At 33.4% G+C, this 61,935-nt stretch overlaps 1 protein-coding gene across 1 annotated transcript; it reads left to right on the top strand.

Annotated features, from left to right (window-relative positions):
- Window positions 1-1,476: 1,476 nt before the first annotated feature.
- LOC143044687 (epithelial sodium channel subunit alpha-like) lies at window positions 1,477-44,603 on the top strand. Its single transcript, XM_076216752.1, has 14 exons — window positions 1,477-1,628; window positions 3,186-3,605; window positions 9,352-9,477; window positions 10,568-10,683; window positions 15,424-15,504; window positions 16,496-16,587; window positions 16,886-17,049; window positions 22,238-22,324; window positions 22,800-22,920; window positions 26,663-26,738; window positions 27,711-27,768; window positions 34,830-34,918; window positions 38,470-38,545; window positions 43,763-44,603. The coding sequence occupies exons 1-14, from the start codon at window positions 1,608-1,610 to the stop codon at window positions 43,898-43,900; spliced, it is 1,665 nt and encodes a 554-aa protein (XP_076072867.1). The 5' UTR covers window positions 1,477-1,607; the 3' UTR covers window positions 43,901-44,603.
- The last annotated feature ends 17,332 nt before the right edge of the window (window positions 44,604-61,935 follow it).

The raw sequence follows: 61,935 nt of genomic DNA, 5'->3' as shown, positions 1-61,935 counted from the left end.
TCCGTCCGTCCGTACGTACATACATACATACATACATACATACATACATACATACATACATACATACATACATACATACATACATACATACATACATACATACATACATACATACATACATACGTACGTACATACATACATACATACATACATACGTACATACATACATACGTACATACGTACATACGTACATACGTACATACGTACATACGTACATACATACGTACATACGTACATACGTACATACATACATACATACTATATAGTCTGCATGTGCTTGCGTGTTTAAGGTTTTCAGTTGTCCTTTCTTGATTAAAAGCCGAAGATTTTACAATTGATAATAATAGTCGGCGGGGGTCTGACTTTTAAAAGCCGAAGATTTTTTAATAGAAAATAATCGGCGGCCATTTGATTAAAAACCGAAAATGTTATATAATAATCGGCGGTGAATTTTTAAAAGCCGAAGATTTTAAAAGTTGAAAAGCCGAAGATTTTAAAAAGCCGAAGATTTTGAAAAGCCGAAGATTTTGAAAAGCCAAAGATTTTGAAAAGCCGAAGATTTTGAAAAGCCGAAGATTTTGAAATCCGAAGATCGTAGAATTTATAATAATCGTCGGGATTGTAAAAGCCGAATATTTATTTGTATCAATGAAATTTAAAGGAGAAATAATAGGGGGGGGGGGGGGTCACTGTGGCTTTCCATAGTATATAATTCAAGGGATTCTCCTTTATGTGGTAGGGGTAACAGCTGAGATATTTCAAATCAAGAGTACGCGACCCTTTTCATATATTAAAAGAAGATATGCACACCCTCTCATATATATGTTTTGACAAAAATATACCTATAATCATTCGCCTACATATGTCATGGAGAGACAAATAGGTATATGGCAAATGTCTGATGAATTTGCAACTGTTATCTTAATCGCATATGTGAAATAATTGACATTCGAATGATTCTGATTAGTTTCAGACGCGTATGATTCAATCAGCAACCTTTTATTTTTATATATATATTTCAACTTGATTTCTCGACCCTATCAAATATCACGAGGCTTAAAAAAAAAAGGCGACCAACTCAGCCCTACCACACATTGCATAGCAAGTCCCACCCTCCTAAAAGGAGTGGGGTCTTAAACAAATCTTGTTCAATTTCTTCGACAAAATTAAGTCGAGTGCTGAAGCCATTAAACGATAACTTTGTTTAAATCTTAGCATGCAAAATTTAATTGAGGATTATAATATACATATTAAATTCATTATATTAGCTGAATAAAAAATTATAAACATGAAATACTAAGACGCAAGAAATATCAAGTGCTGTAAACCAAATTTTACATGTTCGCTTGTGACTGTAACTCGTAGTAGCCCACAATACATTAAATGCGACTCAGTGTGTCTATTGGTCAATGTCGTGTTTTACATTTTGTATTTTGGTAATGGCAATACACTGTGGAGTGACGTCAGAGTGGTCAAGTTAGCTGAATGTGAGTATTGTTAACCTCGTTGATTGTATCGCCGAAAAGGGTTAGCAGTCGATTGTTTAGTAGCGACAACATTGAATAACTCTCAAGGAATTGTTGGACCAGAATATCTTCTGCTGGACTATGGATATAAATATGAACGATGTAAGTTTTAACAAATATTGAAGTTTTCCTGTGGAAATAATATTCCAGAATATTCTTTCCGTTTGAAACTTATGTTATGAAGGAACTTCTATTCTGTGACAATGGAAGGGGAGATTTATACATATCCATAGCTGTCATAATTACCTATTTTGGATATTATAGCCCGATTCTGGCAAAATGGAAAACTGCGCTTCCCCAAAAATGATTTACAATCCCCCAATTGAATAATCATATTTTATATGGCTATAAAAAGCTTTAAACTGAATCATGTCACAAATCTATTAATTATTTTTTAAAGAATTACGTTCTGGACTGGTGGTCATTTCTTTCTTCTTGCATATTACATTCTTTATTTTTTATCTATTTTTCCCATAATCATATTTTCTATTTTAAAATCCAATTATATTCTTTTATTTAGTGCCTTACTTCTCTATTTTTATTCCTCAGCACTTCATTCTGCTCCATTCTGTAAACCCCTTCCAGACCCTCAACAATTGTATTTTTTCAAAGTTTTCATAAACTTGTAACTTCTCAGGAAATCAGGTTAATGTTATTTATCTATTGGAATTTTTTTTTTGCTGTATTTTTCATGAATATTTGCTATTTCACTTTATAAAAGTGTGTTTACACTGAAAATATTCCTCATTTGGCTGTGTGATGTGTTGTCTCCAACCTGTAAAAGATGCACCCATTCACATTTTAGGGATTGAAAGTAAAAAAAAACCGCCTTCAACGAAAACACTATGTTATATTTCAAATGTCTTCACTTAATAATAGAGGTAAACATATATGTGCTCATTTTATTTGTGGTCTATATTATGATGGTATACTAAACCTCTAACAGGAGGGATTATTCTTGATTTTCATACTTAATTTAGATCTGGAGTTAGCATGTCAGTAACTGATAGTAGTCCTTTGTTAATGTATGAATCATTGTCACTTTGTTTATTTTCTTTTGTGTCCTATTCTGACATCGGACTCGGAGTTCTTTTAACCTGATTTTACTGTACGTATATATTGCTGTGTGTTTGTTTTACTACATTGACCAGAGGTATAGGGGAGTGGTTGAGATCTAAAACAAAAACAACGTTTAACCCCGCCGCATTTTCTTAGCCTGTCGCAAGTCAGGAGCCTCTGGTCTTTGTTATTCTTGTATGGTTTATGATTTTAGTTCATTTATACATTTCGGAGTTTAGTATGACGACTATTATCACTGAACTAGTACACACTTTGTTTAGGGGCCAGCTGAAGCAAATTATCCATTTCCATTCTCAATTTTATCCTCTTATTGTCTCGCCTTGACGGAATCGAAAAACAAGACTTAGGTGGTGAATTTTCTTCTTGGATCAAATTTATGACATGCTGGACTCAAGAACTGTAAAAACTTACAAGACGATCCAGTAAAATTGTAGAAGCAACTTTTACGGTCTTATTTTACAAACACATCTATTCAGTCTTTGTATTATTCACAAAATGATTTAACTGAATAATACAATATATAATAGAGTATTATGTTTTATTTAACAGAAAGTGTAAATAATCATCGTTTATTTTAAGAGTGGTACTGGTAAACATGGAAGAAGCAGAAGCAGAACATCTATAGGCTCAGCAGGGAACACAAAGTCTTTCAGACGTCTTTTTTCACGATTTTCAGAGAAGACATCTATGCAAGGTGTATTCTACATATACAGTGCTAAAAAAAGTGCACAAAAGATCTTCTGGGTCTGTCTTCTCATCGCTTGTACTATTGGGATGAGCTCACACTTGTACTATCTTATTAGTCAATTTCTGGAGTATCCAGTGAATACAAAAATTGAATTGGGATTTAGTAACCTCATTTTTCCTGCAGTGACTATCTGTAACGTGAATCCAATTCGTAGGAGTAAACTATATATGGCTACAGCAGAACTCCAACAAGTTGCCGCACAATTGCAAGCTATGGATTTTTGGGGGTACGAATCATCGACACAGTCACAGGTATATATAATGACGAAAAACTAAAGCATACGGTTGTTGTCATGTGATTCTTATATATAGAATGTAATAGTTCTAACCTCTCTTTTCCAAATCTAATACCATAGCATCCGGCCACCATACATCTAAGAACTGAGTCAATGCACTGTCAGACATCTTCCTATTATAATTATAATGGTAATCGAATGCAACTAAATTATCACCCCATACAGCGTATATCAAGCGTGTGTCCATTGTTAAAGGTTACGTGTACATGTGTGGGTGCTTGTTTCTCTCAGAGTGTTGCGTATATATAAGGCCTATGTCCATTGTTAAAGGTGACGTGTACACGTGTGGGTGATTGTTTCCCTCATTGGGTTGCGTATATACCAGGCGTGCGTCCATTGTTAAAGGTGACGTGTACACGTGTGGTTGCTTGTTTCCCTTAGTGTGTTGCATCTATATAAGGCCTGTGTCCATAGTTATAGGTGACGCGTACATGTGTGGGTGCTTGTTTCTCTCAGAGTGTTCCGTATATATAAGGTGTGTGTCCATTGTTAAAGGTGACGCGTACATGTGTCGGTGCTTGTTTCCCTCAGTGGGTTGCGTATATATCAGGCGTGTGTCCATTATTAAAGGTAATGCGTACACGTGTGGGGGCTTTGTTTCCCTTAGTGGGTTGCGTATATAAAAAGCATGTTCTATTGTTAAAGTCGCTTGTACACGTGTGGGTGCTTGTTTCCCTCAGTGTGTTCCGTCTATATAAGGCATGTTCCATTGTTACAGGTGACGCGTACATGTGCGGGTGCTTGTTTCCCTCAGTGTGTCCTGTCTATATAAGGTCTTTGTCCATTGTTAAAGGTGATGCGTACATGTGTGGGTGCTCGTTTCCCTCAGTGTGTTGCGTATATATAAGGCGTGTGCCCATTGTTAAAGGTGACGCGTACATATGTGGGTGCATGTTTCTCTCAGAGTGTTGCTTATTAGGTCATAGATTTATAATATGAAAATGTTTTGTCGTTTTAAGTAAAAATTCATTGATAATATCTATATATATATATAACTCGTCTAAACATCAACTTAACAATGTTAGATCTTTCGCAAATTTTTGGTTCTTCCCTCGCCGGGATTCGAACCCATGCTACTGTGATATCGTGACACCATATATATGCACAGTGACACGTACCAAAAAAATGTTTCAAAGCATGCGGAAGAATATCCCCAAAGAACGTTTTGTAAGACCTCCGTCAACGAACGTTAACCCTGCATGGAAGAATGTGTTTTGCGGGAAAATATGAATGCCTACTCATATCCAATCTTTTAGAAAAATCAAATTTTTACAGAAGAGTGTCTACCATGCACTTGCACTGCACTATTATTACAAAAGTAGGATAGAACGATATACAAATGGATGAAAATTACATATACATGTAACTAATGAATATAATATATAACAACAAACCAGTGTATACTGATTTGTATCACTACAATATACATGTAATAGTTATAACGGCGAGGTTGAATTTCCTGTCATTCATTCATCATCCACGCACGAACTTGTCTCAAATATAATAATAAACCTGAGTTTCAGGAATAAAGATGTGATTTTTTTCTGTGATAAGTGCTTTTGGCCATCCACAAGAACTTGCGGTCACCCGATGTTCAGTACTTTAGTATTTTGATTACCTATTAATTAGTTTGTTTTGTTCACGCATCGTTGTCAATATAATGGAATTTGATTCAACTGTCATACAAGTCACTGGGGTAAAGCTGATGACCGTAACTGCATTCACGGTCATCCCAAGATGTCGGATGAAAAATTAGGTCAGTATCTGTATTGTCTGTTAAAGTGTTTCTATATCATTTTTGTCGAGCCTGCAACTTTTGTTGCAGAAAGCTCGACATAGGAATAGTGATCCGGCGGCGGCGGCGGTGTTAGCTCACTTCTTAAAAGCTTTATATTTTAGAAGGTGGAAGACCTGGATGCTTCATACTTTGTATATAGATGCTTCATGTTACGAAGTTTCCGTCAGTCACATGTCCAATGTCCTTGACCTCATTTTCATGGTTCAGTGACCACTTGAAAAAAAGTTCATATTTTTTGTAATGTTGAATTCTCTCTTATTATAAGTAATAGGATAACTGTATTTGATATGTGCGTACCTTGCAAGGTCCTCATGTCTGTCAGACAGTTTTCACTTGACCTCGACCTCATTTCATGGATCAGTGAACAAGGTTAAGTTTTGGTGGTCAAGTCCATATCTCAGATACTATAAGCAATAGGGCTAGTATACTCGGTGTATGGAAGGACTGTAAGGTGTACATGTCCAACTGGCAGGTGTCATCTGATCTTGACCTCATTTTCATGGTTTAGTGGTTTTAGTTAAATTTTTGTGTTTTGGTCTGTTTTTCTCATACTTTATGCAATAGGTCTACTATATTTGTTGATTGGAATGATTGTAAGGTGTACATGTCTAGCGGGCAGATGTCATGTGACCTTGTCCTCATTTTCATGGTTCAGTGGTCAAAGTTAAGTTTTTGAGTTTTGGTCCTTTTATCTAATACTATATGCCATGATAGGTCAACTATATTTGGTGTATGGAAATATTTTATGATCTTTATGTCAGTCGCGCAGGTTTTATTTGACCGTGACCTCATTTTCACAGTTCATTGCACAGTGTTAAGTTTTTGTGTTTTGGTCTATTTTTCTTAAACTGTAAGTAATGGATCAACTATATATGTTTTATAGAAGCATTGTTAGCTGTACATGTCTGCCTGGCATGGTTTATCTGACCGTGACCTAATTTTCAAGGTTCATTGGTCTTTGTTTAGTTATCTTGGTTAATGTTAAGTTTATGTGACAGTTGTAATAAAGCTTAGCTTTATACTTAGGACTATCAACATAATATCATTGATTAGTATAGAAGGCGAGACATTTCAACGTGTGCACTCTTGTCTTTACTAAGCATACATTTGGACGATGTAAATTTATAAAATATTCACACGGAAATCACAAATTACTACACAGAAATGTGTATGAAAGAGAAAATTGGATAAAAAATCGCTAAGATGACCGTAAATCATAATCGAGATGACCGTATAGAATAAGCGATTCATAACAAGGGTCAAAGATGACCGTAAATTTTAAAGGATGACCGTCAATTCTAAGAAAAATCCGTATTGGTATTCATAGCTTTTTGTTGAGTTTGTCTCAATAGAGGCTTGGGGAGCGGATATAAATATGTTTAATCAATGCCGTATTTTGAGTTAATGACAATGATAGTAAATTGTGATATTTATTGATGAGGACATTAAAATTTTAATACTAAATTGACAGCGTTACGATGAAAAATTTAAGAAAGAAAAAAAAACATAAATTAAACATATGAATATCCGGTAATCGAGCCCATGTGTATGGTTCCAGAGGAAGCAGATTAAAACCTAAATTTGTCTTGATATGTTATAACATTTCTATTTATACAATTTGACAAGGTTCCCCCTTGTTATACGCTATTCATACCATCTGAAATAAAGAACATTTGCAATGGTAGTTGAAACGATATTATATCAATGGATGTACATACATTGGCATTTTAAAAAAGGTGGATCTATTATTTAAGAATTGAATGCTTCTTTTTGTAACTTCATTGGGGTGTAAAAGGGTTGACCGACGTACATTTTGTATGAAGCGCGGAAGCGTTTCATTCTAAAAATGTGCGCACGGTTAACGCATTTACAACGCTATGAAGTTACAAAAAGAAGCATTTCCGCGCTTCATACAAAATGTACTTCGGACAACGCTTTTACACCCCCAATGAAGTTACAAAAAGAAGCATTCAATACTTATAATTACATATTTTAGCTAGTATCATGAAAACACGAATTTTATCTATTTTTTTATTTCATTCACCTGTGCACTTTATTGTGGGACCTCGTGTTATCAAGAATAAGTTTTATTGTGTAATGCAATTGCTTAAGTAATAACACGTGATGTGCAGTTAGCCAATCAGAATAACGTATTATAATGAAACATACATCTTTCTGATGAGTTAAGCCTTTTTCAACTGATTTTTATAGTTCGTTCTTTGGTTGTACTGTTATACCACTCTCCCAGGTAAGGGGGAATGTTGGAATCCCGCTAACATGTTTAACCCCGCCACATTATAAATGTATACATGTGCCTGTTCCAAGTCAGGAGCCTGTAATTCAGTGGTTGTTGTTTGTTTATGTGTTACATATTTGTTTTTTATATGAATAAGGCCGTTAGTTTTCTCGTTTGATTGTTTTACATTGTCATATCAGGGCCTTTTATACCTGACTATGCGGTATAGGCTTTGCTCATTGTTGAAGTCAGTACGGTGACCTATAGTTGTTAATGTCTGTGTCATTTTGGTCTATTGTGGACAGTTGGCAATCATACCACATCTTCTTTTTTTTTTTATATCTAATGTAATTATATGACATTAAAAGGAATCCAAGAAATAAAAAAAATCTACTGACTTGTATTTGGAGGCTTTATATGGTGAACTAATGTAAGTATTTGAAGCACGTCTTATTTTCTTCTACCTATAGGATAATACTCTCTTATAAATTCGTTTTATACAAATTGCAACACGATTAATCATTTGATACAAAAAAGTTAATACAAATACGGATATTTTTTAGAATTGACAGTCATCCTTTATTAATTACGGTCATCCTTTACAAATTACGGTCATCCTTTTACCAATCACGGTCATCCTTGTTATATGTTACGGTCATCTTGAAAATATTTTGATGATGATTTACGGTAATCTTAGCGATTTTTTTAAATCCAATTTCCTCTTTCATACACATTTCTCGGTAGTAATTTGTGATTTTCATGTGAATCTTTTATACATTTACATCGTACCAATGTATGTTTTGTAAAAAAAATGATATAGAAACACTTTAACAGACAATACAGATACTGACCTAATTTTTCATCCGACATCTTGGGATGACCGTGAATGCAGTTACGGTCATCAGCTTTACCCCAGTGACAAGTAAAAGGTTTATCCAGATATATAAAAAACCAGGTTCAATCCACCATTTTCTACATAAGAAAATACCCGTACTAAGTCAGGAATATGCCGTTGTTATCCATTCGTTTGATGTGTTTGAGCTTTTGATTTTGCCATTTGATTTTTGAATATTCCTCGGAGTTCAGTATTTTTGTAATTTTCCGTGTTTTATGCCATTATCATCTTGCTTAGTTTTTTCTTTCTTTTTTTTTTACTAATTCTGACATCGGACTTAATTCAATCTGAGTTTTAACGTGCGCATTGCTGAGTATTTGTTTGATCTACATTGGCTGGAGGTATAGTTCCATCCCGCTGCATTTTTTTCGGTCCCAAATCCGGAGCCTCCGGCCTTTGTTAACTGAACTAGTACATTTTTGGTTTGCAGTCCGCCTCCGGGTGCTGGATTTTCTCGTTGTGTTGAAGACCCACTGGTGTCCTTCGGCTGTTTTTTACTCGTTGGACAGGTTGTTGTCTATTTGACACGTTCCCCATTTCCCCTTTCAATTTTATGAAAAACTAAAGTGTTATCTGTCAAGCGCTTTCTATCAGACAATCGTTTCTTAGCGGTTACCTCATCAAAACGGTAGAAGTGGTTTATATTATATTATCGTATTTCTTAATTCATTTCAAAACTACCTTCTGTAAAAATAAGAAGAATATACTATTGAAATAATTCGCACAGAAGTCAAAGTTAATGTCATGTTTTTAATTCAGAAGTATAATTTTAGAGAACAACACACAGCAGTACAACCTCAGGACAGAGCAGTACTACCTCAGGAGATATCAGTACTCCCTCAGGAAACAACAGTACTCCCTCAGGAAACAACAGTACTACCGAGCCTCCGGTCTGGCAGGTATGTTTTGAAATCGTTTCGTTATTATGCAGCCCAAAACTGGAATGAGCTACCTACATGTAACCATTGTCGTAATGGAAAAAATCAACAATTTGTACGAACATGGCATCCAAAAAAAAAACCCAGCTTATGTCAGTGTAGTGCATGTATAAATAAATAAATAAATAAATAAATAAATAAATAAATAATCTTTATTTCAAGAGGATGATCCCATTAGTTAAAAACTAATCTTCCTGAAAGTCCTCAAAATAATAATAACATATTTATAAGTACATAGAGTATTATAAAGTTATATTATACACAATATACAATTGTATTTAAATAATAATGAAAAAGCATATCAATTTGCACAATTGATGAAAAATTTGTAACATTTTGTTTTAAAAGATACAAGTGTATTACTCATTTCTATTTCATTTGGTAAACTGTTCCATATTTGAGAACCTGTTGACATTAATATAATAGTAACCCAACTGTAAAATAAAAATGTTGCTTACTTTACATGTATAAGTATGTGAAACCAATAGTGGTATTTCAATGACATTTCGTATGTAGTAACATTTGCATTGGTACATCCTATTTCCATGGAAATTACTTGTCTCCGCCCTAATAGTCATTGTCTATTGACAGTTAATATTTCGCATATTTAGTTAAGTTTGTAAACAGTTTGAATACAACCCGCTAATGTTAAGTCAATTATACTGGGTATGCAGTTGTATAAGCATTCGCAAGTCTTTTTATGGCGCAGCCAACTCAGCATGGATCATCAACTTTGAAACTTTTACATTGTGCACAAATTAAACAAAAAGTTAGGAACTACTTCTTTATCACCATTGGCATTTCTCATTTCTATTGGTTATTTGGTCAAACACCACCATGGTTCATTGCTTTGAATGGTTTATATATTCAATGTTTAAATATTGCCACATTAATTAAATATTTACGTTATACTATCGAATAACAAAAAGCCAAGACACATCTTTGTGTCCACAGTTTATCTTATTAACATTCACATTTTCTTCAAAATTAAATACAAGCCAGATAAACATTTGTGGCAACAGTTTATTGTTTACATTCTACTACATTTTAGGAAGACCTTGATTACGACTATTCTGATTACTATATTGATGATGATATTGGAAGCATAGTAGACCTGAGACTTGTGATGTTAGAAAAATTCAGAGGGTTATATAAAGAAGAAAACCGGTAAGATTGTTGATTTGATTATTATAATACTTTTTGGGACTCGAAATGATATAGCTAATTGAATGCATATAACATCTGGATGATAAATCCTTTTTTGATGCCAAATTTAAAAGTAACATTTCCTCAACTCCTCAACTTTTGTTCTCTAAACTTCGTACTCTTATTTGACCTTTTTAACATTTTTTTATTCGAGCGTCACTGATGAGTCTGTTGTCGACGAAACGCGCGTCTGGCGTTAATATTAAATTTCAATCCTGGGTTCTATGATGAGTTTATTTACTAAGCTTTAAATAATTTGGACTACAAATAACAAGGTCTTATTTGTTTTTTGGCTGAAAAACGACGAATCTAAGAATTCAAATTTATGTGGAGCCAATATAGGACAATGGTGTTGATTAACATCCCAGGCCCTTTTGTTTTCTACGTAATTAATATTACCAATTATTAACAAGTTCCGGGTTGATTCCCATACTAATATAAAAAGATGGTCGACAGAAACCAGAGGAACATTCACACTCATATGTCGAAAATAAACAGACAACCCCATGGCTCAAAAAGAAAAAGGCCGATAGACAAAAAATCAAACTTCAAAGAACACAACATAGAAAACTGAAGACTGAGCAAAATCGCTGAAGCCGTTGAATCAAAATTGGTATAGAAATAAAATCTTTTTAGTGTTGATTTCTAAATAAAACCATTGAAAGGCGGAGTTGAACAACTGGAAATTGTCAGAATCGTTTGATGGAGAAAGTAGACAACATATAGCAGTATATATAGTACGTGTGTCAGGAATACCAGAAAGTGCAGGTGAAAACACCAACCTCATTCTACGAAAGCTATTTAAAGCTAGGTTCACACTGCCGATCAGATCAACTCGATGATCACGATTGTCCAAATTTCCACGACCAAGCGAAACCAAATTCTTGATCGGGCATGTTTACGACTTCTACCCGACTTCTATTCGACTGTACACGAACTTAAATCGACCATTCGCGACCCCTTGAAGACTCCAACACGACTCCAACCCGACCACTAATTGTATACATATTCGATGATTCCGACCAATTTACGATCTCTACACGATCTTTACTCGACTAGCTGGACCAAATAAACTATACTCGATCTCCGCCTGATCTCGGCCAGAACAGATCGACTTGATCGTATAGGGGTCGTAGGGAAAGTCGGGTATGTACAATTTCAGTATAAACCGTCTGAATTTTTTATATCACCCGCTGTAGCGGAGTGGGCACTAAGTGTTACCCTTGTCCGTCCGTAAGTACGTAATATACGTACGTCCCAACATTTAGTTTCCGTTCTCTAATTTTATTTGGCCTAAATCAAATTCTATGAAACGTTGGAGTTATGCTCAATACCATAAAACACAGATCAAGTGCACATTTGGGTGGCGTCACTTTTATCGTTCTTGGGTAATGACTCTCTATAGCGTTATATGCAAGCTGGGGCATTATCTGTGTCCCATATGGACACATTCTTCGTTTATTTGGTTCGATTCAGTAGTTCACAAAATGTCTGAGAAAAATTATACATTTAAAGTATCTACATGGAAATAAAGTAGTTGGATTATTTGGCAAATTGGTTAAAGCTCAGATAGACAGGTTAATAGTTCTGACGGAGCTTGAAGAGAGCATAGAAGATGAACAAAAAGGGATAGAAAGCAAAGGGCTCAGAGAATCTAGATGATACAATGGCTGATACGGCGTGGGCAATATAAATTGTGATCACAAAAATACTGAACTCCGAGGAAACTGGAAAGTTCCTAATCAAATGGTAAAATCAAAAGTATGAGAGATTTGCAGCAGCTCAATAATTATAAAAGTTATAAAAACTTCCTGAAAGTAAAGTAGGACGCTGATTTGTTATGGGAGTTTTGCTGCTCTTTTCTTGAGATTTGTCACTCGATATGTTAGATAGCAATATACATTAATTTTACCTTCCCCTTTGTTTGCCTTCTAACAAATTAAGCCTTCTGTTTGTGTTAAATATGTGCATACATGTATGTATGTAATCAGTAATTTCCATAGATCTGATACCCAGTAGTTGAATGGTTCAAGATATTTCTTTTTTGTGTATCCATGGCAACAACCTGCTCTTTTTTTTACTAATAATATGGAAAAAGGGGGTAAAGATGTCACATGTTTTCACAAAATTTGGACTAAAAATAGAATTTCAATCTCCTGGAGGATACTTTTTCTGAAACTGTTTACATATATCTTTCACGAATTCAAATAAAAATTCATTTGTCTTTCGTCTCTTTTTTTATATGAAATTGCGTTAAAAAGTGTAGGAAAAAAGTGTTTGTAAAAATTCGACCGTACGGTGACATATAGCTGTTAATTTCTATGTCATTACTTTCATATTTTAAACATTCTCTGGGGCCGAAAGGCAGGATCTACTTTCCTTCCGTAACACCTGAGATCATCCCAGGTTTTATTGGGTTTCGTGTTGCTAAGTTTTTGTCGAGCCTACAACTTTTGTTGCAGAAAGCTCGACATAGGGATAGTGATCCGGCGGCGGCGGCGGTGTTAGCTCACTTCTTAAAAGCTCTATATTTTAGAAGGTGGATGACCTGGATGCTTCATACTTTGTATATAGATGCTTCATGTCACGAAGTTTCCGTCAGTCACATGTCCAATGTCCTTGACCTCATTTTCATGGTTCAGTGACCACTTGAAAAAAAAGTTCAAATTTTTTGTAATGTTGAATTCTCTCTTATTATAAGTAATAGGATAATTATATTTAATATGTGTATACCTTGCAAGGTCCTCATGTCTGTCAGACAGTTTTCACTTGACCTCGACCTCATTTCATGGATCAGTGAACAAGGTTAAGTTTTGGTGGTCAAGTCCATATCTCAGATGCTATAAGCAATAGGGCTAGTATATTCGGTGTATTGAAGCATTGTTAGCTGTACATGTCTGCCTGGCTTGGTTCATCTGACCTTGACCTCATTTTCAAGGTTCCTTGGTCTTTGTTTAGTTATCTTGGTTAATGTTAAGTTTATGTGACAGTGGTAATAAAGCTAAGCTTTATACTTCGGACTATCAACATAATATCAATGATTAGTATAGAAGGCGAGACATTTCAGTGTGTGCACTCTTGTTTGTTTTCTATGGTGTGCTATGTAGACTGATGTTTGTCTTCTCGTCGGCTTTCGTTTTTCGCTATGGCTGTGTCGGTTTGTTTTCGACCTTTGAGTTTGATTGTTATTTTAGTATCTTTTGTTGTCTCTCTTTTAAAATTTTAAACCTCCTTGCAAAAGTACAGACGCGTACTGTACATGGAGGAATTTGTGCATTGTTAAAAAATAAATAGAGACAACATAGTTTTGCGGAAGAAAAGTTACGGGAGTTAATCAAAGCGGCGCACATATTAATAGAATCGTGTATGGCCGTATAGAGATCGAAGAGTTGTCGAATGGGGTCGCGTAGAGATCGGGTATTGGTCCAGTTGGTCTGGGATGAAAAAAATATATAGGTCGCAGTGATTATGGAGCGATTGGGTATTGGTCGAGTAAATCTGAACCACATATCGTACAGGTTTGCGTTGATCGGGAAATGATCGGAAATAAGTCGAGCAAAGATCGAAATGATCGAATACTGATCGGTAAACCAATTGTATTCCGACCAAATTCGATCTCCATACGATCCTTTCCCGATCAATTCGACCACTACTCGACAAATTATCGATCTCTTCACGAATGACTGGCTTCTCGATCCTTACTCAAATGTTTTTGACATGTCAAAAACTCTCGGGTAGAAAGTCAGATCGATGACGACCAAGGTAGACCACCCGAACATTCTTGTCGATTGAGTCAGACCAGTCTCTCGATTGCTTAATTTGTCTTAATAGGGATTGATCGAATTGGTCTGATCAGCAGTGTGAACCTAGCTTAAAGAAAAATATCCTGACTTTAATGATTTAGATGTCGAAAAGACTCTTCAAAATGGCCCTCTGTCACCGCCTAATTCAAATACACTTACAGAAGATTCTGCAGATAGTTATGAATCATCAGCTGAATTCATCACATCAGACACGGAATAAACATATGATACTAACAAAACGAGTTAAAGAAGGCGTATGTACTCTAGTTGTGTTTTGGTCAATTTTTCTCAAACTTTAAGCAATAGGTCAACTATATTCTATGATTGGAATGATTGCAAGGTGAATATATCTGTCAAGCAGGTATAATCTGATCTTCACATCATTTTCATTGGCCTATGTTTTTCCTGGCTAATAACTGGTCAACTATATTTGATGCATGTATTGGTTTTAAGGTGTAATTGTCTGTCGTCTGTCTGACGACAGGGTTCATCTGTCCTTGACCTCATTTCGTCGTTCTTTGGTCATTTCAAAATACCCATGGTTGGAACTATTTCTTTATACTACAATCAATATGTCATCTATTTTCGATTACTGTTTAAAGGTGTACATATATTTCCAATTTGGTTTACCTGACCTCATTTTCTTAAATCATAAATACTTGTTGGAAAACTATATATTTAGAACTATCAACATAAAACCAAAGGTCAGTATAGTATGCGAGACATTTCAACATATGTACTCTTGTTTCAATTCAATCGTAATATATTTTATTTTGATTCCTGTAGTAGAATAAAGGTGACAAGATGTTTTAGCACAATCATATTTACTCTCGTCCCTCTACAGTTACCAACCAAACATTTATTAATTTGAGTTCTTTGTTTTAATTTTTTTTTACAGTACAACCAAAGAAGAAATGGGACATCAAATAGAAGATATGCTGATATCATGTACTCTTGGAAAATTTAAATGTTTTGCAAGGTGATACTTACACTAAATATTTACCATGTGTCTACTTTAGTATATGTATTAATACATTCTGTGAATATTTGACAATAATTTGTTTCCCAACTTTATTATTACATTTTCCCCTCTTAGGGAATATTCTTTCAAATCCAATATATGGTATCTTCATTTAATTTAAATTGATATAAGAAGAGAGAGGGACAAAACATAGCTTTCATATTCGAGAGAAGCAAAAAATTACCAATTTTTTTTTTAATTAAATAAGACATTTCCTCTGTACAGCTAGACGCTGCATGGGTTTTTCTCTTTTGCAGTCTTTGGTTTTAATTTATGTGTTCCCAGTGTAATAGACTGTTATATATGACAGTTAAAATTGAATATATGAGGCAATTAAAAAAAGTTTCTAATGAAATCAATAAAAATGGTGAAATTAATAAAGTTGGAGAAATCAATTTAACGTGCTTTCATTGAATGTTGTATTGATTTTTTTTCTGTCGAAATAATTTGAAGTAAAAATCTCTTACATATGTTGATTTTACTATGTGTAAGTCAACTGGCAATTGAAGAACAGAAGAAAATAATCTTCCATAGTGGTATATAGTTGTTTGCTTTTGATTCCGGATAATTTCAAGCAGAAATGTTAAGTGTGAAGACAACAGTTGAGTTTTCCCAAAATGTTTTGCTACGAGTCATGTTCTTAAATGTTTAATTCATTCAAAATGGGGTTTTTAATGTTATTTCCATTTTCTTCTCTGTTCAACCATGATATAGGCATTGTACTTCTTCAATTGTCAATTTTGACTACCTTTTTGTTTTGTCTTATTTAGAATTACATATTTCTAAACCACGAATAATAAACTTGATTTTAATAATCCATAATCTTTAATAACACAATAGCCCTGTGTACACCAGTCTCGTTAAAAGCGCCCATTTGTTTAAGTTCTTCATCTTGGAGAATGAATAATTTTGTATTTCTATCTGAAAATTATAAATTTGTATATTACAGCAACTTCACGGTAGTACCGCACCACGTGTATGGGAATTGTTTCACACTTATGACAGGAGATAGGAAGATTTCCAAAGCAGGACCATCAAATGGTAAACTTTTAATTTGTTTAGTTTTTGCAACTTATGAATACAATTTAAAGAATCCAGAATTTATATATCATGTTCAACCATTAAAATTGAAACCATAGAGTCAATTTTTTGATAGAGGGCTGTTATATATATTAAAGACCACGCGATTGATAAACATAAAACAAATACAGGATATTGCGAAGTGAAATTTGATAAATTTATCATAGGTCTCATGGCATTTTATCTGGCAATTATAATGATTTAAAACATTGAAAAACGTTAACATTACATTTCAATACAATTAACTTGAATCTTGTAGGACTTTCGATAGTTCTTTATATGGACAGACTCGAATATCTCAACCAGATTTCTGAAGGGTACGGGGCACGAGTACAGATACATGACCGTGATACCTACCCATACCCAGGAGAGGGAGGGATTTTTGTGCCAACAGCAAGTGAAACAAATATAGGCATACGCATGGTAAGATATATTATTATTTTGAAAAGTCAGTTACAATGCCTAAATATTTCCCATTGTTCATGTTATCATATTAGAAGTCAAATTCAATGCCTTAGCGTACTATTCCTTATTGTTGTCCATGGTTTTTGTCTCGCTTGACGGAGTCAAAAAGCGAGACATAGATATGCTGTTTCCGGCGTCGGCGACGGCGGCGTCAACAATGTATTTGTTTGTGATTATGTAGTCTTGTTTCGTGGCAAATGAATACACCAAGACAATATATAGTTATGGATTCTTTATTTCGTTCTATATTGTAATCCAAAATAAATACCCTGTAATAACAATACATTATATTAATGGATGTAATATAATTAAGTAACTATATAAAAGATTTAAAACATTATGTTAACAATTATGAACAAGGAAACTGTTTACTTTTCCAAACATTTCAATAATAAAAGAATACTATATAATTTCATTAAATCGGAAATAGTGATCTCCAATTCTATTGTCTCATGAATACATCTAAATACCAAATCTAGTCATAATGCATATGTCGAGGCATTAGTAATAAACTTTATAACAGTAATGCAATGAACTGTTAAATACCAAATTTAATAAGTATATTTAAAAATAACATATACATGCAAAGCAAGAACATACGTGCAAACAAAGCATAAAGCACTTTCTAAAGCAGACAATACAATAAGCAAAACGCACATAGATTCAACATAACAACCTACCTCACAGGTATTTGTGAAGGCTTGAATACAATTAAAGTACGATCACATCAGGTTGATGCCGACATGGTGGGTCATCAATATGGAATATACCTGCAGTACAAATATTAAATTCATAACTAACCTATTCTGCATATCAAAATAAGATAGTTATTATCTTTATCAATTTATGAATTTATTTAATATCTGAAATTATTATAAAACATTCATTCAATAAAATTCAATAGTTTAATCCATTTACTGAAATTTAGCTGTTTTATATAATTTACTGTTTTAACCATAAAAGCACAATTATTAAAGAGATTTAAAGTTCTTTTAAGTTTTCTATTGTTACACTTGCATATCACATCTACACATCATTCAAACATGCATTTATTCATAACATTCGTAAATCATGCATACATATAATTAGAAGGATAGATAATTAATATATTAGTATAAGAAAAATAACTGACCTTATAAATAGGAAAACCTAACTCCAAATAGAATATAATATTACAATTTACAAGACAATGAAACTGGTGTCCATTACACAAAGTGACCATGTAGAAATGTAAAGTTCCCGCCAAAGAATTGACCACTAATCAATACCAATAAAACACAATTGAAACACCTGATAAAAGTCACACCTGAGCGAACCTGAAATATACACTCCGTATAGTTTAACCATGCAATAATATAATACTACAGTATTACTTATATATAAAATACATATATCCTAAAATAACACTTTACCACAATTATGTCTAGTTAATGGTGAACCATTAGTGGTAAGTCAAAGATATTTGGTATGCAGTTGTATTATCATTGGCACATCTCATTACCATGGAAATTATTTGGCCCCGCCCCCTCAGTTATGGTCTATTGACCTTAAAACTTTTGCTTAGTTCTCATGTAGTTTGTGATTAGGTCAGTTTATGGAGAACCACTAGTGGTAAGTTAATGATAATTGGTATGCAGTTGTATAAGCATTGGCATATCTTATTTCCATCGAGATTATTTGGCTCTAACTCCTAAGTCATGGTCTATTGACTTTGAAATTTTTGCTTAGTTTTCATGTATCAGTTTGTGATTAGGTCAGTTTATGGGGAACCAATAGTGGTAGTTTAATGATAAGTAGTATGCAGTTGTATAAGCATTGACATATCTAATTTCCATGGAGATTTGAGATTTTGAGACATAGGGATAGTGATCCGGCGGCGGCGGCGGCGGCGGCGGTGTTAGCTAACTTCTTAAAAGCTTTATAATTTAGAAGGTGGAAGACCTGGATGCTTCATACTTTGTATATAGATGCCTCATGTTACGAAGTTTCCGTCAGTCACATGTCCAATGTCCTTGACCTCATTTTCATGGTTCAGTGACCACTTGAAAAAAAAGTTCAGATTTTTTGTAATGTTGAATTCTCTCTTATTATAAGTAATAGGATAACTATATTTGATATGTGCGTACCTTGCAAGGTCCTCATGTCTGTCAGACAGTTTTCACTTGACCTCGACCTCATTTCATGGATCAGTGAACAAGGTTAAGTTTTGGTGGTCAAGTCCATATCTCAGATACTATAAGCAATAGGGCTAGTATATTCGGTGTTTGGAAGGACTGTAAGGTGTACATGTCCAACTGGCAGGTGTCATCTGACCTTGACCTCATTTTCATGGTTCAGTGGTTATAGTTAAATTTTTGTGTTTTGGTCTGTTTTTCTCATACTATATGCAATAGGTCTACTATATTTGTTGTATGGAATGATTGTAAGGTGTACAGTCTAGCGGGCAGATGTCATGTGACCTTGACCTCATTTTCATGGTTCAGTGGTCAAAGTTAAGTTTTTGAGTTTTGGTCTGTTCATCTAATACTATATGCCATAGGTCAACTATATTTGGTGTATGGAAATATTTTATGATCTTTATGTCAGTCGCGCAGGTTTTATTTGACCGTGACCTCATTTTCAAGGTTCATTGCACAGTGTTAAGTTTTTGTGTTCTTAAACTATAAGTAATAGGTCGACTATATATGTTGTATAGAAGCATTGTTAGCTGTACATGTCTGTCTGGCATGGTTCATCTGACCTTGACCTCATTTTCAAGGTTCATTGGTCTTTGTTTAGTTATCTTCGTTAATGTTAAGTTTATGTGACAGTTGTAATAAAGCTTAGCTTTATACTTAGGATTATCAACATAATATCAATGATTAGTATAGAAGGCGAGACATTTCAGCGTGTGCACTCTTGTTATGTATTAATTTGTGATTAGGTCAGTTTATGGGGAACCACTAGCGATAAGTCAATGATATAACTATGCAGTTGTATAAGTATTGGCATATCTCATTTCCATGGAGAATATTTTAATTTCAACATTTGCATTATTAAAATAACAAAAAGGCGAGACATATCTCTGTGATAACAGTTCATTCTAAAAAAAATAAAGTTAATCGAAAGATATAAAGACCTTGTTGAAAAATATTCTGTATCAACTTCACAAATAATAACCGATGGTCTTGAAATATAGAGTTTGTGTACTGGCGTTGTTAATCCTCTTAATAACGTATTTTATTATTCTTTTGTTTGACTTTTTGAATATAACTTTTGCTGTTTAGTCTATTTTTTTGTAATATCCGCTTGACAAGGGTATGTACTCGTCCATCCTGTTGTCGTTTTATTGTGCTATGTTTGATTTTTTGTTTGATTGGATTTCATTTTTGCTAATTTGCCTTGTCTATCTTGTCTTTCATTTTTTGCTATTGTGCATTGCATATATGCCTTTTGTGTTTCTTTGCTGCATATTAGTTTGTTTTTATAGTGATTAAGATTATGACACAATTTTGACTGCTGTACCCTATTTTTTTAACATTTTTACCTGTTATATCTGTTTGGTTTTTTCACACGGCGTTGTTAATATAATGAAATTTTATGTCACTGTCATGCAGGTTTGAGGTTCAGCTAGCTGTAAAACCAGGTTCAAATAACCATTTTCTACATAGAAAGATGCCTGTACCAAGTCAGGAATATGACAGTTGTTAACCATTCGTTTTGGTTTAATTTGGCTTTATATTTTGCTATTTGATTAGGGACCATCTGTTTTGAATATTACTCAGAGTTCGGCGTTTTGTACAATACCTTGCTTTTTATCGGTGTTGTCCATGTTATCCTATGAAAAATCAGTTACAATGCCTTACTTGTACGCACTGTTTTCCATGTAATCATTTGAAGTCAGTTACGATGCTTTACTTTTTCTTATTGTTATTCATGTTATCATATGAAAAGTCAGTTACAGTTCATCACTTTTTATGGCACCCTCAACGGAGTTGGGGTGACATATTGTTATTCTACGTTTCTTTTTTTTCTTATTATTTTTTTTCTTGCAACAAATTTTGTCCAGGGGATTTCTTGAAATCCAATGGACCAATGTCGATGGAACTCTACTATAATAAGGACCCCCACGTGCAGAGTTGCAGGAAGCATGGAATGGTTCAAGATGGCTACCGTTTCCATGGAAACAGAACAAATGTGAAAAAATCTAGTTTTTGGTTTTGGTGAACTGTTTGGATATGCTTCAACTCAGAATCATTATATTTTAATAGAATGTAGGTGCCCACTATATACAGGTTTTGGATGATTTTGGCTCTCATTGGAACTACTCTGTTGCCATGGAAACTACACCAAAAATTCCAAAAATCTCAAAGTGCTACAAATTTCATGAAACTTCACAGTAACGATGAGCAACATTGTAAGATGTGGCATTTGGAGTTTGAATTTCCAAAATAGCTGTTGTTACCATGGAAACAATGCAAAAAGGTAAAAAATTTCAACAACAAAAATTAATATGCTGCAAACTGAATGAAACTTTACAGGAATAGTAGCTAGCATAAGCACAGTTGCATTTTGAAGTTGGAATTTTCAAAATGGCCGCCGTAACCATGGAAACAGCAAAAATATCAAAAATTTCAAAATGCTTTAAACTTAATGAAACTTTGCAAAAATGTTACTAGACATCTGTAGATGCACTCTTTGACTTTGGAATTTTCAAAATGGGGGAAGGGTGCCATCCATTATTGCTAGCAATTACAAATCTAGTTCTTACTGTTGTCTTTGTTATCATATGAAGTCAGTTGCATTGCCTTACAGTTTCTTATTGTTTATTTAAAAAATCTATACAAAGATTTTTCTGATAATAAGCTGAAATATATTATTCGGTGATATTACAATTGATGAAAAAGAGGACGGGATTGTGGTTGCGAAAATTTAAACATATCCGTGTTATGTGTAACACATCAATTCGAAATGGTCAACCAACTCGTGATGGCGTTCGTAAAACATTCGAATGGATAATTTCCTTAACTTTACCATTTGGAACCCCCTTGGTTCAATAGCTTCCTTGTAAGCAACGACCCTCTTTATCGGCATAATTTGGGAACAACCATTTAACTTCAAGAGAGCCTTCTAATAGTTATTTAAATACTATTACACTAATGTTTAGGTTACCATTGAAAGACAAGATGAACCATATGGAAATTGTAGTGGAGACAAATATAAAGACGTATATGGATATAAGTATACTCGATATGTGAGTACATAACATTTTTTTAATTAAAAACAATATGTCAGTTAAAATCAATTTCTTATATATACAAATGAAATCAAGTTGAAATTAGGGTGGTTAAACCATGAGTCGAATAATATAAGCAACATCCTGAAAAAAAACAAGAAAAAGGTAATTAATTAATTATCAATTGTACCTGTTTACAAAAATATCTGATTAAGAACTGCATACTCATGTTTTGATGCTGCATTTGTAAACTACACACTGTTGTTCATATGTTAAATGTAAAGATTAATAGAAAACTGAGAAGACATTAGTGTCATCGGATGAATAATGAATTTTAACAGTAGATCTTGAATTGAAGGCAAGCTTGCCAGCTCTGAAGAAGAGCCATATGTTATGGTCACCTATGTTTTCTCCCCCCATATCTCCCTTAATTATATTTTTTTTAAGAATTGTTATTTTATTTTACAATTTTACTATGAAGCATTATTTTTAGCTATGTCAGACTATGTGTTCCCACAATAAGACCTTCCAAAAATGTGGCTGTCATGTACCAGAAGCGACGGAAATCATTCGTAGGCCATCCGACGTAATTGAAGTATGTTCAAATCACACACGTATGTACTTGAAGAAATTGTTAACTTGAACACCGGTAAAAATATAATTGATTTCTAAGGTTTTGTGGAACTAGACAAAATTAAAAATTCCCGTGATTTTGGTAATTCTACATCTTATAATGTTCTGCCTTGTTGATAACATGTGTGTCGTATTTATTAAAAAAATATATAATCAATAGGTAGAAAATCGTCAGGAAATAAACTAAGTACGCTGATTTCTAACATTTATATGAAATATGAATTTATTTTAGATAGTAAAGACGTATATTATAAAATTCGTTAGAAATAGAGTTATCACACATGAGGTTTTTATATGCAGATTAGCGGAGCATTTTGTAATTATTTTATTTTTACATATGACACCAGAATGCCATCTGGTTACCAGAGAAATATTTACATTGCAATAAATGTCTCTGATGAAACTAACCTAGTTTGAATGTTGAAAACCTTACTTGCAAATGCTCATATGAGCTTTTGCTTCACATACACATTTTATCAGACCACTCAAACGAACTGCTGCTAACATTTTGTACTTGTGAAAATTAGTTGACTCATATGATTTTATTATCCGATTATCTCCAGATAATGATGATTAAATTGTACTGAATATCAGAACAAAATGGCTGCTCCAAAATGAATAAAATTTTAAATTTATTAAAAATCTTACATAGCAAGTAAATTCACAAAAATACCAACGATTTTTGTCGAGCCTGCAACTTTTGTTGCAGAAAGCTCGACATAGGGATAGTGATCTGGCGGCGGCGGCTACGGCGGCGGCGGCGGCGGTGTTAGCTAACTTCTTAAAAGCTTTATATTTTAGAAGGTGGAAGACCTGGATGCTTCATACTTTGTATATAGATGCCTCATGTTACGAAGTTTCTGTCAGTCACATGTCCAATGTCCTTGACCTCATTTTCATGGTTCAGTGACCACTTGAAAAAAAGTTCAGAATTTTTGTAATGTTGAATCCTCTCTTATTATAAGTAATAGGATAACTATATTTGGTATGTGCGTACCTTGCAAGGTCCTCATGCCTGTCAGACAGTTTTCACTTGACCTCGACCTCATTTCATGGATCAGTGAACAAGGTTAAGTTTTGGTGGTCAAGTCCATATCTCAGATACTATAAGCAATAGGGCTAGTATATTCGGTGTATGGAAGGACTGTTAGGTGTACATGTCCAACTGGCAGGTGTCATCTGACCTTGACCTCATTTTCATGGTTCAGTGGTTATAGTTAAGTTTTTGTGTTTTGGTCTATTTTTCCCATACTTTGTGCAATAAGTCTACTATATTTGTTGTATGGAATGATTGTAAGGTGTACATGTCTAGCGGGCAGATATCATCTGACCTTGACCTCATTTTCATGGTTCAGTGGTCAAAGTTAAGTTTTTGAGTTTTGGTCTTTTTATCTAATATTATATGCCAAAGGTCAACTATATTTGGTGTATGGAATTATTTTATGATCTATATGTAAGTCCCGCAGGTTTTATTTGACCATGACCTCAATTTCACGGTTCATTGCACAGTGAAGTTTTTGTGTTTTGGTCTGTTTTTCGTAAACTATAAGTAATAGGTCAACTATATTTATTGAATGGAAGCATTGTTAGCTGTACATGTCTGCCTGGCATGGTTCATCTGACCTTGACCTCATTTTCATGGTTCAGTGGTTATAGTTAAGTTTTTGTGTTTTGGTCTTTTTTTCCCATACTTTGTGCAGTAAGTATACTATATTTGTTGTATGGAATGATTGTAAGGTGTACATGTCTAGCGGGCAGATGTCATCTGACCTTGACCTCATTTTCATGGTTCAGTGGTCAAAGTTAAGTTTTTGAGTTTTGGTCTTTTTATCTAATATTATATGCCAAAGGTCAACTATATTTGGTGTATGGAAATATTTTATGATCTATATGTAAGTCCCGCAGGTTTTATTTGACCATGACCTCAATTTCACAGTTCATTGCACAGTGTTAAGTTTTTGTGTTTTGGTCTGTTTTTCGTAAACTATAAGTAATAGGTCAACTATATTTATTGAATGGAAGCATTGTTAGCTGTACATGTCTGCCTGGCATGGTTCATCTGATCTTGACCTCATTTTCATGGTTCATTTGTCTTTGTTTAGCTATCTTGGTTTATGTTAAGTTTATGTGGCAGTTGTTAAAGCTTTATACTTAGGACTATCGAAGGCGAGACATTTCAGTGTGTGCACTCTTGTTATAGTAAAAACAAATTCTTGAAAAACTGAATTCCGAGGAAAATTCAAAACTAATAGTCCCTAATCAAACAGCAAAATAAAAATATCAAACACATAAAACAAATGGATAACATGACTGTCATTTTCCTGACTTGTTACAGGCATTTTATTTGTAATTAAAACATTGTACATATGAAACCAGAGTCTGGTTACCAGAGACATATACATTGTAATACATTCGGAAAATAGTGGATTAAACCTGGTTATATTGCTAGCTAAATCTCTCGCTTGTACATATGTATGACAGTCGTATAAAATTATATTGACAATGATGTGTGAACAAAACAAACAGAAATGACAGGTAAAAATTTCAGAAATAGGAGTGCAGCAGTAAACATTGTGTTATAAGTACACACACGTTATATGTAACAAAGAAACACATAGTCATATGGACAAAGCACATTGGCAAAAATTAAAGACAAGAATAAATTAGTTATATCATAGAACAATAACACAATGACGGGATGTTTAAGCACAGGGTCACATTAAATGAATATTATAAAATAAGATAAATGTATGTTACTTTTTGTCGAGCCTTCGACTATTGTCGAAATGGCGAGACATAGCGCTCCTACATTCAGTCGTCGTCCTTTCTTAAACTACCCTGGATTTCTACCATACTTGAACAGAAGCTTGTTTATGATCATAAGATACTATTCAAAAACAAATTTGGTAAACATAAACCTGAGTATCCGTATTTTACTTATAAATGGACTTAGTTTTTCTACCAGTTTACATAACATTCACTCTGTGGTTAAAATGTTTAAAATTTTAATAACTTTCTTAAACTACCCTGGATTTCTACCAAAAAGCTTGTTTATCATCAGAATATGTAGATTTCGTAAATAAAAATTCTTTTTTTTTACCTTTTTTACTAATAAATGAACATTATAGAATTAAGAGATATTCATATAAACAAGCTTCTGTCAAATTTTGGTAGAAATCCAGGGTAGCTTAAATCGAGATATTCATATTTTGCAACCGCCGTCATAGTTATTATTCTAGTCTTTCATATCCCCAATTTCCAAACTGTGGCAATTATTACATGTTTTTAAACTCCGTTAAAGCTGTGTCTCACTATTTAATTTGCAAGTAGACATATAGTGTTTATATTTTTGACCGGATCAATGACCATAACAAGATACTTCATTGATGACTTTATTCTAAAACACCTATATTTAGATAGACTGGTCTATGATAAATGAAGGCAACAGTAGTATACCGCTGGTCGAAATTGATAATCGATTAAGCGATTCGGTTAAACCCCGCCCTGTCAAGTGAAATAAATCAATAACTATTACAAATTGTGTCTTTGATGGAAAGTTGTCTCATTGGCACTCCTACCACAATTTCTTTGACTATAAATTAGTCCACTTTAAAGTCAAAGTGTGAAATGTACAGGTTGTAACAACACAATCACAATAAAAACTAGAGAAAGTATTTAAAACCGATAAAGTCGCTCAAAATGACAATTTTCCTTTGTTGGTAGAACTGAAATGTATGCATGATGAGCGAAAAAGACAACAGAAAAGAAAAGAAGAATGTGAATGCTTTAATCCTTGTAGGTATGTCAGTCTTTTTTACAAATTTGTTTGAGTCTTATAAGTCTTGCTTTTAACATATAAAATAACCATCAGTATACTGAAAATGTATTACCAGTATACCGTCTATCTTCTATATTACTGAATGAATAGAGTTGAAATTGTGTGTCGCGATTTCTTTTACATAAAATCCACGAATATTGTTTAATACAACAAATGGGTAATGACCAGCGAAGTTTATTATGTGTCCATTTCAATATCTTTTGGGGGGTATTGGGGGGTTAAAATCCGGAAAAAGCCAGTTCGGATCGATACTGCACAATACTCGTCTCTGTCTGCCCGGCAAAATGATTTTTTTTCGTAACACTGCAGGTAAGGCAAATATTTCCCTTACACTAAAACACTTTGTGGTACACATTCCGTTGACGCTCTCAGCAATTTAACAACAGATTGTTACATCAAGATCCTTCCCTTCCGGGGAACCGCAGCAATTCAACATGAAACGGTGTGGGATTACTTTAGTTTTCAGTTAGAAATGGGTACCGAAATACGACTGGAATGTGATCTACGCCCATTCATATATTAATGCATAAAATTTTCGGCCTACTCATAATATGGGGGTGGTTCTGAGCACGGATAAACAAAACATCTGGTGTGGTCTAGGATTTAATTTTAGTGGGGATGGGACAAAAAAACATTTTTCAACGGAGCGGAACATGTTGCGAAATACTTTTGGTTGAATTAGCAAAATGTTTCGTGCTGTCATCATTGCCACTTTGTCTGCAAGTATTATTGTCTGTTCAGCAAAACGTTTACCTTAAAGGATGGGTATTACTTCGGTTTTCGGTTAGAAATGGGTACAGCAGTGCGAATTGTTTTAAATTGTTTTAAGAATATCTATTTCAAGTAAATTCCCTACCCATTCTATCTTCTTTTCTAAAAAAAAAATGGTATAATAACCCAGGTGCCTAAATTGATTTTCTTTTTTCTTTCCAGGGAAAACCAATTTTTGAAAACCATCAGTCACCGCAATTGGCCATCGGAAGAATATCTTGTAAGTATTATTCAGTTATTTAAAGTCGAAAGATATAAACTTAAATAGTCTAAATTTTAGCTAATATCAATAAAACTACACCTACTTCATGTAATTGCAGTAATTCCGAAAACAGTTATGGACCCATTTTCTATGTTATAACATGAGATCGTTCAAGACCGAGAGTTAAAATCATTCCTCACTTAAGCTGGGGTCACACATTCACGATTTTTACTGCCGTCCTTGACAGGACCATTCCCGATTAAAATTTGTCAAAAGTCTGATCAAGATCCTGTAAATCGTGGATGGAAATTCAAATTTAATTAAAATTTGTAAAAAAAAATTTAATCACTACAGCAATCAGATATTGTTCTGGCAACGTCGATATTCAACCGTTTCCAAGCGAATTTGTTCCGATAATCTCGTTCTCAATCCGATTCTAATCCGATTTTTATCTTTCGCATGGTAAAGTTCGACCGAGTCTGTCACGACTGCGTCCCTATTCTACCGAATTTAATCCGACAGAGTTCAGACAGTGATCGGACAGTGAACCGAAGCTGACGGAAGTTATCCGTTAGAAAACTATCGGCATACTCGGGATGATCAGGTACTGTCGGAACGTAATCCTATCACGGTCCGCTCTATCGCATTGCAAACGGACTTGTCTGGTATCAGTTGTATTGCTTTCTGTAATTGTCGGGACTCTGAAGTGGGTATCATTGAGGAATTTCGTATTAATAACTGGACTGTTCCGGAACGGTTTTGGCAAAGACGGTTCGCAATCGACAAGATCTTTGTGCAATCTGGACTCAATCGGTAGAAAAACAGCATTGAATAATTTCTCCAGATCATTCCCGTTCCACAGGACATCGTCCAGAAAACACAGAACATTGTTAGGATTTTGAACCGATACAGCAGAATCTGTCACGTCATAGTCACAGTTTCCCCGAATGTTACGGGACGCACCTAACTGTCGGGTGCTTGGCCGAACTATCAGGATCATTCCCGACCCGTAGGAATCTGTTACGAACTTAAACGACTGCGTTCAGACAATGTAGGACATTCCAGATAATTGAGGATAGTAATCCGATTTTTTTTCACTTTTCGCGTCTTACCGCTGTCTGATCTCAAACGGGAGCAATAATCGGCAATTTGTGAACGCCGCATAAAGGACCTAAATATCGTCCCCCGTCAATTTTTAATTGGAATGAGTGTCGTAATATCATTCACGACTCACTCCGTACTTACTGTTTGAAATAGATAAAACGGGAAAAAAGCTGACAAAAATCTTTGGACTCCTTTGTTAATTCATTAATGAACATAGTTGATATACGTATTCAACATTTTAAAGAACATTTTACTCTTAACAACAACCATAAAAACCCTATTCCTCGTATCAAACATAAAATAAAAGTACTTGCCAAGGAATTTGTTTTTGCCCCGGCCGATAAAGCTGCTAATAATATCATTAATGTTTGACGTAAATTTTACATTGAGCTTCTGAAAAAAGAAATCACCAATTCACCAACATTCCAACTGACTCCATTTTCAGAAAACGACATCTGTAACAAACATAAATTTTAGCTACCTCTTTACAAGCAGTACCAAAAACAATGAAAGTCCCAACTATGTACTGGCTTTATTTATTTCGTCTTCAAGCCATTTTTCCACTACTAAATTGTCTATTCTTCTTACTAGTACACTTAGTACAATCAAAAACCTGATAATAAATTGTTCAAATAAGGCCTTCGAAAATAGTGGAATTAATTACTTTTGAAGTGTCCAAAAACTCGTTGGATGTACTTGATAAATTGCATGGTTATAGTGGTGATTTTGAATCTATTCAAAGTTTTGATTTTTACACTCTATATACCACATTGCCTCATATTCTCATTAAGAAAACAATCACACACCTAATTAAATGGGCATTTAAAAAGTAAGAATGCGAATACATATGTTCAAACTCGTTTTCGGTCATTTTTTAGTAGCAATAAACAAAAGAACTATGTCAATTGGACATGCATTGAAACTATATCTGCCCTTGAATATTACAAGATAACATTTTTGTTTGCTTTGGAGATTCAGTATATCGTGAACTTATCGGAATTAATGGGGATTAACTGTGCACCACTTATTGTGGACCTGTTTTTGTATTGCTATGAGTTGCAATTCATGACTAAAATCAGCAAAGACCCATCGAAACAACATCTGATACAAAAATTTAATAATACTTTTAGATATTTGAATGATATTTTGGCTCTCAATAATGATCACTTCAGTATGTATAAAGAAATTTATCCGGTTGAACTTACTTTAAATAAAGCTAATACATACAATTACCTTTGCTCTTTCCTCGATCTGGATATCTATATTATAAACGGAAAGCATAATACAGAAAATTGATGATAAAAGAAATGATTTTTCATTTCCTATCGTTAATTATCCATTTGTAGATTGTGACGTTCCCTTATATAACTCAACTTGTACGATTCGCTCCTGTATGTAACAACTTTTAAATTTTAGCGAGAGAATTTTATGTATTACTGAAAAATTATTATACCAGGGTTTTCGATATCCCAAACTAGTCAAAACATTTACTAAATTTTATCATCAGTTTTCACCTCAGAAGCTAACAAAACCTTTAGAGACTTTTTAAGAAGGGATATAGTTACGATACTGTTGTCAGGTCAATAAAGGTTGCATATTTTGGCTTTAATATTGATTCACTTATAGGGTCTTTGCGTTAGAATTAAACACATTTATTTAAAAACCGGTTGTTGGCATGACATGGGTTATGTTCTTCTCATATATTTTATGATAGTATAATACCAAACCCCTAACGGGACGGATTGTGCTTGATATTCATATGATGAAGACATAATCTTTCAATCAGTTAAATTGAGGTCTGGAGCTTGTATGTCAGTAACTGCTAGTAATCTGTTGTTATTTATGTATTATTTTCATTTTGGTTTTTATGGCCCCGCAACGAAGTTGTCGGTGCCATATAATTTTACCCTTGTCCGAAATCCGTAATTCCGATATTCCGTAATTCCGATATTCCGATATTCCGTTATTCCGATATTCAGAAATTCCGTAATTCCGTCATTCTGTCATTCCGCAACAAACCATTATACGAAGTTTTTTTTTCTAAACACCTACTGATATTTGGCTGATTTTTGGTATGTGAGTTAACCATGATGAGTTACAGATCAAGTTTAAGTTTTGTTCCACTCCACTTAAATTTTGCCGAAATTACAGCCTTTGGACCTTGAGAAATTGTTGAAAATCACAGTTATACAGACTTTTTTCTAAACGCCTTCAGATATTGGGCTGATTTTTGATATGTGAGTTAACCATGATGAGTTACAGATCAAGTATAAGTTTTGTTCTGCTTCGCTAATTTTTGCTGAAATTACAGGCTTTGGACTTTGATAAATTATATCATGTGTTATTGAAATTGCAGATTTTTCAACTTTTTGGGACGGGGACACTCGTGTCGCTTTAACACATCTAGTTTTCTTTTGTTACCTCTTCTGATATCATACTCGGACTTCTTTTGAACTGAATTTTACTGTGCGTATGTTATGCGTTTACTTTTCTACATTGGCTAGAGGAATAGGGGGTGGGTTGAAATCTCAAAAACATGTTTAACCCCGCCGCCTTTTTACGCCTGTCCCAAGTCAAGGGCCTCTGGCCTTTGTTAGTCTCGTATGGTTTTTAATTTTAGTTTCATGTGTATAATTCAGAGTTTTGTATGACGTCCATTATCACTGAACTAGTATATATATTTGTTTAGGGGCCAGCTGATGGACGCCTCCGGGTGCGGGAGTTTCTGCTGCATTTAAGACCTATTAATGACCTTCTAATGTTGTCTGTTCTATGATCGGGTTGTTGTCTCTTTCACACTTTGACACATTTCCCATTTCCATTTTCAATTTTATTTATTTTTGGCTGACGATTTGTAGATATTGTACTTCCTTTAAATAAAAAAAAAAGAAAATAATCTACAGCTTAATAATAGCCTATTATGATCCCACACTTCTCCTTGATATCAAATTTATGAGATATGAAGTAAAACACGAAAGCAACAAGATGTGCTTTATACCTGTATGTTCAACTGTCAATAGATTCCAATTTAAGGATGAACAGGAATCTGTATTTCAAAAAATACTTTTGGTGTATTATATAGTTTTGAAAATGCTTTTTAAAATTTGTTTGCTAAGTGGCTTAGGTTTAGATAATTTAATTTGTCATCGGAATACAAAGGCACGCAAGTAAGGAAGGGAGCAAAACATCACCCATAAACATAACAGAATGATGTCATACACAAAAACAAAAAGTCGAGAACTTTAAATCACTTCTGTTATGAATATCAATAATGTGGTCATTTTTATAAATTTCCTGATTACAAAATTTTGAATTGTGTCGAAAAACTAAGGATTTTCGTATCCCAGGCATAGATTACCTTAGCCGTATTTGGCACAACTTTTTGGAATTTTTTATCCTCAATGCTCTTCAACATTGTACTTGTTTGGTTTTATAATATTTTGATATGAGCATCACTGATGAGTCTTATGTATAGGTGTCACACATCAGCGTATTGCCCCGGCGTACGCCGGGTGTGTATACAAATCATGTACGCTGCCAATACGCTAGTAATTTTGGATGCATTCAACCTGTCGATCATATCTGTAACATGCGTACCTAAGCGTTTATCGGGCGTTCAAGAAACGTATGTTTGCTTATGCCTGGTGTTTGTCTAACGTTGATGGAATGCACTCAACGAAGGAAAAAAGTTTCTTAAGGGCATACGATACAGTTTTGAACCTGTATTTACAAGATGATGAAAATTTGCATGTAGGCTATTTTTTACCTGATTAAATCAAATATGTGATAAAAAATATACCTTCATGTGCTACTTTTTGAGTAAAGTGAGGTCAAAATTTTGTATATTTGCTCAAAATTCAGATTTGTGTCCGTATTTTCTTTTTCGAAAGAAAGACACAACTTTTTTGTTTTAAAAGATAAACACGAATTATTTTTTGTTAAATAATCGGTAATTTCTGTATTTTTTAAGTATCATTAAAAATTATGCAATTTTTATTTCGAAATAACTCTATATTTATCAAATGTTCATGAATAGAGGAAAAAACGTCATTTTTTGCTGAATGTTTATCAAAATTAAGAAAATTGCGCTATTTACAGTTTTATAAAATTTGGGTCACATAATCTCACAAATTGCTGTTTTAAAAAATAGGGGTCCATGCACTCGTTTTCAAATTAAATCAGTTTGAATGATAAAAAAAACAGTCGAAAAATGCATCTTTTCCCGATATGTCATAGTTTGACGTCGCGAAAATAACATTTTACGTTAGCAACGTCATTACCTTCCCTGTAACTGTATCGTATGCCCTTAAACGTATTTGAGACGCGTCCCGGTCGTATCGTGGACGTTCTATTATGGGGTGTTTGTTACATACACCCACATACGATTTAGTTTAAGTCGAACGATCTCGAAGCGTATACAACGTGCCCTAAGCGTGTCTCAAATTATCTGTAGCGCGTTAAACGCGCTTGTAGAGTATTATGTAACGTGGGTGTACCGTATAGGTATACGCTAGACTCACGCTTGAGCTGGATGAAAATGTTTATGCTGCATATAAATTTACTCGAGTTGTAGCGTTCACCAAGCGTATACCTTTGTATTTCGACGTACTTCCAACTTTTGCAACGCGCGTTTTACGATTGCTTATCGTTCCTCTGGCGTGCAACTAACGTATACCGACTTTGTCAATTTTCTCTGTACGTTTGGTGCACGCCAATGTGTGACGCCGGCATTATCTAGACGAAACGCGCGTCTGGCGTATAAAATTATAATCCTGGTACCTTTGATAACGGTTTAATTGTTATTAAAATCACAGATAATGTAATTTGTTGATATTACTTTACTAATGAGTTTTATTTTTTAAACTGATCTTCCTTAAAGTCTTTAAACGGTCACTAGCTGTCAAATTCGTTTTCACCGATTTGTCTCAAATTCTCATTGAAATTCTCATATACGATTCAAACTAAAACGTATATGTTCATACTAAAACGTATAGCCAAATAAACTTCTTACGATGCATAAACACAAAATTATGTATCAGCATTTTGTTTGTATTTTAGTCTAGGCGCAGTATAAATAACCATCCGGGTGACCTTTTGAAAACTAAGTCGACGGTTATACATGTACGACTTGTTGTAAACATAAACATAGACACATAACTCGTGCAATTGGATTTTTCTAGGTCTGTTTAATTTCATATTACATGTTAAAATAATGTGTAAATAATCGTTTTTACCTGTATAAGAATGAGGGTTTTTTTGTTGATCGAATCCGTCAATCAAATTGTTTGCCATTGTTTCATTTTTAATGTTGTCTTACTACCTGAAACACGCCTAGTTCATTCGTAACCAATCTCTATGAGATTTAGCTATGTGGTTCAATTGGAGTTTTTATAAATACTGATTTAATGAGATGAAATTATTCACTTGGAAGGGAATAATTCATAAGCAATTTTTCTTTGCTTATTTTCACAAAACTGAACCGAACGGTCTGCTAAAAGCGAATTTTTATTTCAATATTTCAATTTCATTAGTGATTGGAAAAACACAAAAACATATGTTTTTCTATATCTCGTTGCTAGCGTCCCTTTAACATATTCATACAGTACATACCTAGAAAATAATATTATTGACATAGACGCAATATACACAATACCATATACAATTGTATATACATGTAGATATCAATAAAAGGGCATATTTTTTGTCTTCTTTTTGAAAAAAATGTAAAGTTTTGTTTTAAAAGATTCCTATTCTATAATTTAAATATACGTGTTAGTATTTTATAAAACATATAATGAATTTGACAGCCAATGCCCCTGCCCCTTTAAATTGAAAACTAGAAATATAAGTGTAGCCTGTATATGTCAAATGTTTGGAAAGAATCTACATTTGAGTTTCGTGGCATATACTACTTCATTTAAACTCTTTTATTTATAGTAGGCATGATATGTGATTATTTATATCTTTCTTTTCAGGATACTTTGAAAGAAGGGGTATGCTTTAATATTCAAAACAAATGCTTTGATGCTTCACTATATGATAACGAAGACGTCCAAACACAAAGGTATTTAATACAAATACTTAGAAGATAAAATCTGAAATTTATTGAACTTTTATTTCAAACCAAATTTTCTTATTTGTAGGCATTTATTTTCCTTACATTGAACACTAAACTACAACACATTTAGAGAATACTTACAATGTTATTAGTTTATGTATGGGTTTTGCTTATTATTGCAGACTGTACAGTGACTGTTTTTATCCACGTAATTTGTTATGGTGTGGATATTGTCTAATTAGCACTCCTACACGTCACCATATTTTTATAAAGCTTAACTTCAAACCAAACTTACAATTTCTACTTTTTTTCATGACAACTATAAGACAAAATCTTGAATAATATACTTCATTAGTGAATGTTTTTTTCTATAGATGATTTGCTTTTCAAGAGCTTGTGGTTGATAAATAGACTTACTTTACAGATAAAGGACTGTCTTTAAATCGTCCCTGTCATGTTTGATAGATCTTTTGTTGCAGAAAGCTCGACATAGGGATAGTGATCCGGCGGCGGCGGCGGTGTTAGCTCACTTCTTAAAAGCTTTATATTTTAGAAGGTGGAAGACCTGGATGCTTCATACTTTATATATAGATGCCTCATGTTACGAAGTTTCCGTCAGTCACATGTCCAATGTCCTTGACCTCATTTTCATGGTTCAGTGACCACTTGAAAAAAAAGTTCAGATTTTTCGTAATGTTGAATTCTCTCTTATTATATGTAATAGGATAACTATATTTGATATGTGCGTACCTTGAAAGGTCCTCATGTCTGTCAGACAGTTTTCACTTGACCTCGACCTCATTTCATGGATCAGTGAACAAGGTTAAGTTTTGGTGGTCAAGTCCATATCTCAGATACTACAAGCAATAGGGCTAGTATATTCGGTGTATGGAAGGACTGTAAGGTGTACATGTCCAACTGGCAGGTGTCATCTGACCTTGACCTCATTTTCATGGTTCAGTGGTTATAGTTAAATTTTTATGTTTTGGTCTGTTTTTCTCATACTATATGCAATAGGTCTACTTTATTTGTTGTATGGAATGATTGTAAGGTGTACCTATCTAGTGGGCAGATGTCATGTGACCTTGACCTCATTTTCATGGTTCAGTGGTCAAAGTTAAGTTTTTGAGTTTTGGTCTTTTTATCTAATACTATATGCCATAGGTCATCTATATTTGGTGTATGGAAATATTTTATGATCTTTATGTCAGTCGCGCAGGTTTTATTTGACCGTGACCTCATTTTCACGGTTCATTGCACAGTGTTAAGTTTTTGTGTTTTGGTCTATTTTTCTTAAACTATAAGTAATAGGTCAACTATATATGTTGTATAGAAGCATTGTTAGCTGTACATGTCTGCCTGGCATGGTTCATCTGACCTTGGCCTCATTTTCAAGGTTCATTGGTCTTTGTTTAGTTATCTTGGTTAATGTTAAGTTTACGTGACAGTTGTATTAAAGCTTAGCTTTATACTTAGGACTATCAACATAATATCAATGATTAGTATAGAAGGCGAGACATTTCAGCGTGTACACTCTTGTCATGAACCAGTATATAGTATCTTATATTTCAAAATTAAAGATCTTTGAAAATCAAGTTGACCTTTGTCCTTGAACTCTATTGCGGTGTTATGAAACAGATCTGTCTGTCCGTCCATCCGTCCGTCCGTCTGTCTGTCCGTCCGTCTGTCCGGCGTAAACATATCGCACCGTAACATGAGAACGACTTATCCAAATTTCATGAAACTTATTATAGTTGTTTCTTATGATGGTCAAATGATCTGTATACTTTTTGGTGAAAATAAGATTAAAACTTTTTGAGTTACGGCACTTTGTAACTAAAACAGGGGGGGGGGGTTTCCACATGTCGCACCGTATATCAAAAACGATTTTTGATTATTGCTTAAAACTTTACACAATTCTTAGTTATATCGTAAGATCTGTATACTTTTTGGTGATGATTCAAAATTTCATTTTTGAGTTATTGAGTATTTTGTAAAAAATGGGGAGGGGGTTTTTACATGTCGCGCCGTATCTCAAAAACGATTTATGATTATTGCTTAAAACTTTACACACTTCTTTGTTATATTAATCTAAACATCTGTAAACTTTTGGGTGATGATTCAAAATTTCATTTTTCAGTTATTTAGTATTTTGTAAAAAAGGGGGGGGGGTTTACAAGTCGTGCCGTAACTCAAAAACAATTTATGATTATTGCTTAAAACTTTACACACTTCTTTGTTATATTAATCTAAACATCTGTATACTTTTTGGTTTTGATTCAAAATTTTATTTTAGTGATATTTAGTTTTTTGAAGAAAAAAAAGAGGGGATGGTTCATATGTCCCTCCGTATCTCAAAAACAATATATGGTTATTGCTTAAAACTTTCTCAGAAACTATTTATGATTATTGCATAAAACTTTTACACAAGACGACGGGCGTATCATGCGCTGATGGCGCAGCTGTTTATTGTTCAAGGGTTGTATCATCATATAACTTATTTCAAACATTCCATGATAGAAAACTTCTATATACACAGTACCACTTTAACCAAATTTCCCTTGTCACTAAAATGTTGTGAACAATTTCCGACAAGACTGCTACCTATAGTCTTGATTCAAACTTCCCTTTGTTGGGCCAATGACATCGAAACTAAAGTTCCTTGGTCTTGATCAATAGCGGATTAATTGTTGCACATACATCATTTCACTCGTGTGAAACACATAAAAGAAAAAGACTTTCGTATGTTCGTGTGTATATTGCTCGATTTGGTCGAAATTATTTGAACAGATAGAGAATGTAGCACATAATTTGTTAAAGGAATTTTGTCGATATATTTTACTGTTTCAAAGTAATAGTACAAATTATTTTACTTTACATTGACTCTAAAAATATAAGGTTTAAATATCTTTAAATGAAAAAGTGACATAATTCACTTCTTTTGATTAACAAAATGCCTTTTTTATATCACATAATAGGCTACTGCATACGTTTTCAAAAATAAGGGCTAAAAAGGTCACTTCCGTTTTGCATGAGGTCCATTCAGGTTGACCTTTATTGTCTTATATGTGAGGTTATTGAAATATATCACCATATAACGTATTATAAAAATACCTAAAACATATTAAATGTCACAATATCGTTATTCCGTAACAAATAATTTAGAAAAAACGTATATAAAGTTCCACTTATATTTCAAGTTTGTCTCATACAGGAAGAAAATAACAATTCTTATGAGTCACCATAAAGCTGAGGTCAAATTCAATTTCGAAATCCTGAGGTTATAATGAGCACTTCTGATTTTTTTGTCGGTATCCTTAAAGGTGGTTCAACAATAAGCGTTTGATATGTTATCAAATATCTAATGGACGCAGGCATCTTTGGAAATCTCCTTTCAATCATCAATCATCAATCATTCATCAATAATCAATAATCAATCATCCATCATCAAAATGAAATAACCACCAGTATCATGGTATCGTAAAGATAAAAAAAACTTTGTGTCCGATATCGGGAGTAAATTATTTGCACTATTATATAAATTTTCCTGTTTTTAGTATGGACTACGTTAAAGTTGACATATTTTACGAAGATCTGAATTACGAGAGGATAATGGAAACTCCAGAAATTGAGGTGAGTATGAACTGTGACATGTCGGGGAAAGAAGCATTTTTTGACTGATTTTTGTCAATCAAACTGATTGAACTTGAAAACGAGTTCATGAACCCCATTTTAGTTCACCTGGCCTGAAGGGCCAAGTGAGCTTTTTCATCATTTTGCGTCCGTCGTCCGTCGTTGTCGTCCGTCGTCGTTACTTTTACAAAGATCTTCTCTGAAACTACTGGGCCAAATTAAACCAAACTTGGCCACAATCATCATTCAATTTTGGGTATCTAATTTAAAAAATGTGTCCGGTGACCCGGCTAACCAACCAAGATGGCCGCCAAGGCTAATAATAGAACATAGCGGTAAATGTAGATTTTGGCTTATATCTCTGAAACCAAAGCATTAAGAGCAAATCTTACAGTGGTAAAATTGTTAATCAGGTCAAGATCTATCTGCCCTGAAACTTGCAGATAAATCGGAGAACCCGTTGTTGGGTTGCTGCGCCTTAATTGGTAATTCTAAGAAAATTTCGCAGCTTTTGGTTATTATCTTGAATATTATTATAGATAGAGATAAACTGTTACAGCAATAATGTTCAGCAAAGTAAGATCTACAAATAAGTCAAAATGACCAAAATGGTCAGTTGACCCCTTAAGGTGTAATTGCCTTTTATAGTCAATTTTTAACATTTTTTTGGTAAATTTTGGTAATCTTGATCAAATTTTTGTAATCTTTTACAAATTTTTGTAATCTCTTACAAAATTCTTCTCCTCTGAAGCTATTAAGACAAATTTAACCAAACTTGTCCACAATCATCATTAGGGTATCTTGTTTAAAAAATGTGTCCGATGACCCCGCCCGTGAACCAAGATGGCCGACATGGCTTTAAATAGTACATAGGGTAAAATACAGTGTTTGGCTCATATCTCTGAAACCAAAGCATTTAAAGAAAATCTGCTGTGGATAAAATTGTTCATTAGGTCAAAATCTATCTGCCCTGAAATGTTCAGACCAATCAGGCAACTTGTTGTGCTGCTGCCCCTGAATTGGTAATTTTAAGAAAATTTTGCAGCTTTTGGTTATTATCTTGAATATTATTATCGATAGACATAAACTGTAAATAGCAATGATGTACAGCAAAGTAAGAGCTACAAATAAGTCAACTTGAACGAAGTGGTCAATTAACCCCTAAAGGAGTTATTGTCCTTTATAGTCAATTTTTAACAATTTTCATAAATTTTGTAAATTTTTACAAAATATTTTCCACTATCACTTCTGGTTCATATTCATTATAGATAGAGATAATTGTAAGCAGCAAGATTGTTCAATAAAGTAAGATCTACAAACATCAAAAACATCAAACACAATTTTGTCATGAATCCATCTGTGTCCTTTTTTCAATATGCATATAGATCATTATATAGTAGAGTGACACAGGCTCTTTGGTACGGGGCGCCTTATGGGACTCTTGTGGTTTTGTACAAAATTCAATTCTGTCATAACAAAATCATTTTTGTCTTACAAAACTATGTGCTACAGACTTGTTCACATATTTTGTCAATTTTGTTGAGACAAAAGTCAATTTTGTCAATTTTGTTGAGACAAAAGTCAATTTTGTGACGACAAAATTCATTTTTGTGACGACAAAATTCAATTTTGTAACAACAAAATTGACTTTTATGAGACAAAATTGACTTTCGTGAGACAAAATTGACTTTCGTGAGACAAAAATCAATTTTGTTGAGACAAAAGTCAATTTTGTCAATTTTGTTGAGACAAAAGTCAATTTTGTCTCACAAAAGTCAATTTTGTCTCACAAAAGTCAATTTTGTCAATTTTGTTGAGACAAAAGTCAATTTTGTCAATTTTGTTGAGACAAAATTCAATTTTGTCAATTTTGTTGAGACAAAAGTCAATTTTGTCAATTTTGTTGAGACAAAATTCATTTTTGTCAATTTTGTGTAACAAAAGTCGATTTTGTATGCAAATTACTTCACAGAAACCAAACTAAACTAATTTGAATACAAAATTGACTTTTGTCGCCCAATTTTCAAATTAGGTAACAAAATTCAAGTCTGTGTAACAAAAATGAATTTTGTCATGACAAAAGTGACTTTTGTCCGCTGATAGATAATTTTGTATGACAAAATTTTAAATTTGTAGTATGATACAAATTTTGTTAAACTGAACTTATTTTTGTTGAACAAAAGTCACTTTTGTCCGTACAAAATTGAATTTTGAGTACAAAACCACAAGAGTCCCATTCGGCGCCCCGTATTTGGAGCCTCTAGTTTTAATTGCATTAGGTTTGACAATGTGTGAAGATTTTTTTTGTACCAACGTTTATGGAATTTAAAACTGAGTCACAGATGAATCTTTTATATTAAATTAGATAGACAAACAGCAAAAGTTTAAAATTTCGTCTCCATTTATCTCTTAAAATATATTTGTTATAACATATTTTAAATGACTGGGTGAAAAATTACGGGTCTCTGAATGGGACTCTTGTGGTTTTGTGCAAAATTCAATTCTGTCATAACAAAATCATTTTTGTGTTACAAAACTAAGTGAAACAGACTTGTTTTATGAGAACTTCAATTTTGTGATGACAAAATTCATTTTTGTAGACAAAATTCATTTTTGTCAAATAGGTATGCAAATATTAATTTTGTATGCAAATATAAACTTATTACACAAAAATCACTTTTGTGTTAAATTTTCACTTCTGTTTAAGAAAACTCAATTTTGTCTACACAAAAATAAACACAAAACTGAACTTTGGCATAACAAAAATGAATTTTGTCTACAATCATTACAAAATTCAATTTTGTGTTTATTTTTGTGTAGACAAAATTGACTTTTGTGACACAAATGACTTTTGTGACACAAAATTGACTTTTGTGACACAAAATTGACTTTTGTGACACAAAATTGACTTTTGTGGCACAAAATTGACTTTTGTGTTAAATTTTCATGTCTGTTTATACAAAACTCAATGTTGTCTACACAAAAATAAACAAATTGAATCTTGTGACAAAATCTCAGTTTTGTATGCAAATTAGTTCACAGAATCCAAACTAAACTAATTTGTATATGTTCCAGACCATATTAGTATTTGGACCGTACGCGTACGGTTCGGACCGTATACGTATACTCGTACGGTCCGACCATACGCGTACGGTTGGACCGTGTGAGTATACGCGTACGGTCCAGCTGATGTTTTGGGATCATATGGGTTAAATTTAAACAAATATTTATCAAAATCATTATTTTTAGTTACACAAATTGTTTTTATTACATGTATGAGGATAAAATGATTAAGCGAACAATTGAAATTAAATATGTGTTTATTTGTATATACGTGAATCCTATTTTGGTACTAAAGGTGACACTGACTTCCACAAAGAACGTCATATTTTTTTTACAGTAACATAATTTGTTCATGCACGTTGCTTTGCATTTATTTTTTTTGTAAAGTTCCTTAATATTCTAAAACGATTGCCCCCCCCCCCAGTCTAAGTTTACTTCCGATAACTTCAATTCCAATTAGCATACTTGGCTACTTGGCTTCAATTTATGAATTACTGAAATGCTAAATACAGGAAATTAACAGATTAAATCAACGTGCTTTTTTTTAATCGTTTTAACATTATTTTGTTTTATTTCAATTACTATTGAACTTATTACATTAATTTGAGATATAAGTTATGTTGATCAGTTATATACATTTGTATCTGATAAACGTGACCAACTTCTTATATTAGTCAGACCGTACGCGTACGGTCCGACCGTATGCGTATTTTGAAAATATACGCGTACGGTCCAAATACTCATACGGTCTGGAACATATACAAAATTGACTTTTGTCGCCCAATTTTCAAATTAGTAACAAAAGTAAAGTCTGTGTAATAAAAATGAATTGTGTCATGACAAAACTAACTTTTGTCCAGTGAAAGATAATTTTGTATGACAAAATTTAAATTTGTAGTATGCTACAAATTTTGTTAAACTGAACTCATTTTTGTTGAATAAAAACTAACTTTTGTATGTTCACAATTGAATTTCGAGTACAAAACAAAAAGAGTCCCATTCGGCGCCCCGTAAAAATAGCTTGTATGCAAATTTTCGTTCAAAATCACCATAGGATCTAAACTGTATCGTTTTGCCCATCCGGTAGTCAGTACTTTTGTGCTGACATGAATTGTCATTGATATGGTTATATTTTTAAATTTACTGTTAACAAAATTTTGAATTTTTGGAAATAATAAGACTCTTCTACCTCAGGCATATATTACCTTAGCTGAATTTGGCAACACTTTTAGGCATTTTGGTTCTCAATGCTTTTCAACTTCGTACTTTATTTGGTCTTGTTAACTTTTTTGGATTCGAACGTCACTGATGAGTCTTTTGTAGACGAAACGCGCGTCTGGCGAATATACAAAATTAAGTCCTGGTATCTATAATGAGTTATTTACAACCACTGGGTCGAAGCAACTGCTGGTGGAGATTTATTTCCCCGAGGGTATCACAAATCCAGTAGTCGGCACTTTTGTGCTGACATGAAAAGTCATTGATATGGTTATATTTTTAAATTTACTGTTTACAAAATTTTGAATTTTTGGAAATAATAAGGCTTTTCTACCTCAAGCATAGATTACCTTAGGTGAATTTGGCAACACTTTTAGGAATTTTGGTCCTCAATGCTCTTCAACTTCGTACTTTGTTTGGCCTTTTTAACTTTTTTGGATTCGAGCGTCACTGATGAGTCTTTTGTAGACGAAACGTGCGTCTGGTGTATATAAAAAATTAAGTCCTGCATGGTATCTATGATGAGTTTATTTGACCTTAAAACCCCATAATATTCAATACATCAATTATTATTATATTTAATTGAGTTATGTGATCTTATAAAATGAGGGTTGTTAAGTCTTTTTAATATATCGCTGTCTAAGATACTCTTAAACGATTCCAATGGTCATCACCAACCTATACAGTATAAACAGAAGTTGTCCGATAGAAAGGAGATGTATTGGGTATCCATCCGTGACACTTAATCAGTATATGCACAGCAACAACAAATATTCCCAGTCACAAACCCTTCAACTCATTAATCTTCTAATAACTATTAAAATGTTCCCAGTCACAAACCCTTCAACTCATTAATCTTCTAATAACTATTCAAAGTCACTTTCTTTTATATTGATAACGTCTAGTTTTAATCCTCTACAACCTTTCTCTTTCCAGAATGCCCAGTTTATGTCAGATGTAGGTGGCGCTGTAGGCCTATGGATTGGATTCTCTGTATTAAGTTTTTTCGAACTTGTACAGTTACTTGTAGAGTGTATTAAGCATGCACTTACATGTAGATGTTTTAGAAATTAGCAAAGGAGAGAAAGCGAGAGCCGAAGAAAATACATATCGAGTAAAACAAGACATAATTCAGAATCCTTAACCTATGTGGAGAACTCAAAATGTAACTTTTCTTCAATAGAATCTAGATTATAACGTTTACAACAGATTGAGTATAGACTTCTTAAAAAATCTGAATACATTTCAAAATGAACCGTGATAACATAAGACAATGAGCTAAGTGCATTTATCTCTTTGTCTATCTTGCTTATGTTTTTGTTTATGTTGATTGATTGCGCTGTCTGCTGAGCATATAGTGTTGCCCATTTCTGTCACTTCATTAATTTGTCCTTCGAACATTTAACTGCCAGAACTGTTAGGACTGTTTTGTATAAATGTATGTGTAGCCAACATTAATACATGAATATATTGTAGAAAAAAAAAAATATTTCGAGTTCACACAAACGACCGTCTGTGTAGTTGGGATTAAATTATCAAGTAATCATAATTCATCAAATGTTGTTATAAAGATATAATTATTATATCCAAGATATTTTGTAACTATATGTATATAATGTCTTACAATTTGATACATATTTATTTGTATTCTAAATGACTATATAAAATGATGTGTAAAATGTTTCATACACAACTCATAGTGCTTGCAAAGACAATTTACCGTTGTGAATAGCTAAAAGGAATTTGAGTAAATATAACGAGTGTTCATTCATGCATCTATGTTTGTTTTGTTGTTTTTGTACATGAAAAGATGGTAAATTGTTATTTTGTTTTCTTCAGACCTTTTCTGTGAATCTCAAACCTGAAAACTAATAAAAACGTGCAATACAACTCGAAAGAGGCAATAAAATCATTCGGATTGTGAATAGATCACAAATCTCTTTGAAGCAACAATCCATCTTCCACTTTAAACGATATTTTAGACTACAATATTTCGGCTTCGAACATCACAGGAAAACCTTAATTGATAAAATAAATCATCTGGTGTATAAAAATTGGTGTTGTTAATGTTCCTGAGCTTGCAATCCTGTCATGATTCATCTATAGGTTTCTGCTGACAAGGAAAAAGTCAAATCACAAAAATACTGACCTCCGAGGAAAATTCCCTCATCAAACGACAAAATCAAAAGCTCGAACACATCAAACGAATGGATGACAACTGTCATATTCCTGACTTGGTACCTTGCAAGATCCTCATGCCCGTCAGACAGTTTTCACTCGACCTTGACCTCATTTCATGGATTAGTAAACAAGGTTTAGTTTTTGGTGGTCAAATCAATATCTCAGATACTATAAGCAATATAAGTAGTATGTTCGGTGTATTGAAGGATTGTAAGGTGTACATGTCTAGCTGGCAGTTGTCATCTGACCTTGACCTCATTTCATGGTTCAGTGGTTATAGTTTCCTATTTTTATTTTTTTTTTGCTTTGGTCTTTTTTTCTTATACTGTATGCGATACGTCTACTATACTTGGTGTATGGAATGATTCTAAGGAGTGCATGTTTAGCTGGCATAGTTCATCTGACCTTTACCTTATTTTCATGGTTCATTGGTCAATGTTTAGTTTTCTTGGTTAATGTTAAGTTTATGAGACAGTTATAATAAAGCTTTATATTTAGGACCATCAACATGATATCAATGATAAGTAAAGAAAGCGAGACATTTCAGCGTGTGCACTCTTGTTTATGTAGAAAATGGTGGATTAAACCTGGTTTTAAAGCTATCTAAACCTCTCACTTGTATGACAGTCGCATCGAATTCCATTATATTGACAACGATGCGTGAACAAAACAAACAGAATAGGTTAAAATGTCACAAATAGAGGTACAACAGCAACACGAACCCCACCAAAAACGGGGTTGATATCAGGTGTTCCGGAAGGGTAAGCAGATCCTGCTTCACATGTGGCACCTGTCGTGTTGCTCATGTTATTTCAAAGCCGGTAAATAGTCTTATTCGGTAGGTCACATTCGTGAAAAGGGAACGGGATTGCAGATACGACATAAGGAACATATCCGATATCGTCTGTTAAACGGATATTCCTTAACGGTCAACCAACTCGTGATGGCGTTTGAAATTTACGAAGAGATGATTTCAACTTCACCATTTGGAACTAAAAATGGAAAAGTCACAATTTGGAAGCTGAAATCATCTCTTTTGTCGTAAAGCTTTTTCAACCGACCCTCTTTGTCAATTTCTAGATGCAAGTCAAGATATGAGGCAGACTTATAATTGTAAGAAGTCCCTAATCATACGACAAAATGAAAATCTCAAACACGTAAAACAATTGGATAATAACTGTCATATTCCTGACTTGGTACAAGCATTTTTTCTTATGTAAAAAAATTGTGGATGAACCTGGTTTTACAGCTAACTAAACCTCCACTTGTGTGGCAATCGCATCAAATTCCATTATATTGACAACGATACGTGAACAAAACAAACAGACATAATAGGTAAAACTGTCAAAAAAGAAGTACAGCAGTCAACATTGTGTTATTATCTTAATCACAATAAAAACATACAAATATTTAACAAAGAAGCACAAAAAGGCATATATCACATTTAACAAGCTCATTCATTCCTTCGATACAAATGGGAGATACATTCATTCCTTCGATACATTTTACGGACGTCCTCACGAGTGTTAACCGTTATGAAATATCTGTTTCACAGCTGATGACAGATATATGTTCAAATTACAAAGCTTGACGAGACAGCCTTATATGAATATAATCATGACAGATTATATTTATTACCTGCAAGGTAATATAAAAAAAGAAGATGTGGTATGATTGCCAATGGGACAACTGTCCACAAGAGACCAAAATGACACAGACATTAACAACTACAGGTCCATCTATATACAGAATCGTGAATAACAAATTGACTTACACTAAAGTATTATGTTTTTGGATTTTGTGATTAGTCTAATAACAACGCCATGTGAACCAAAAGTTAACATTTCTGCATGTTGCTTAAAGCCTATGCTAAACGTTTCAATCGTTCAACTAATATATGGTATTGGTCGTTAAGTGTAGAGAAAATAAATGAATGCATACTATATCTTTATATATTTTAAGAAAAATGTATATTTGATACCTTTTCTTGTAGAGTTCAGTTTGCCCGTCTAAATTTGAAGCATCTTGGCATTGACCTGGAATTCTGTCACATACAACACCTGCTAAAGTAACCTGAAAAGAAATATACTATTTTCAATCCTTACTGCTACCAAAAATAATTTTCAAAAATATAATGAGAAGATGCATCTTGCCTGGTTTTGTTTCTGAACAGAAAAGAACAGATATTCATCATGTAAACTGGTATATTTAGATCAGAGACCCTGAGTAGATATAACATAATTTTATGTACAGATATAGAGTTATATCCCCTTCGTTTCTTCCAATAATTCCAATAACACATTGAAGTGTAAATGTATGTGATAAATTTGTCCTGGTAAAATATGTCTGGGCGGAGTTATAGTTATATTTTTGAAAAAATTTGTCCCCAGACTAATTTTTCTATGGAATCATGTCCATGTCATTAATAGTCTTACTTTTTAACAGTAAATTTGGTCCGGTAGTAAAATTTGTCTTCCAGACTTTTTTCCTAGTTAATCAAGTCCATGTCCATGATTTTACTAGGAATATAAGTCCTAGGACAAATGTTCCTAGGAAAATAAGTCCATAGCTAGTAATATATGTCTGGTACTTGTTTTCCTAGGAAAAATTGTCCCAAGACTTGTTTTTTCTAATAGTTGTATTATATCATAAAATATATTCAAAATAGTTGAAGAAAAATGTTAGATAAGATTGGAAAATTTTCTTATTTTTTCCAATTAAAATGAAGGACATTTCCTTTATAACCTAATTAAAACATGAATACTGAGTTTCCATTGCTTATAACATTTTCGTTTTATAATAAAAGACATGGACATTTGTACATAGGAATACTAATGACATGGACATAATTTCCTAGGAAAATTAGTGTGGGGACATAAAATTTATTTAAAAAATTGATACACAACTCTTTAACAGTATTAAAACATATTACATTTATAGTTACCTTTAAAACTAAGGGCTTGGACATTTTAACCTAGAATTATTAATGACATGGACATGATTTCCTAGGAAAATTAGTCTGGAGACAAATTTTCTTAAAACAGATTGATACACAACTCTTTCGTTTTGTCTTTAAAAATACTAAAACATAATAATTTAATTTTGGATGTAACGCGTGTTCTGATTGGCTGACGTTATTTTGTTATGAGCCCATAGACATAATTTAGTCATGTGACCGTGACGTCATCAACGTTTTTTCATGGTTTTCTACGGTTTAAAATGGAATTTAGAATTAAATTATAAGAAATGACTGTAATATTTTTTCTGTCTATTCGAAATAACATAAAAAATGTGGTGCACACTGTTAAATAACCCGCTACGCGCGTTATTCAGTGTGCACCACATTTTTTATGTTATTTCTTTATAGACAGAAAAAATATTACAGTCATTCCTTAATTACATTCATATTCACCTTTTAAAATTAAGAGCATGGACATTTTAACCTAAGACTATTAATGACATGGACATGATTTCATAGGAAAATTAGTCTGGGGACATAATTTTTTTCAAAAATATAACTATGCAACTCTTAAACATTACTAAAACATAACATTTAAATTTCAATGGTTTAAATATAATTGAATTTATTATAGGATTTTATAGGACATGATTACCTAGGAAAATTAGTCTGGAGGACATATATTACTAACATCGGACTAAATATACTAGTAAATTCTGTAACCATGGACTTTTTATACTAGTAATATTTGTCCGCCCAGACATATTTTACCAGGACAAATTTATCACTTACATTTACACTTCAATGTGTTATTGGAATTATTGGAAGAAACGAAGTGGATATTACTCTATATCTGTACATCAAATTATGTGGTTATATCTACCCAGGGTCTCTGATCTAAATATACCAGTTTACATGATGAATATCTGTTCTTTTCTGTTCAGAAACAAAACCAGGCAAGATGCATCTTCTCATTATATTTTTGAAAATTATTTTTGGTAGCAGTAAGGATTGAAAATAGTATATTTCTTTTCAGGTTACTTAAGCAGGTGTTGTATGTGATAGAATTCCAGGTCAATGCCAAGATGCTTCAAATTTAGACGGGCAAACTGAACTCTACAAGAAAAGGTATCAAATATACATTTTTCTTAAAATATATAAAGATATAGTATGCATTCATTTATTTTCTCTACACTTAACGACCAATACCATATATTAGTTGAACGATTGAAACGTTTAGCATAGGCTTTAAGCAACATGTAGAAATGTTAACTTTTGGTTCACATGGCGTTGTTATTAGACTAATCACAAAATCCAAAAACAAAATACTTTAGTGTAAGTCAATTTGTTATTCACGATTCTGTATATAGATGGACCTATAGCTGTTAATGTCTGTGTCATTTTGGTCTCTTGTGGACAGTTGTCTCATTGGCAATCATACCACATCTTCTTTTTTATATTACCTCGCAGATAATTATAGATTATCGTTGATTATTTCAACGAGATTGATTTTCTCGCTTGAGCTGGTACAGCGAAAGTGAGAAAAGCATTCGAGTTGAGATGACCAATGATAATCTGTTTATCGCTATTTTACCTATGACGACGTTGTCAATTTCAATGTCAATTTCGTTAGCAACGCCACGTGTCCTTAGTTTCTAGCGATAATTTTTCATCTCAAGCGAGAAGCATGATATGAAAATTATCACAAAAAAGATCAAAGGAAAAATGCACAAAATAGTCGATACATATAATCTGTCATGAATATATTCATATAAGGTTGTCTCGTCACGCTTTGTAATTGCTTTCAATATTTAGTTACTTATGTTATGTGAATATATCTGTAAGTGGAAACATTTTCCCTCTTTATTCAAGTCCCGTTCTGTCATTGTTTTTAAAAATGTAACCTAATATTTAAAAACGAAATGGTTTCAATTTAAGGCGACATGGTGGGTAGTATGAAGAAAAGTTTTACCTAATTGTTACCAGAAAGTGTTCCAGATTGTTGTTGTATGTACGTCATCGTTTCCTTGTGGTAATTCATTCCCTGCCAAGAAACACATAGATATTGCGTGAATTTAGATATGATCTAATTGTATATAGTGGTAAGAGTGTAAAGTAACAATATCAAAACATTCAGAAACAGTTTTAGCCCTGTCTACCTTAACACACACTATCAGTTCTAATGATAATTCTTAGAAATATATCATAGACATTTGTCTCTGGACAAAAATATTCCTATGTAATACCTTAATATAACATTATCTAAGTTATATAGGACTTTTTTTCTGAGACAAGTGCCTACAAATCAAATTTCCTTATTTTCCATTAATATTGAAAATGTAAATCGGGAATATGTCAAAGAGAAAAAAACCCGACCAAAGAACAGATAACAGCCGAAGTCCACCAATGGGTTTTCAATGCAAACGGAGGTGGGCCTCAGCTGGCCCCTAACTCAAAATGTGTACTAGTTGAGTGACAACGGACGTCATACTAAACTCCAAAACATATAAATGAACTAATTAAAAATTAAAAAAACATACAAGACTAACAAAGGCTAACAGAGGATCCTGACTTAGGATTGACGTCAAGTTGGTTACTTATTCCTTATTCTTTATTCGTTACTTATTCCTTATTCGTTACCTAGTCGTTACTGATTCCTTATTACTTATTCGTTACCTATATGTTACTTATTCCTTATTCCTTATTCGTTACCTATTCGTTACTTATTCCTTAGACTTATTCGTTACCTATTCGTTACTTATTCCTTATTCCCTATTCCTTATTCGTTAACTATTCATTACTTATTCCTTATTCCCTATTCGTTACTTATTCGATTTTTAATACCCTTCCCCCTTTTAAATTGTTTATATTTTTCTCTCTGGTAATAGCTCTCAATTTGCTGAGGTAAAATGACACTTTTATCACCTATTTACACGTGTTTGTGCTCAACCTATTCCTGTTACTTTATGTTCGATACTTATTTGTTCCTTATTTGATTTTTTACCGGTTCTACTTTTTAACTGCTTTATATTCGTATGCTTGAAGATGGTTCTTGGTTCAAAGAGGTGAAATCACCCTTTTAGCGCGTGTATAAAAAAGAAGATTTGGTATGATTGCTAATGAGACAACTCTCCACAATAGACCAAAATGACACAGAAATTTACAACTATAGGTCTTGGTAAGGCCTTTAACAATGAGCAAAGCCTATACCGCATAGTCAGCTATAAAAGGGTCCGGTATAACAATGTAAAAAATTAGCGGGTACGTACCCGTTTCAGCGCTAACCTGATACCCTGTTACTTATTCGTTCCTTATTCGCTTATAATACGTGTGCTATACGTTGCATTTTTTTAAAATACATATTGTTGTGTCTCTGGTGGTAACTTTGAGTTTTTAAAGGTAAAATACCCCATTTAGAACTTATGTTCCCGTTTCAGCGCTCGACTGATAACCTGTTACTTATTCGTTCCTTATTCGCGTATGATACGTGTGTTATACGTTGCACGTTTTAGAAAATGATTTCAATTGTTTTCTTTTTTCTTGTGGTAGCTTTGGGTTCTAAGAGGTGATATAACTCTATAAGCGTGTATGTACCCGTTTCAGCGTTCGACTGTTACTCTGTTACATATTCTTTACTTATTTTCTTATAATACGTTTGTTATACGTTGCACTTTTAAAAAGAAATATGTTCGTGTCTCTGGTTGTGACTATGTGTTCTTAGAGGTGAAATACCATTATTAGCGCGTATGTACCCGTTCCAGCGCTCGACTGGTACACTGTAACTTATTCGTTCCTTATTCGATTATGATACGTTTGCTTTACGTTGCACTTTTAAAAAGAAATATTTTGGTCTCTCTGGTGGTAACTATGTGTTCTTAGAGGTGAAATACCCCTATTAGCGCGTATGTACCCATTCCAGCGCTCGATTGATACCATCTTACTCATTCGTTCCTTATTTGCGTATAATACCTGTGCGTGCTCTACGTTGCACTTTTTGAAATAAATATTTTCGTGTCTCTGGTGGTAACTTTGGGTTTCTATAGGTGAAATAACATCCAGCGCTCGACTGATACCCTGTTACTTATTCGTTCCTTATTCGCGTATAATACGGTTGTTGTACGTTGCATCTTTAAAAAAATGATTTCCGATTGTTTTCGTGTGTTTGGTGGTAGATTTGGTTTCTAAGAGGTAATATAACTCTATAAGCTCGTATGTACCTGTTTCGGCGCTCGACTGTTACTCTGTTTCTTATTCGTTACTTATTCGCTTATAATACGTTTGTTACACGTTGCACTTTTTAGAAAATTACTTTCAATTGATTTCTTGTCTCTGGTGGTAAATTTGTATTCTAAGAGGGGGAAAAAATCCTATTCGCGCGTATGTATACCCGTTGCAGCGCTCAACAGGTATACCCTGTTAATTATTCGTTCCTTAATAGTTTATAATACGTGTGCTCAGTATACGTTGCACTTTAAAAAAAATCGTGTCTCTGGTGGTAATTAGGTGTTCTTAGAGGTGAAATAGCCCTATTAGAGCACATATATCCCTTCTAGCGCTCGACTGGTATTGGGCTGATTTGTAAAAGATATACCTTAGTTACCGTTGTACCGTTCATTACTTTCCCCTTAAATTAAATTGTACTATATTCACGTTAAAGTATATAATCTTATTCGCTTATAAAACGTTTCGCTCGGTTGATATACCCTGTTACTTATTTGTTCCTTATTCGCATATAATACGTGAGCTATACGTTGCATTTTTAAAAAGAACTATTTTCATCTCTCTGGTGGTTACTATGTGTTCTTAGGGGTGAAATACCCCTATTAGCGCGTATGTATCCGTTCCAGTGCTCGATTGATACCCTATTACTTTTTTGTTCCTTATTCGCTAATAATACGTGTGCTATACGTTGCACTCTTTAAAATAAACATTTTTGTGTCTCTGGTGGTAATTTTGGGTTTTTAAATGTGAAGTAACCCTATTAGAACTTATGTTCCCGTTTTAGCGCTCGACTAATACCTTGTTACTTATTCGTTCTTTATTCGCGTATAATACGTGTGTTATACGTTGCACCTTTTAAAAAAATATTTTCAATTGTTTTCTTGTGTCTGGTGGTAGATTTGGTTTCTAAGAGGTGATATAACTCTATAAGCACGTATGTACCCGTTTCAGCGCTCGGCTGTTACCCTGATACTTATTCGTTACTTATTCGCTTATAATACGTTTTTTATACGTTGCACTTTTTAAAAGAAATATTTTCGTGGCTCTGGTGGTAACTATGTGTTCTTAGAAGTGAAATACCGCTATTAGCGCGTATGTACCTGTTTCACCGCTCGACTTATACCCTGTTACTTATTCGTTCCTTATTCGCGTATATAATACGTGTGTTATACGTTGCACTTTTAAAAAATGATTTTCAATTGTTTTCTTGTCTCTGATTGTAGACTTTGGTTCTTTGAGGTGATATAACTCTTTAAGCGCGTATGTACCCGTTTCAGCGCTCGATTGTTACCCTGTTACTTATTCGTTACTTATTCGCTTATAATACGTTTGTTATACGTTGCACTTTAAAAAAGAAATATTTTCGTGTCTCTGGTGGTAACTATGTGTTCTTAGAGGTGAAATACCGCTATTAGCGACCCGTTTCACTGCTCGACTGATACCCTGTTACTTATTCGTTCCTTATTCGCATATAATACGTGTGCTATAGGTTGCACTTTAAAAAAGAAATGTTTTCGTGTCTCTCGTAGTAACTATGTGTTCTTAGAGGTGAAATAACCATATTAGCGCGTATGTACCCGTTCCAGTGCTCGATTGATACCCTGTTACTTATTCGTTCCTTATTCGCTAATAGTACGTGTGCCATACGTTGCACTCTTTAAAATAAGTATGTTTGTGTCGCTGGTGGTAACTTTGGGCTTTTAAAGGTGAAGTAACCCTATTAGAACTTATATTCCCGTTTCAGCGCTCGACTGATACCTATGGCAAGCCGTTCTCGTCAAAACTATGTTTAAACCCTTTTTTCGAAAAAAATACACACTGAGAATTAAAAACATAAATTAACACACTGAGAAATCGAAATTACACACTGAGATTTAAAAAAATAAAAAACACACACTGAGAATTCAAAATTACACAATGAGATTTTAAAAAGACACACTGAGATGAAATAAATTGAAAAACACACACTGAGAATTGTTAATTACACACTGAGATTTCAAAAATACGCACCGAGATTAATATGCAAATTAATAATGAATATTCATGAGATGAATAATTCAACAGATTTATATCTTGATCTCAAGAACTCTTGTCATTATAATGAAATGCGATTCCTTCAACCAACATTCGTAATAAATTCGAGACTTAACATCGCTCATATTCATAAGTTTGTTGCCTATAATTCAGATCATTACTACCAGTAATTAAACATGTGTCCCTTTTCAAAGTCTTCTAACTGTTTCCCTGATTTCGCTATTTAATCTTTTATATTTTTGTTACGTTTTTATGCTATAATAGACACTTGAGTAAAAATTTCACTGCATTCTTTTGCAGATTGTTCCAATGTTTTCTTATAATTTTAATAAAGTTTTTCACCATTTGGTTATATTTTGTAATAAGAGTAAGTGGGTATTTTTCTTGTTCTTGTATTTCTAAAGTTTTTTTTATTAATAATTTGGAACCAAATCGAAGGACTAACGAGTTTTGTCCCCTTGTTGTTTTAAGCTTGTAATAGATTCAGATTAAGTATGCTAATTAGATATGTGCGCATAAAAAGTGTGCACAAATCTCAGTGTGTAATTTTAAATTTTCAGTGTGTAATTTCAAATTCTCAGTGTGTGTTTTCAGTTTATTTATTCTCAGTGTGTCTTTTTGAAATCTCAGTGTGTAATTTTCAATTCTCAGTGTGTAATTTTCAATTCTCAGTGTGCGTTTTTCATTTTTGTAATCTCAGTGCGTCTTTATGAAATCTCAGTGTGTAATTTTTAATTCTCAGTGTGTAATTTTCAATTCTCAGTGTGTAATTCTCAATTCTCAATGTGCGTTTTGAAGTTTTTAAATCTCAGTGTGCTTTGTTGTAATTCTCAGTGTGTAATTTTTTACTGTAATGTCTGCTTCTTGTTATATACATTTGACGTGACTCTGTACTTATGTATCTTGTCATACTTTGAACCACACTATTATTTGATCTATTATTATTACTTTTAATGTTAAGTCTGTTTTTTGCTATATCTATTTTACGTGACTGTATTTATGTATCCCGTCATACTTTGAACGACAAAATTAGTTCATGTCTACCTGTGCGAATTTCAAACGCGCAATTTTACACCAGTACTTAAAACCCTCCATCCTTTATGGGTGCATTTTACATAGATAAGTTAAATCGTATAATATAAGCAAAATGAGGATGTTAAATTTGATGTATGCCGTTTTGTGCTTCTTCGTTACATTTGTTGTTTTTATAGTCACGGTAGGTATAGTGTCCGGTCAGGATCGTGGTTTTTCGAGTGATTTGGTCCATTTTTCGAGTGTAGTTCGGGCTTTTTCGAGTGATAAAACATGCGATAAGTTCAATTAACGGATATTTCGTAATTATAACAGTTTTTAACATTACTACCCATCTTATATTGAATATTATATATGTTTTGATCAACAAAGAAGCTCAATGTCCTTGTATTTTATTTTAAAAATCAGTGTTTGTTATTGTCCGGGTTTTTTCGAGAGCAACTGTGAAATCGTCCGGGTTTTTAGACAAATTTTACAGAAAATTTGAAGGCATTCTAGACTTTAAAAAATGACCTTTTTCTTGTTTATAACTGTAATTAAGTGAAGGACAATATCATAATATTCCTAATAAGTCAAAAAACATATCAAAATGAATCTTTTTTCAAGTTAATGCAAATATTCTGTTTTTAGGTGCAACATGTGAGTTTTTGGGCTTAATATTGTAGAAATTACATGTCAATACATTCAGCGATTCAAAATGTCGGCTTCCTTAGTTACAGACAAGGAGATAGAGAATTTTACGCTAACTGTCATCCAATCAGAACCATTGAATCAGATACAAAATAATTGCATTAGAATTTTGATTTTACAGTTAAGACGTTACGCATGGTATTCGGTCTATGTTTCGTTTGACCATTTCTTGATGCATAAGGAGGACTAAATCAATTCAATTCTACGAATTATTAAATAGTTTCTTGTCTGTATTCATAATTTGAATCGAAATTGAATAAAACCCGATTTTAATACATTAAATGTTATGTATTATTTCATAACTATGCAATGATTCCGTGTTCATATTTTCATATTTGCCGTGTTAGTAAGACGTAACAACAAGCACACCAACCATCCAAATAAAAGACAAAAAAACTACTGAATGGATTTCGTCAAATATGGACAGATGGGATATAATATGATCAAATTTATGATGTGAAACCGTCACGATGAAAATCAAGTCAGTTCATAATTTAGCAGCCATTTTCGAAGTTCCATAGAGCTGTAAGATTTGAAAATTCGAGTACACGAAAATGAAAGCAAACACTTCGATATTGTAATATGTTTACATAAATTAAAGGAAAGGTTCGCCACCTGTACACGAAAATTTGATTTTATTCAATTTTACGAAAATATTTTTTATTTTCAACATAGCTTCTCTCATTTTGTTATTTTTTTTCCGTGTCTCCCTCAAATGTTACCACAGAGCCATTGTTGAATGTTGAAGGTTTTCTGTAACAAGATAATTAAGGGTATTTAAAATTTGTTACAGACAAATGAACTATGAAAACTAATGTTATTACTAAAATGTGATTTTTTTCAAGATGTTTTTGAATAAATCAACAAGAACAATTGACTTCCATCAAAGTTTTGTGAACCATTTGCTGATCCTAAAGGCGTCGAATTTTTCGGATAAAAAACAATAATATCATGCAATAAGTTAATTATTCAATGCAAAAGAATTGCGGTTTAAGGCGTGTAGTGTGGTTCAAAAAATTGGCAAGCATGAATCTCTTGCAATAATCCCTCGATTTTCATGATATAGTATCCGAAATTTGAAGATAAGTATATGTAGCACAAGCTTTAATAAAACTGAAGCTTTAGTTTTTGGAACCTTCATGTAGTAACATTTATGTTTCTGCTAGTACGAATTGTTGTTGTATGTACATTAAAAGTCATTTCCTAGCATCCGACAAACAGTTGCATGCTAAAAAGACTCATTCTATTTTAAGGACTGTAGATTACTTTATTACGTTTGAAATAAAATCACCAATTCCAAACTGCCCTTTCATTCCAAAATCTGAAGTTGAAATTAAATTATATATAGATCAAGCAATCAAATGATACACTCTAGTTGCTGTTGCTGCCATTAAGCGGAACGAGGATTATTTGTCTTTATAATCGTCTTGAAACAATTTGAGATGTTGAAAGTACAAATAAAAAGACCCTGAAATTATTTGCGAACTGTAGTTTGTAAACTACAATCGAAGGCTTGTTGATAACATTTATACTCTTGAAGCACCAAACAGCTTTGGTACCGTTTTGACTGTTTCCAAGCGAAATATATGATTAGACCTAGATTCTTGTGATAACGGAATCCCGAGCATCAGAGAGGATATGCATTTTACAACAAAAGGTGCAAAGCTTTGACGTTATGTAGAGCCGTGAGTTGAAATAATAGAAATACGACGTCGAGTAACGTTACCATTACTAAACCGAACACCGTGTAATATTTCTTGTGGTGAATTCAGGAGATTAATAAAAAGAAACCTATTAATAAAAATGAAAATTTATTAGCCTAAATGTGATCCTTTAGCAATGATAGACAAATACAAAATGTGAATATTATATGCTATCACCAGCTAGATTGTCCAGTGCTTCGAAAGACACCAGGAACAACATTGTAATGTCTTGTATATATTCATATTTCCCACTTTTCATATTCATTTGATAAAATTTACTGTTTTAAATTGTTCTAAATAATAAGGATGTTCTTATCACAAGCAGAAAACCCTAGCCGTATTTTGCACAACCTTTTTCAACTTTTGATCCTCAGTGCTGTACAATTTTGTACTTTTTTTGACTTTCGAACTTTTATATCTGGGCGTCACTAGTAGGTCTTGTGTGGACGAGGCGCGTTTTTGGTGTATTGAATTTTAAACCTGATGCCTTTTGTTATCTATTATTCATGTGTTTCTTTGCCTAATATGTTCACCTATTTATTTGTATTGTAGTCCTGTAATATTATGTTGTCATTTTAATGTTATATTTAACATTGCCATTAAAGTGCGAGGTTTGGCATGCCACAAAACCAGGTTCAACCCACCATTTTTTTCTTTAATGTCCTGTACCAAGTTAGGAAAATGGCCATTGTTATATCATAGTTCGTTTCTGTGTGTGTAACATTTTTACATTGTGTTTCCGTTGTGTCGTTTGTTTTCTCTTATATTTTAGTGTGAATTCACATTACTATAAGACGTGTCACGGTACTTTTCTATCCCAAATTCATGTATTTGGTTTTGATGTTATATTTGTTATTCTCATCGGATTTTGTCTAATGCTTAGTCCGTTTCTGTGTGTGTTACATTTTAATATTGTGTCGTTGTTCTCCTCTTATATTTAATGCGTTTCCCTCAGTTTTGGTTTGTTACCCGATTTTGTTTTTTGTCCATAGATTTACGAGTTTTGAACAGCGGTATACTACAGTTGCCTTTATTTAGACACTTTTCTTTTATTGAAAGGAAGTTATCATGGTGTGTTGTTGCTGTATGACCAATTATTATCAATTAATTAATTGTCTTAATCTGGGTGTATCTGTGTTCTGTCCGTCTCTAGTATCAATTATTAGACTCTTTATCATATCGACTTTTTTTGTCAGTAAAACAGTTGAACTCTTGTTTAACAGTTCGTTAAGACATTTTTTGGCAGTTATCTTCCAAGTCGACATTTTGCTGTTCAGTAATAGTTATCCCATGAGTTCCAAATACTTATATGGTCCGGAACACTTACATTAGATTGTTGACATCACGAATTTATACTGTACATGCAATTCATAAGATGTGAGAAAAAGAATATATACAAATGAACGATACTTGTTTCGTGATAAAATGCAAGTGTTGATACACCATATGTGCCTTGAAAGTACTTAATTTGAGCCTATATTTTCTAATTTTTTAATGTAAACACATAACACTTTTAGCTAAAAGAAATGTGTATAATCACTCGACAAAAAAAGGACACACTCGAAAAAGCCTGGACTGCTCTCGAAAAAACCCGGACATGAAAAACTCAATTTAGTCTCAAAATGTCGTTTTCAATGCAATAACAATAGTTTTTGTAAAGTGTCTGTATATCTAAGGATATATAGATTCTATGTATGTATTTCCGTCGACATTTGCAATGGTATGTGTAAGAAAATGGCTTTATACGGTATTTTGGAATAAAAGCATTTTAAGGCTGAATTTAACTTTTTAAATGAAACGCAATGTCAGTGAGATACTATCTTTATATCTACAATACTAACATATCATGTATAACCTTGTATATCAAACTCAAGCTGCTATATCACGTCTTGTTAGAAAAGAAGTCTGTTTTACATCTTCTGACATCAGACTCGGACTTCTCTTGGACTGAATTTTAATGTGCGTATTGTTATGCGTTTACTTTTCTACATTGGCTAGAGGTATAGGGGGAGGGTTGAGATCTCACAAACATGTTTAACCCCGCCGCATTTTTGCGCCTGTCCCAAGTCAGGAGCCTCTGGCCTTTGTTAGTCTTGTATTATTTTAATTTTAGTTTCTTGTGTACAATTTGGAAATTAGTATGGCGTTCATTATCACTGAACTAGTATATATTTGTTTAGGGGCCAGCTGAAGGACGCCTCCGGGTGCGGGAATTTCTCGCTACATTGAAGACCTGTTGGTGACCTTCTGCTGTTGTTTTTTTCTATGGTCGGGTTGTTGTCTCTTTGGCACATTCGACATTTCCATTCTCAATTTTATGTTTGTTTACATTTTTGATCATATTCACTCGAAAAAAAGTGGTCACACTCGAAAAACCACGATCAAATCACTCGAAAAACCACGATTCTAGCCGGATACTGTACCTACCGTGATAGTGATTAAGATGATAACACAATGTTGACTGCAGTACCCCTATTTTTGACATTTTTACCTATTGTGACCGTTTGTTTTGTTCACGCATCGGTGACGATATAATGGAATGTGATGCGACTGTCATACAAGTGAGAAGTTTAGCTAGCTACAAAACCAGGTTCATTTGAAAATGCCTGTACCAAGTCAAGAATATGACAGTTCTTGTCCATTCGTTTTTGATGCGTTTTGCTATTTGATTTTGCCATGTGATTAAGGACTTTCCGAATTGATTTTCCTCTGAGTTCAGTATTTTTGTGATTTTAAATTTTGACTGGTACACTATTACTTATTCGTTTCTTATTCGCATATAATACGTGTGCTATACGTTGCACTTTTAAAAAGAAATATTTTCGTCTCTCAGGTGATAACTACGTGTTCTCAGAGGTGAAATACCCCTATTAGCGCGTATGTACCCGTTCCAGCGCTCGATTGATACCCTGTTACTTATTCGTTCCTTATTCGCTTATAAATTAATAATACGTGTGATATAATAAAATAAATGTTATATTTCAAATACAGCGTAACATTACTGTTGATGAAAGAATATCTCTATCGGTTAATAATAGCTCAGCATTATTACTTAGACTTTCATATCAGAGTGTCTAAATATAAGAAATATTGATCTTATATGATACATCATTTTGTAACTTTTCATAATAGTATGATATGTTATCAATGAAACCTTTCATTCTACCATGTCAATTATTATAGTTATATGTAATGCCATAGGTCTTAACCATTTATTGTTAAAAAATATTTGTATTTGTATTTGTATTGCTATACGTTGCACTTTTTAAAATAAATATTTTCGTGTCTCTGGTGGTAACTTTGAGTTCTTACAGGTGAAATAACCCTATTAGCGCGTATGTACCCGTTTTAGCACTCGACTGAGACCCTGCATGTTAATTGATTCGTTCCTTATTCGCTTTTAATACGGTTGTTTTACGTTGCATCTTTAAAAAAAAATATTTCCAATTGTTTTCGTGTCTCTGGTTGTAGATTTGGGTTCTAAGAGGTGACATAACTCTATAAGCGCATATGTACTCGCTCGTGAAAACCATTGTAATAAAATATTTTGCTCTTCATGAATGTGCCCTTTAGTTGGAATAAAAATAACTTATCTTATCTTATCTAAGACCCCGTTCACACTAGGACATTTTTATCGATTTAAACTAGACCGGTTCACTTTAGATCGGTTTAAGGGCTAATGTGAACGCATTAAAATAAAATAAACGCATTGAATCGATCTTCAATCGGTCTAAACTAAAACACCAAAAGAGGTAGTTTAGTTTGAATCGATCTAAAGTAAACCGATCTTACTTTAGATGTGAACGCAGAGATCGGTTTAAACTAGTACGATTGAATCGAAAATAACGTATGCGCATGTATAGCGGCAAAACTATCTCAGAGGTTCGTTGTTTAACCCATATTTCTCTGTTAAAAGACCTTTAAAACAAACTGCAAACATGTTGTCTTCGCCCTAGCATAGATTTGCGAAGTCTGTGTCTTCTTTTCTTATGTTGATTTTTTTTCTTTGCAGGAACCGCAGTATTTCCGGCGTCGTGTTGTTACTTCGTTGCTACAGTTATTTTTTTTTCAAAATTAAAGAAAACTGCAATAACACCAGTATCAAAATTTTAAATTGTGATTCAAGAGAAACAATAACTTTATCCAATTTTTTTTTTCCAAGTGTGTGTATCAGTGTATCAGCACATGAATTTGATAAATCAGTTCTATTTATACACAGTGTTTACAGTTTTACGGGCAAAAAGGTTAGATCGATTACGTTTTTAATTGTAGTGTGAACGCAGTGGTTC

The sequence above is a fragment of the Mytilus galloprovincialis genome, chromosome 9 (assembly GCF_965363235.1).
Source record: "Mytilus galloprovincialis chromosome 9, xbMytGall1.hap1.1, whole genome shotgun sequence".
In the NCBI taxonomy this organism is placed as follows: Eukaryota; Metazoa; Mollusca; class Bivalvia; order Mytilida; family Mytilidae; genus Mytilus; species Mytilus galloprovincialis.
The sequence above is the reverse complement of the archived record's forward strand: the minus strand, read 5'-3'. Positions and strand labels throughout refer to the sequence as shown.

Bases quoted from the DNA above. Each gene is read 5' to 3' on its own strand.
- LOC143044687 (XM_076216752.1), top strand. From the start codon at position 1,608: ATGGATATAAATATGAACGAT. The intron at 3,606-9,351 runs GTATATATAATG...GTATAATTTTAG, and splicing joins AATCATCGACACAGTCACAG to AGAACAACACACAGCAGTAC. The intron at 15,505-16,495 runs GTGATACTTACA...TGTATATTACAG, and splicing joins AAATTTAAATGTTTTGCAAG to CAACTTCACGGTAGTACCGC.